This window comes from Mustelus asterias, unplaced genomic scaffold (genome assembly GCF_964213995.1).
Source record: "Mustelus asterias unplaced genomic scaffold, sMusAst1.hap1.1 HAP1_SCAFFOLD_589, whole genome shotgun sequence".
NCBI classification, from domain to species: domain Eukaryota; kingdom Metazoa; phylum Chordata; class Chondrichthyes; order Carcharhiniformes; family Triakidae; genus Mustelus; species Mustelus asterias.
Genome location: NW_027590538.1, coordinates 5,993 through 78,081, shown reverse-complemented (window position 1 = coordinate 78,081; position 72,089 = coordinate 5,993). Strand labels below are relative to the sequence as shown.

At 47.8% G+C, this 72,089-nt stretch overlaps 1 protein-coding gene across 1 annotated transcript; it reads right to left on the bottom strand.

Moving 5' to 3' along the window:
• Positions 1-32,674: 32,674 nt before the first annotated feature.
• LOC144487099 (C-type lectin domain family 4 member E-like) lies at positions 32,675-64,096 on the bottom strand. Its single transcript, XM_078205161.1, has 7 exons — positions 63,965-64,096; positions 49,318-49,404; positions 40,485-40,604; positions 37,919-38,011; positions 35,750-35,892; positions 34,020-34,126; positions 32,675-32,873 (listed from the first exon to the last, which is right to left on the bottom strand). The coding sequence occupies exons 1-7, from the start codon at positions 63,996-63,998 to the stop codon at positions 32,675-32,677; spliced, it is 783 nt and encodes a 260-aa protein (XP_078061287.1). The 5' UTR covers positions 63,999-64,096.
• Between the last annotated feature and the right edge of the window lie 7,993 nt (positions 64,097-72,089).

Here is a 72,089-nt window from a genome sequence, read left to right as displayed (position 1 = left end):
TGGTGTTTTCAATGTTGAGGTTGTTGTTGAATTTGTTGGTGTTTCTCGATGTTGAGGTTGTTGTTGAACTTGTTGGTGTTTTCAATGTTGAGGCGCATTGAATCTTACGGTGCAGCAGGAGGCCATTCTGTTATCGAGTCTGCAATGACCACAATCCCACCCAGGCCCAATCCCTATAACCCCATGCATTTACCCCAGCTAGCCTCCCTGACACTGAGGGGCAATTAAACGTGGCCGATCCACCTTATCTGCACATCTTTGGCCTGTGGGAGGAAACTGGAGCACCCAGAAGAAACCCACACCGACACAGAACATAAAACATAGAACATTACAGCGCAGTACAGGCCCTTCGGCCCTCGATGTTGCGCCGACCAGTGGAACCAATCGAAAGCCCATCTAATCTACACTATTCCAATATCATCCATATGTTTATCCAATAACCATTTGAACGCTCTTAATGTTGACGAGTCCACCACTGCTGCAGGCAGGGCATTCCACGCCCTTACTACTCTCCGAGTAAAGAACCTACCTCTAACATCTGTCCTATATCTCTCACCCCTCAATTTAAAGCTACGTCCCCTCGTGCTAGCCAACACCATCCGAGGAAAAAGGCTCTCACTATCCACCCCTATCTAATCCTCTGATCATCTTGTATGCCTCTATTAAGTCACCTCTTAACCTTCTTCTCTCTAACGAAAACAACCTCAAGCCCCTCAGCCTTTCCTCATACGATTTTCCCACCATACCAGGCAACATCATAACTATAGGGTTCATGGTGGGAGATGTACAAAGAACAAAGAACAATACAGCACAGGAACAGGTCCTTCGGCCCTCCAAGCCCGCGCCGCTCCCCGGTCCAGGATTGAATCCTGAATCCAGGATCCCCGCCCATTTTTCCAGCCTATCTACATACCAATATCCTATCCACCGAGCTGTCCCTCACAGCTACGATGCTTTGTTCATTACAACCTATTAACTCACTCCCACCCCCACATTCCAGACCATGTGATCTCCAGGGAGAGGCGAAAACCCAGAGTGAAAAACCCCAGGGCCAATATGGGGAAAAAAAATCTGGGAAATTCCTCTCCGACCCCCTGAGGCGATCGAAACGAGTCCAGGAGATCACAATGGCCCCGATCGGAAAATGCTTCCCAACCCTAGTCATTTCCACTTCCACGAACACCATATGAATTCCCTGCCCCCGAGACAGGTTCCCAACTATCCGCAGTCTCGCTCTGTACTGGCACCAGCAAGATGATCATAGAATGAAGCCTTGAAACGAGAAACAAGGAACAATTAGCCCGCGCCGCTCCCTGGTCCAAACTAGACCACTCTTTTGTATCCCTCCATTCCCACTCCGTTCATATAGCTGTCTAGATAAGTCTTAAACGTTCCCAGTGTGTCCGCCTCCACCACCTTGCCCGGCAACACATTCCAGGCCCCCACGACCCTCTGTGTGAAATATGTCCTTCTGATATCTGTGTTAAACCTCCCCCCCTTCACCTTGAACCTATGACCCCTCGTGAACGTCACCACCGACCCGGGGAAAAGCTTCCCACCGTTCACCCTATCTATGCCTTTCATAATTTTATACACCTCTATTAAGTCTCCCCTCATCCTCCGTCTTTCCAAGGAGGATGGATATCAGAGGTAAGTTCTTCACGCAAAGAGTGGTTGGGGTGTGGAATGGACTGCCTGCAGTGATAGTGGAGTCAGACACTTTAGGAACATTTAAGCGGTTATTGGATAGGCACATGGAGCACACCAGAGAGATATAGAGACTGAGAGATTTTGAGAGAATTCGAGAGAGGTTGAGAGAGAAGGACAGTGTTTGAAAGGGAAACAGAGTCAGAGAGTGAGACTGAGAGAAAAAGACGTTTTGAGAGAGAGAGAGAGAGAGCAGAGAGAGAGAGATTTTCAGAGAGGTTTAGATAGTTTGAGAGGGACAGTGGGATAGCTTGATCTTGGTTTCAGACAAAGCTCGGCACAACATCGTGGGCCGAAGGGCCTGTTCTGTGCTGTACTGTTCTATGTTCTATCCTGGTAAATCTCCTCTGCACCCTTTCCAGCACTTCCACATCTTTCCTATAACGCGGCGACCAGAACTGTACGCAATACTCCAAATGCGGCCGCACCAGAGTTTTGTACAGTTACAGCATGACCTCCTGGCTCCGAAACTCAATCCCTCTCCCAATAAAAGCTAACACACCGTACGCCTTCTTAACAACCCTATCAACCTGGGTGCCAACTTTCAGGGATCTATGCACATGGACACCCAGATCCCTCTGTTCATCCACACTACCAAGTATCTTACCATTAGCCCAGTACTCTGTATTCCTGTTACTCCTTCCAAAGTGAATCACCTCACACTTTTCCGCATTAAACTCCGTTTGCCACCTCTCAGCCCAGCTCTGCAGCTTATCTGTGTCCCTCTGTAACCTGCCACTTCCCTCCGCGCTGTCCACAACTCCACCGGCTTTAGTGTCATCCGCAAATTTACTAATCCATCCTTCTACGCCCTCATCCAGGTCATTCATAAAAATGGCAAACAGCAGTGGCCCCAAAACAGGGGGAATGTGCAAACTCCGCACAGAGAGTGGCCCGGGCCGGGAACTTGAGCCCGGGTCCCTGGAAATCTGAGGCAGCAGCGCAAACCACTGTGCCACTGCGCTGCCCCAAATTTTCAAAGTTGTTTCAATGTTGAGGGTGTTGTTGTTGAATTTGTTGGTGTTTCTCAATATTGAGGTTGTTGTTGAATTTGTTGGTGTTTCTCAATATTGAGGTTGTTGTAGAATTTGTTGGTGTTTCTCAATATTGAGGTTGTTGAATTTGTTGGTGTTTCTCAATATTGAGGTTGTTGTTGAATTTGTTGGTGTTTCTCAATATTGAGGTTGTTGTTGAATTTGTTGGTGTTTCTCAATATTGAGGTTGTTGTTGAATTTGTTGGTGTTTCTCAATATTGAGGTTGTTGTTGAATTTGTTGGTGTTTCTCAATATTGAGGTTGTTGTTGAATTTGTTGGTGTTTCTCAATATTGAGGTTGTTGTTGAATTTGTTGGTGTTTCTCAATATTGAGGTTGTTGTTGAATTTGTTGGTGTTTCTCAATATTGAGGTTGTTGTTGAATTTGTTGGTGTTTCTCAATATTGAGGTTGTTGAATTTGTTGGTATTTCTCAATATTGAGGTTGTTGTAGAATTTGTTGGTGTTTCTCAATATTGAGGTTGTTGTTGAATTTGTTGGTGTTTCTCAATATTGAGGTTGTTGTTGAATTTGTTGGTGTTTCTCAATATTGAGGTTGTTGATGAATTTGTTGGTGTTTCTCAATATTGAGGTTGTTGTTGAATTTGTTGGTGTTTCTCAATATTGAGGTTGTTGTTGAATTTGTTGGTGTTTCTCAATATTGAGGTTGTTGTTGAATTTGTTGGTGTTTCTCAATATTGAGGTTGTTGTTGAATTTGTTGGTGTTTCTCAATATTGAGGTTGTTGTTGAATTTGTTGGTGTTTCTCAATATTGAGGTTGTTGTTGAATTTGTTGGTGTTTCTCAATATTGAGGTTGTTGTTGAATTTGTTGGTGTTTCTCAATATTGAGGTTGTTGTTGAATTTGTTGGTGTTTCTCAATATTGAGGTTGTTGTTGAATTTGTTGGTGTTTCTCAATATTGAGGTTGTTGTTGAATTTGTTGGTGTTTCTCAATATTGAGGTTGTTGTTGAATTTGTTGGTGTTTCTCAATATTGAGGTTGTTGTTGAATTTGTTGGTGTTTCTCAATATTGAGGTTGTTGTTGAATTTGTTGGTGTTTCTCAATATTGAGGTTGTTGTTGAATTTGTTGGTGTTTCTCAATATTGAGGTTGTTGTTGAATTTGTTGGTGTTTCTCAATGTTGAGGTTGTTGTTGAATTTGTTGGTGTTTCTCAATATTGAGGTTGTTGTTGAATTTGTTGGTGTTTCTCAATGTTGAGGTTGTTGTTGAATTTGTTGGTGTTTCTCAATGTTGAGGTTGTTGTTGAATTTGTTGGTGTTTCTCAATATTGAGGTTGTTGTTGAATGTGTTGGTGTTTCTCAATATTGAGGTTGTTGTTGAATTTGTTGGTGTTTCTCAATATTGAGGTTGTTGTTGAATGTGTTGGTGTTTCTCAATATTGAGGTTGTTGTTGAATTTGTTGGTGTTTCTCAATATTGAGGTTGTTGTTGAATTTGTTGGTGTTTCTCAATATTGAGGTTGTTGTTGAATTTGTTGGTGTTTCTCAATATTGAGGTTGTTGTTGAATTTGTTGGTGTTTCTCAATATTGAGGTTGTTGTTGAATTTGTTGGTGTTTCTCAATATTGAGGTTGTTGTTGAATTTGTTGGTGTTTCTCAATGTTGAGGTTGTTGTTGAATTTGTTGGTGTTTCTCAATGTTGAGGTTGTTGTTGAATTTGTTGGTGTTTCTCAATGTTGAGGTTGTTGTTGAATTTGTTGGTGTTTCTCAATGTTGAGGTTGTTGTTGAACTTGTTGGTGTTTCTCAATATTGAGGTTGTTGTTGAATTTGTTGGTGTTTCTCAATATTGAGGTTGTTGTTGAATTTGTTGGTGTTTCTCAATATTGAGGTTGTTGTTGAATTTGTTGCTGTTTCTCAATATTGAGGTTGTTGTTGAATTTGTTGGTGTTTCTCAATATTGAGGTTGTTGTTGAATTTGTTGGTGTTTCTCAATATTGAGGTTGTTGTTGAATTTGTTGGTGTTTCTCAATATTGAGGTTGTTGTTGAATGTGTTGGTGTTTCTCAATATTGAGGTTGTTGTTGAATTTGTTGGTGTTTCTCAATATTGAGGTTGTTGTTGAATTTGTTGGTGTTTCTCAATATTGAGGTTGTTGTTGAATTTGTTGGTGTTTCTCAATATTGAGGTTGTTGTTGAATTTGTTGGTGCTTCTCAATATTGAGGTTGTTGTTGAATTTGTTGGTGTTTCTCAATATTGAGGTTGTTGTTGAATTTGTTGGTGTTTCTCAATATTGAGGTTGTTGTTGAATTTGTTGGTGCTTCTCAATATTGAGGTTGTTGTTGAATTTGTTGGTGTTTCTCAATATTGAGGTTGTTGTTGAATTTGTTGGTGCTTCTCAATATTGAGGTTGTTGTTGAATTTGTTGGTGTTTCTCAATATTGAGGTTGTTGTTGAATTTGTTGGTGCTTCTCAATATTGAGGTTGTTGTTGAATTTGTTGGTGTTTCTCAATATTGAGGTTGTTGTTGAATTTGTTGGTGTTTCTCAATATTGAGGTTGTTGTTGAATTTGTTGGTGTTTCTCAATATTGAGGTTGTTGTTGAATTTGTTGGTGTTTCTCAATATTGAGGTTGTTGTTGAATTTGTTGGTGTTTCTCAATATTGAGGTTGTTGTTGAATTTGTTGGTGTTTCTCAATATTGAGGTTGTTGTTGAATTTGTTGGTGTTTCTCAATATTGAGGTTGTTGTTGAATTTGTTGGTGTTTCTCAATATTGAGGTTGTTGTTGAATTTGTTGGTGTTTCTCAATATTGAGGTTGTTGTTGAATTTGTTGGTGTTTCTCAATATTGAGGTTGTTGTTGAATTTGTTGGTGTTTCTCAATATTGAGGTTGTTGTTGAATTTGTTGGTGTTTCTCAATGTTGAGGTTGTTGTTGAATTTGTTGGTGTTTCTCAATATTGAGGTTGTTGTTGAATTTGTTGGTGTTTCTCAATGTTGAGGTTGTTGTTGAACTTGTTGGTGTTTCTCAATGTTGAGGTTGTTGTTGAATTTGTTGGTGTTTCTCAATATTGAGGTTGTTGTTGAATTTGTTGGTGTTTCTCAATATTGAGGTTGTTGTTGAATTTGTTGGTGTTTCTCAATATTGAGGTTGTTGTTGAATTTGTTGGTGTTTCTCAATATTGAGGTTGTTGTTGAATTTGTTGGTGTTTCTCAATATTGAGGTTGTTGTTGAATTTGTTGGTGTTTCTCAATATTGAGGTTGTTGTTGAATTTGTTGGTGTTTCTCAATATTGAGGTTGTTGTTGAATTTGTTGGTGTTTCTCAATATTGAGGTTGTTGTTGAATTTGTTGGTGTTTCTCAATATTGAGGTTGTTGTTGAATTTGTTGGTGTTTCTCAATATTGAGGTTGTTGTTGAATTTGTTGGTGTTTCTCAATATTGAGGTTGTTGTTGAATTTGTTGGAGTTTTTCAATGTTGGATTTGTTGTTATATTTTTGGCGTTTCTCAATGTTGAGATTGTTGCTTGATTTGTTCAATGTTGGGGTTGCTCCTGAATTTGTTGATGGTTTTCAATGATGGTTAGTTGTTACATTTGTTGGTGTTTTTAACATTGGGGTTGTTGTTGAATTTGTTGGTGTTGGGGGAGCTGTACGATAAATGGCAGAACCATAAAGGGTGTAGATACGCTGAGGGACCTGGGTGTGCAAGTCCACAGATCCTTGAAGGTGACGTCACAGGTGGAGAAGGTGGTGAATAAGGCATATGGCATGCTTGCCTTTATAGGACGGGGCATAGAGTATAAAAGTTGGGGTCTGATGTTGCAGATGTATAGAACGTTGGTTCGGCCACATTTGGAAGACTGCCTCCAGTTCTGGTCGCCACACTACCAGAAGGACGTGGAGGCTTTAGAGAGGGTGCAGAGGAGGTTTACCAGGATGTTGCCTGGTATGGAAGGGCTTAGTTTTGAGGAGAGATTGGGTAAACTGGGGTTGTTCTCACTGGAAAGACGGAGGATGAGGGGTGACCTAATAGAGGTGTATAAAATTATGAAAGGCATAGATAGGGTGAACGGTGGGAAGCTTTTCCCCAGGTCGGTGGTGACATTCACGAGGGGTCATAGGTTCAAGGTGAAGGGGGGGCGAGGTTTAACACGGATATCAGAAGGACGTATTTTACACAGAGGGTGGTGGGGGCCTGGAATGCGCTGCCGGGCAAGGTGGTGGAGGCGGACACACTGGGAACGTTTAAGACTTATCTAGATAGCCATATGAACGGAGTGGGAATGGAGGGATACAAAAGAATGGTCTAGTTTGGACCAGGGAGCGGCACGGGCTTGGAGGGCCGAAGGGCCTGTTCCTGTGCTGTATTGCTCTGTTTTCAATGTTGAGGTTGTTGTTGAATTTGTTGCTGTTTCTCAATGTTAGCGTTGCTGTTGAATTATTGGTGTTTTCAATGTTGAGGTTGTTGTTGAATTTGTTGGTGTTTCTCAATGTTGAGGTTGTTGTTTAATTCGTCGGTTTCCAGTTTTGGGGTCCTTCTTCAATTTATTTGTGTTTCTCAATGTTGTGGTTGCTGTTGAACTTTCTGGTGTTTTTTAACATAAGAACATAAGAAATAGGAGCAGGAGTAGGCCATCTGGCCCCTCGAGCCTGCCCCGCCATTCAATAAGATCATGGCTGATCTGAAGCGAATCAGTTCCACTTACCCGCCTGCTCCCCATATCCCCTAATTCCCTTATCGATCAGAAAACCATCTACCCGTGATTTAAACATATTCAACGAGGTAGCCTCCACCGCTTCAATGGGCAGAGAATTCCAGAGATTCACTACCCTCTGAGAGAAGAAGTTCCCCCTCAACTCTGTTCTGAACCGGCCCCCCCTTATTTTGAGGCTGTGCCCTCTAGTTCCGGTTTCCCTTCTAAGTGGAAAGAATCTCTCCACCTCTACCCTATCCAGCCCCTTCATTATCTTCTATGTCTCTATAAGATCACCCCTCATCCTTCTAAACTCCAACGAGTACAGACCCAATCTGTTTAACCTCTCCTCATAAGCTACACCCCCTCATCTCCGGTATCAGCCTGGTGAACCTTCTCTGCACTCCCTCCAAGGCCAATATATCTTTTCGCAAATAAGGGGACCAAAACTGCACACAGTATTCCAGTTGCGGCCTCACCAGTGCCTTGTACAGTTGCAGCAAGACCTCCCTGCTTTTATATTCTATCAACAACATTGAGGCTGCTGTTGAATTTGTTGGTGATTTTGAATGTTGAGGTTGTTGCTGTGTTTGTTGGTGTTTCTCAATGTTGATGTTTTTGTTTGATTTGTTGGTGTTGTTCAATGTTGATGTTTTTGTTTGATTTGTTGGTGTTTCTCAATGTTGATGTTTTTGTTTGATTTGTTGGTGTTGTTCAATGTTGATGTTTTTGTTTGATTTGTTGGTGTTGTTCAATGTTGATGTTTTTGTTTGATTTGTTGGTGTTTCTCAATGTTGATGTTTTTGTTTGATTTGTTGGTGTTTCTCAATGTTGATGTTTTTGTTTGATTTGTTGGTGTTGTTCAATGTTGATGTTTTTGTTTGATTTGTTGGTGTTTCTCAATGTTGATGTTTTTGTTTGATTTGTTGGTGTTGTTCAATGTTGATGTTTTTGTTTGATTTGTTGGTGTTTCTCAATGTTGATGTTTTTGTTTGATTTGTTGGTGTTGTTCAATGTTGATGTTTTTGTTTGATTTGTTGGTGTTTCTCAATGTTGATGTTTTTGTTTGATTTGTTGGTGTTTCTCAATGTTGATGTTTTTGTTTGATTTGTTGGTGTTTCTCAATGTTGATGTTTTTGTTTGATTTGTTGGTGTTGTTCAATGTTGATGTTTTTGTTTGATTTGTTGGTGTTGTTCAATGTTGATGTTTTTGTTTGATTTGTTGGTGTTTCTCAATGTTGATGTTTTTGTTTGATTTGTTGGTGTTGTTCAATGTTGATGTTTTTGTTTGATTTGTTGGTGTTTCTCAATGTTGATGTTTTTGTTTGATTTGTTGGTGTTTCTCAATGTTGATGTTTTTGTTTGATTTGTTGGTGTTGTTCAATGTTGATGTTTTTGTTTGATTTGTTGGTGTTGTTCAATGTTGATGTTTTTGTTTGATTTGTTGGTGTTGTTCAATGTTGATGTTTTTGTTTGATTTGTTGGTGTTTCTCAATGTTGATGTTTTTGTTTGATTTGTTGGTGTTTCTCAATGTTGATGTTTTTGTTTGATTTGTTGGTGTTGTTCAATGTTGATGTTTTTGTTTGATTTGTTGGTGTTGTTCAATGTTGATGTTTTTGTTTGATTTGTTGGTGTTGTTCAATGTTGATGTTTTTGTTTGATTTGTTGGTGTTGTTCAATGTTGATGTTTTTGTTTGATTTGTTGGTGTTGTTCAATGTTGATGTTTTTGTTTGATTTGTTGGTGTTGTTCAATGTTGATGTTTTTGTTTGATTTGTTGGTGTTGTTCAATGTTGATGTTTTTGTTTGATTTGTTGGTGTTTCTCAATGTTGATGTTTTTGTTTGATTTGTTGGTGTTGTTCAATGTTGATGTTTTTGTTTGATTTGTTGGTGTTGTTCAATGTTGATGTTTTTGTTTGATTTGTTGGTGTTGTTCAATGTTGATGTTTTTGTTTGATTTGTTGGTGTTGTTCAATGTTGATGTTTTTGTTTGATTTGTTGGTGTTGTTCAATGTTGGGATTGTTGCTCGATGTGTTAGTGTTTCTCCATGTTGGGGTTGTTATTGAATCTGTTGGTGTTTTCAATGTTCTCTCTTCCAACATCTTCCTTTGGGAAAAAAGATACAAAATTCTGAGGTCACGTACCCACCGACTCAAGAACTTCCCGACTGCTGTCAGACTTTTGAATGGACTTACCTTGCATGAAGTTGATCTTTCTCTACACGGTAGAGACAGTGGGTTAGCACTGCTGCTTCACAGCTCCAGGGTCCTGGGTTCGATTCCCGGTTCGGGTCACTGTCTGTGTGGAGTTTGCACATTCTCCTCGTGTCTGCGTGGGTTTCCTCCGGGTGCTCCGGTTTCCTCCCACAGTCCAAAGATGTGCGGGTTAGGTTGATTGGCCAGGTTAAAAAAAAATTGCCACTTAGAGTCCTGAGATGCGTAGGTTAGAGGGATTAGCGGGTAAAATATGTGGGGTAAGGGCCTGGGTGGGATTGTGGTCGGTGCAGACTCGATGGGCCGAATGGCCTCCTTCTGCACTGTAGGGATTCTATGATTCTATGATTCTACACCCTAGCTATGACTGTAACACTACTTTCTGCACTCTCTCGTTTCCTTCTCTATGAACGGTATACTTTGTCTGTACAGCGCGCAATGAAACTGTACTTTTCACTGTATCCCAATACATGTGACAATAATAAATCAAATAAATCAAATCAAAATGTTGAATCTGTTGGTTTTTCTCAATGTTGAGGTTGTTTGTGAATTTGTTGGTGTTTCCAAAGCTGAGGGTGGTTGTTGAATTTGTTGGTGTTACTCGGTATTGGTTTTGTTGTTGTCTGACCAGTTCCCCTGTTCCGGACATCTGCTCTGGGCTGGAGAGGAGGGTTGGGTCGGGTTGAGTGGGGGGTGATCCAGTGGTCCTGGTCCATGTTGGCACCAATGACATGGGTAGAACGAGAAGGGAGTTTCTCTGTCGGAGGATTGAGGAGTTTGGCTCTAAGTTAAAGATCAGAAGCATCCAGGTTTCTAATCTCCGGATTATTCAACCGAGCCATATGCAAATTGACAAAGTGTGCATGAAATGAGAGAGACCAAGAGGTGGCTCAAAGTCTGGTGTGGGTGAAGTGGGTATCAGTGCGTGGGACACTGGCATCAAAAACTGGGGGAAGCGGGCACTGTACCACTGGGATAGTCTAACAACTGAACCATTCTGGGATCGGTGTTGCTGCGGCCATCTAACTGGGGACGCAGAGAGGGCTTTAAACTAAAGAAATGGAGAGGGGGGGGGGGGGTGCGTTGGGGTGTCAGTGGCTTAGAAAATTGGGAAGTCAAAGCTAAAGGTCAGAGTGCAGGTTCGTGATCTGTCGGAGTTTTGAACAGGAAACACCTTGCCGGGCAAGGTGGTGGAGGCGGACACACTGGGAACGTTTAAGACTTATCTAGACAGCTATATGAACGGAGTGGGAATGGAGGGATACAAAAGAGTGGTCTAGTCTGGACCAGGGAGCGGCGCGCGCTAATTGTTCCTTGTTTCTCGTTTCAAGGCTTCATTCTATGGTCATCTTGCTGGTGCCAGTACAGAGCGAGACTGCGGATAGTTGGGAACCTGTCTCGGGGGCAGGGAATTCAGATGGTGTTCGTGGAAGTGGAAATGACTAGGGTTTGGGAAGCATTTTCCGATCGGGGCCAGTGTGATCTCCTGGACTCGTTTCGATCGCCTCAGGGGGTCGGAGAGGAATTTCCCAGATTTTCTTTTCCCCATATTGGCCCTGGGGTTTTTCACTCTGGGTTTTCGCCTCTCCCTGGAGATCACATGGTCTGGAATGGGGGGGTGGGGGTGAGTTAATGGGTTGTGATGAACAAAGCATCGTAGCTGTGAGGGACAGCTCGGTGGATAGGATATTGGTATGTAGATAGGCTGGAAAATTGGGCGGGGATCCTGGATTCAGGATTCAATCCTGGACCGGGGAGCGGCGCGGGCTTGGAGGGCCGAAGAGCCTGTTCCTGTGCTGTATTGTTCTTTGTTCTTTGTTTTGTTGTTGAAACAGGTTGGCATATTCTCTCCATGTCTGCCTGGGTTTCCTTTGGGTACTCCATTTTCCACCCACAGTCCAAGGATGTGTGGGTTAGATGGACTGGCCTTGCTAAATTGCTCCCTCGTGTCCAAAGATGTGGAGGATAGGTGGATTGCCAAGCTAAATTGACCCTTAGAGTTCAAAGATGTGTATGGCTAGGTGGATTGGCCATGATAAATTGGCCCTGAGTGTCAGAGGGAAGTTGGGGGGGATTAGTAGTGTAAATATGTGGAGTTATGTGGACGAGGCCTGGGTGGGATTGTTGTCTGTACATGCTCGATGGGCCAAAAGACCTTCTTCTGCGCTGTAGATATTCTATGATAAGTAGGGACAGATCATCTGAACATTATTTTACACCAAGGACTCAGACAAGTGCTCCAACTCGGAGGGGGGATCCAAAAACAGAAGGTTTCAACAATTGAGGGTGTATGAGGGACCGGTGGCACAGGATAGTGAGGAGCAAACGTGAACTATTGCAACAGATGGACTTCAACCCGGATAAGTGTGTAGTGATCCATTTTGGCAGATCCAATGGGATGAAGCAGCAGTATAATATGAAGGGTACCATTCTTAGCAGTGTAGAGGATCAGAAGGACCTTGGGGTCCGGGTCCATAGGACTCTTAAATCGGCATCGCAGGTGGAGGATGCGGTCAAGAAGGCGTACGGCGTACTGGCCTTCATTAATCGAGGGATTGAGTTTAGGAGTCGGGAGATAATGCTGCAGCTTTATAGGACCCTGGTTAGACCCCACTTGGAGTACTGCACGCAGTTCTGGTCACCTCATTACAGGAAAGATGTTGAAGCCATTGAAAGGGTGCAGAGGAGATTTACAAGGATGTTGCCTGGATTGGGGGGCATGCCTTATGAGGATAGGTTGAGGGAGCTTGGTCTCTTCTCCCTGGAGAGACGAAGGATGAGAGGTGACCTGATAGAGGTTTACAAGATGTTGAGAGGTCTGGATAGGGTAGACTCTCAGAGGCTATTTCCAAGGGCTGAAATGGTTGCTACGAGAGGACACAGGTTTAAGGTGCTGGGGGGTAGGTACAGAGGAGATGTCAGGGGTAAGTTTTTCACTCAGAGGGTGGTGGGTGAGTGGAATCGGCTGACGTCGGTGGTGGTGGAGGCAAACTCGTTGGGGTCTTTTAAGAGACTTCTGGATGAGTACATGGGATTTAATGGGATTGAGGGCTATAGATAGGCCTAGAGGTAGGGATATGATCGGCGCAACTTGTGGGCCGAAGGGCCTGTTTGTGCTGTGGCTTTCTATGTTCTATGTTCTAACGTGACAGAACCGGTTCATAAACCAAAATATCCCACTCGGAGCAAATCCAGTGTTTTGAACAAGTGAAAAAAATAATCGAAATAATCCTTAATCTGAATCCTCAAAGCATTTGCAACAAGACGAATGAGTTGGGAGCAACAGACGAGTGTAATGTTTTCGCGATTACAGAAAGGTGGTTGCAAGGTGACCAAGACTGGTATGCTCAACGCTCCCGGACCGGCTGTCCTGTCCCCGGGGCTGTGGGAGTACAGGAGAATCCGGATACTTGCCCATACCTGGCTTTGAGAGATCTCACTCATTGAAAGTGTAGAATGCGTGGCAGTGTCTAGAGGCAGGAAAGAAGCAACAGGACTCCAAGATCAAACACAATCTTTAATACATAAACTTAAACGGAAACAAAACACACACACGCGCAGTAACAACCAAATAGATACACGGAGCGAATAAGATATGGTAAATGCCCAAACTCCTGGTCCAAGTGTTGGCGACACTGATGCTCACCCTCTGTGACCCGCCAGACACACGTTGACACTCGCGTGGCATCTATTCTGTCTCTGGGATTCTCGTCCCGTTAAACAGATGCTCCTGGGTCTAATCCAATCGGTTTATTTGGTAGCAAATGCCATTAGCTTTCGGAGCGCTGCTCCTTCGTCAGATGGAGTGGGAATCTGCTCTCAAACAGGGCACAGAGACACAGGGCGGCACGGTGGCACAGTGGGTTAGCACTGCTGCTTCACAGCTCCAGGGTCCCGGGTTCGATTCCCGGCTCGGGTCACTGTCTGTGTGGAGTTTGCACATTCTCCTCGTGTCTGCGTGGGTTTCCTCCGGGTGCTCCGGTTTCCTCCCACAGTCCAAAGATGTGCGGGTTAGGTTGATTGGCCAGGTTTAAAAAATTGCCCCTTAGAGTCCTGGGATGCGTAGGTTAGAGGGATTAGCGGGTAAAATATGTGGGGGTAGGGCCTGGGTGGGATTGTGGTCGGTGCAGACTCGATGGGCCGAATGGCCTCCTTCTGCACTGTAGGGTTTCTATGATTCTATGATTCTATGAAAATCAAGTTACTGAATACTGATTAGAATGCGATTCTCTACAGCCAACCAGATCTTAAAGATACAGACAATGTGAGTGGAGGGAGCATTAAGCACAGGTTGAAGAGATGTGTATTGTCTCCAGACAGAACAGCCAGTGAGATTCTGCAAGTCCAGGGGGAAAGCTGTGGGGGTTACTGATAGTGTGACAAAAACCCAACATCCCGGTTGGGTTATATAGACAATACACATCTCTTTAACCTGTGCTTAATGCTCCCTCCACCCACATTGTCTGTACCTTTAAGACCCGGCTGGCTGTAGGGATTCGCATTCTAATCAGTATTCTGTAACTTGATTTTGTGTCTCTGTGCCCTGTTTGAGGGCAGACTTCCACTCCATCTGACGAAGGAGCAGCACTCCGAAAGCGAGTGGCATTTGCTACCAAATAAACCTGCTGGACTTTTAACCTGGTGTTGTTAAAACTCTCACTGTGTTTACCCCAGTCCAACGCCGGCATCTCCACATCATGTCTAATCCAATCCCCAGAACCCGTCTCCAAACTGAGTAACTGGGTTAAACGCAACGGATATTGCCCTGAGAGTTCAAAGATGTGTATGGCTAGGTGGATTGGCCATGATAAATTGGTCCTGTGTGTTAGAGGGAAGTTGGGGGGGATTATTAGTGTAAATATGTGGAGTTATGTGGACGAGGCCTGGGTGGGATTGTTGTCTGTACATGCTCGATGGGCCAAAAGACCTTCTTCTGCACTGTAGATATTCGATGATAAGTAGGGACAGATCATCCGAACATTATTTTACACCAAGGACTCAGACAAGTGCTCCAACTCGGAGGGGGGATCCAAAAACAGAACGTGACAGAATCGGTTCATAAACCAAAATATCCCACTCGCAGAGATATCTACCATCTCCTGTTTAGTTTCTCATAAAAATAAAATGATCGAACAAAACACAACGGAACTCAGCGATTTCCCCTTTCAAAGCATCGCTCCAAACCTCAGCAATTTTTCTCCATAGCAACCTCGGGGCTTTCTTGCTTCGATGGGCCTCTCAGCTGAGTCAAAGGTTGGAGCGCAGTTTATCAATAACAGCCGGGCAGGCTAAACAAAGAACAAAGAACAGTACAGCACAGGAAACAGGCCCTTCGGCCCTCCAAGCCTGTGCCGCTCCTTGGTCCAACTAGACCAATCGTTTGTATCCCTCCGTTCCCAGGCTGCTCATGTGACCATCCAGGTAAGTCTTAAACGATGTCAGCGTGCCTGCCTCCACCACCCTACTTGGCAGCGCATTCCAGGCCCCCACCACCCTCTGTGTAAAAAAACGTCCCTCTGATGTCTGAGTTATACTTCGCCCCTCTCAGCTTGAGCCCGTGACCCCTCGTGATCGTCACCTCCGACCTGGGAAAAAGCTTCCCACCGTTCACCCTATCTGTACCCTTCATAATCTTGTACACCTCTATTAGGTCTCCCCTCATTCTCCGTCTTTCCAAGGAGAACAACCCCAGTCTACCCAAACAGAAAGGAACTGAAGACGCACAAGCCCACAGGATGGTGGCGCAGTGGCATTGCCCCTGGGCGAGTAATCCAGAGGCCCAGGAAAATGCTCGGGGGAGAAAGGGTTCGAATCCCACTGTGGCGGTTGGGTATGTGTCCTCCCTCTGTGTTTGCAAGACCCAGAGTTTCTGTCTCAAAACAATGTAGATTACTCTGACCCACTGAAATTCCAGCAAATCAGCAGCAGAACATTTTTTTTAAAGCTGAGAATTTAAATTCAACTAACTTACTGCTGTGCAAAGCCAGTCTTTGCAAGGGTGACTGTGAAAACTCAAGCGGTCCACAAAACGTAACCCTCAACATAACCCACAAGAGAGAGACAGTTCAAGCAGCTCACTAATAACCCTTAATGCAGCCATCTTGCAAGGTCAGTCCAAACACAAGTGCGGACAAGTTCAAATCAAGTTGATTTAAGGCATTATTCTCAGCTTTAAAAAAAATGTCCTGCTGCTGATTTGCTGGAATTTCAGTGGGTCAGAGTAATCTACATTGTTTTGAGACAGAAACTCTGGGTCTTGCAAACACAGAGGGAGGACACATACCCAACCACATTGCTTTGGTTTATATACATAAGTCTGCTTATGTAAGAAACATAGAAAAACTACAGCACAAACAGGCCCTTCGGCCGACAAGTTGTGCCGAACATATCCCTACCTTCCAGACCTACCTATAACCCTCCATCCTATTAAGCTCCATGTACTAATCAGCCATGATCTTATTGAATGGCGGGGCAGGCTCGAGGGGCTAGATGGCCTACTCCTGCTCCTATTTCTTATGTTCTTATGTACTAATCCAGGAGTCTCTTAAAAGACCCTATTGGGTTCGCCTCCACCTCCACTGACGGCAGCCGATTCCACTCGCCCACCACCCTCTGTGTGAAAAACTTACCCTTAACATCTCCCCTGTACCTACCCCCCAGCACCTTAAACCTGTGTCCTCTCGTAGCAGCCATTTCCACCCTGGGAAAAAGCCTCTGAGAGTCCACCCGATCTATGCCTCTCAACATCTTATACACCTCTATTAGGTCTCCTCTCATCCAACGTCTCTCCAAGGAGAAAAGACCGAGCTCCCTCAGCCTATCCTCATAAGGCATGCCACTCAATCCAGGCAACATCCTTGTAAATCGCCTCTGCACCCTTTCAATCTTTTCCACATCCTTCCTATAGTGAGGCGACCAGAACTGAGCACAGTACTCCAAGTGGGGTCTGTCGAGGGTCCATTATCCCCGGACCCCTACACTCAATCCCTCGATTGATAAAGGCCAGCACACCATACGCCTTCCTAACCACCTCCTCCACCTGCGGGGCCGATTTTAGAGTCCTATGGACCCGGACCCCAAGGTCCTTCTGATCCTCTACAGTACGAAGAGTCTTTCCCTTTATATTGTACTCCTTCATCCCATTTTACCTACCAAAATGGACCACGACGCATTTATCTGGGTTGAGGTCCAGCTGCCACTTGTCCGCCCAGTCTTGCATCTTAGATGCAAAGACAAGTGGGCTCTATTGCAAGGAGGCAGAGGGTGGTAACGGGAGATTTGAGCTGTGTGGAAGGGAGGAGACAGAAATAGTGGGAAAATTGAGTTGGAGGGAAATTGGGAGGTGGCGGTAGAGATGAGAGCTGACACACTGGGGAACACACAGATACAGAGAGAGGACACACTGGGGAACAGAGGGAAACAGAGAGAGGACACACTGGGGAACAGAGGGATATAGAGAGAGGACACAATGGGGAACACACGGATACAGAGAGAGGACACACTGGGGAACAGAGGGATATAGAGAGAGGACACACTGGGGAACACACGGATACAGAGAGAGGACACACTGGGGAACACACGGATACAGAGAGAGGACACACTGGGGAACACACGGATACAGAGTGAGGACACACTGGGGAACAGAGGGATATAGAGAGAGGACACACTGGGGAACACACGGATACAGAGAGAGGACACACTGGGGAACACACGGATACAGAGAGAGGACACACTGGGGAACAGAGGGATATAGAGAGAGGACACACTGGGGAACACACGGATACAGAGAGAGGACACACTGGGAAACAGAGGGATATAGAGAGAGGACACACTGGGGAACACACGGATACAGAGAGAGGACACACTGGGGAACAGAGGGATATAGAGAGAGGACACACTGGGGAACACACGGATACAGAGAGAGGACACACTGGGGAACACACGGATACAGAGAGAGGACACACTGGGGAACAGAGGGATATAGAGAGAGGACACACTGGGGAACAGGAGGATATAGAGAGAGGACACACTGGGGAACAGGAGGATATAGAGAGAGGACACACTGGGCAACAGAGGGTTATAGAGAGAGGACACACTGGGGAACAGAGGGATACAGAGAGAGGACACACTGGGGAACAGAGGGATACAGAGAGAGGACACACTGGGGAACAGAGGGATACAGAGAGAGGACACACTGGGGAACAGAGGAATATAGAGAGAGGACACACTGGGGAACAGAGTGATATAGAGAGAGGACACACTGGGGAACAGAGGGATATAGAGAGAGGACACACTGGGGAACAGAGGGATATAGAGAGAGGACACACTGGGGAACAGAGGGATATAGAGAGAGGACACACTGGGGAACAGAGGGATATAGAGAGAGGACACACTGGGGAACAGAGGGATATAGAGAGAGGACACAATGGGAACAGAGGGATAGAGAGAGAGGACACACTGGGGAACAGAGGGATAGAGAGAGAGGACACACTGGGGAACAGAGGGATACAGAGAGAGGACACACTGGGGAACAGAGGGATACAGAGAGAGGACACACTGGGGAACAGAGGGATACAGAGAGAGGACACACTGGGAACAGAGGGATATAGAGAGAGGGCACACTGGGGAACAGAGGGATACAGAGAGAGGAGACACTGGGGAATAGAGGGATAGAGAGAGAGGACACACTGGGGAACAGAGGCATATAGAGAGAGGACACACTGGGGAACAGAGGGATATAGAGAGAGGACACACTGGGGAACAGAGGGATATAGAGAGAGGACACACTGGGGAACAGAGGGATAGAGAGAGAGGACACACTGGGGAACAGAGGGATATAGAGAGAGGACACACTGGGGAACAGAGGGATACAGAGAGAGGACACACTGGGAACAGAGGGATATAGAGAGAGGACACACTGGGGAACAGAGGGATATAGAGAGAGGACACACTGGGGAATAGAGGGATACAGAGAGAGGACAAACTGGGAACAGAGGGATATAGAGAGAGGACCCACTGGGGAACAGAGGGATATAGAGAGAGGACACACTGGGGAACAGAGGGATACAGAGAGAGGACACACTGGGGAACAGACGGATATAGAGCGAGGACACACTGGGGAACAGAGGGATATAGAGAGAGGACACACTGGGGAACAGAGGGATATAGAGAGAGGACACACTGGGGAACAGAGGGATACAGAGAGAGGAGACACTGGGGAATAGAGGGATAGAGAGAGAGGACACACTGGGGAACAGAGGCATATAGAGAGAGGACACACTGGGGAACAGAGGGATATAGAGAGAGGACACACTGGGGAACAGAGGGATATAGAGAGAGGACACACTGGGGAACAGAGGGATAGAGAGAGAGGACACACTGGGGAACAGAGGGATATAGAGAGAGGACACACTGGGGAACAGAGGGATACAGAGAGAGGACACACTGGGAACAGAGGGATATAGAGAGAGGACACACTGGGGAACAGAGGGATATAGAGAGAGGACACACTGGGGAATAGAGGGATACAGAGAGAGGACACACTGGGAACAGAGGGATATAGAGAGAGGACCCACTGGGGAACAGAGGGATATAGAGAGAGGACACACTGGGGAACAGAGGGATACAGAGAGAGGACACACTGGGGAACAGACGGATATAGAGCGAGGACACACTGGGGAACAGAGGGATATAGAGAGAGGACACACTGGGGAACAGAGGGATATAGAGAGAGGACACACTGGGGAACCGAGGGATATAGAGAGAGGACACACTGGGGAACAGAGGGATACAGAGAGGACACACTGGGGAACAGAGGGATATAGAGAGAGGACACACTGGGGAACAGAGGGATATAGAGAGAGGACACACTGGGGAACAGAGGGATATAGAGAGAGGACACACTGGGGAACAGAGGGATATAGAGAGAGGACACACTGGGGAACAGAGGGATATAGAGAGAGGACACACTGGGGAACAGAGGGATATAGAGATAGGACACACTGGGGAACAGAGGGATATAGAGAGAGGACACACTGGGGAACAGAGGGATATAGAGAGAGGACACACTGGGGAACAGAGGGATATAGAGAGAGGACACACTGGGGAACAGAGGGATATAGAGAGAGGGCACACTGGGGAACAGAGGGATATAGAGAGAGGACACACTGGGGAACAGAGGGATACAGAGAGAGGACACACTGGGGAACAGAGGGAGAGAGAGAGAGGACACACTGGGGAACAGAGGCATATAGAGAGAGGACACACTGGGGAACAGAGGGATATAGAGAGAGGACACACAGGGGAACAGAGGGATAGAGAGAGAGGACACATTGGGGAACAGAGGGATATAGAGAGAGGACACACTGGGGAACAGAGGGATATAGAGGGAGGACACACTGGGGAACAGAGGGATAGAGAGAGAGGACACACTGGGGAACAGAGGGATATAGAGAGAGGACACACTGGAGAACAGAGGGATATAGAGAGAGGACACACTGGGGAACAGAGGGATATAGAGAGAGGACACACTGGGGAACAGAGGGATATAGAGAGAGGACACACTGGGGAACAGAGGGATAGAGAGATAGGGCACACTGGGGAACAGAGGGATATAGAGAGAGGACACACTGGGGAACAGAGGGATATAGAGAGAGGACACATTGGGGAACAGAGGGATATAGAGAGAGGACACACTGGGGAACAGAGGGATATAGAGGGAGGACACACTGGGGAACAGAGGGATAGAGAGAGAGGACACACTGGGGAACAGAGGGATATAGAGAGAGGACACATTGGGGAACAGAGGGATATAGAGAGAGGACACTCTGGGGAATAGAGGGATATAGAGAGAGGAAACACTGGGGAACAGAGGGAAATAGAGAGAGGACACACTGGGGAACAGAGGGATATAGAGAGAGGACACACTGGGGAACAGAGGGATATAGAGAGAGGACACACTGGGGAACAGAGGGATATAGAGAGAGGACACACTGGGGAACAGAGCGATATAGAGAGAGGACACACTGGGGAATAGAGGGATATAGAGAGAGGACACACTGGGGAACAGAGGGATACAGAGAGAGGATACACTGGGGAACAGAGGGATACAGAGAGAGGACACACTGGGGAACAGAGGGATATAGAGAGAGGACACACTGGGGAACAGAGGGATACAGAGAGAGGACACACTGGGGAACAGAGGGACACAGAGAGAGGACACACTGGGGAACAGAGGGATATAGAGAGGGGACACACTGGGGAACAGAGGGATATAGAGAGAGGACACACTGGGGAACAGAGGGATACAGAGAGAGGACACACTGGGGAACAGAGGGATCTAGTAGAGAGGACACACTGGGGAATAGAGGGATATAGAGAGAGGACACACTGGGGAACAGAGGGTTCTAGTAGAGAGGACACACCGGGGAACAGAGGGATAGAGAGAGAGGGCACACTGGGGAACAAAGGGATTTAGAGAGAGGACACACTGGGGAACAGAGGGATATAGAGAGAGGACACACTGGGGAACAGAGGGATATAGAGAGAGGACACACTGGGGAACAGAGGGATATAGAGAGAGGACACACTGGGGAACAGAGGGATATAGAGAGAGGACACACTGGGGAACAGAGGGATATAGAGAGAGGACACACTGGGGAATAGAGGGATATAGAGAGAGGACACACTGGGGAACAGAGGGATATAGAGAGAGGGCACACTGGGGAACAGAGGGATATAGAGAGAGGACACACTGGGGAACAGAGGGATACAGAGAGAGGACACACTGGGGAACAGAGGGAGAGAGAGAGAGGACACACTGGGGAACAGAGGCATATAGAGAGAGGACACACTGGGGAACAGAGGAATATAGAGAGAGGACACACTGGGGAACAGAGGGATAGAGAGAGAGGACACATTGGGGAACAGAGGGATATAGAGAGAGGACACACTGGGGAACAGAGGGATATAGAGGGAGGACACACTGGGGAACAGAGGGATATAGAGAGAGGACACACTGGGGAACAGAGGGATATAGAGAGAGGACACACTGGAGAACAGAGGGATATAGAGAGTGGACACACTGGGGAACAGAGGGATATAGAGAGAGGACACACTGGGGAACAGAGGGATATAGAGAGAGGACACACTGGGGAACAGAGGGATAGAGAGAGAGGGCACACTGGGGAACAGAGGGATATAGAGAGAGGACACACTGGGGAACAGAGGGATATAGAGAGAGGACACATTGGGGAACAGAGGGATATAGAGAGAGGACACACTGGGGAACAGAGGGATATAGAGGGAGGACACACTGGGGAACAGAGGGATAGAGAGAGAGGACACACTGGGGAACAGAGGGATATAGAGAGAGGACACATTGGGGAACAGAGGGATATAGAGAGAGGACACACTGGGGAATAGAGGGATATAGAGAGAGGAAACACTGGGGAACAGAGGGAAATAGAGAGAGGACACACTGGGGAACAGAGGGATATAGAGAGAGGACACACTGGGGAACAGAGGGATATAGAGAGAGGACACACTGGGGATCAGAGGGATATAGAGAGAGGACACACTGGGGAACAGAGGGATATAGAGAGAGGACACACTGGGGAATAGAGGGATATAGAGAGAGGACACACTGGGGAACAGAGGGATACAGAGAGAGGATACACTGGGGAACAGAGGGATACAGAGAGAGGACACACTGGGGAACAGAGGGATATAGAGAGAGGACACACTGGGGAACAGAGGGATATAGAGAGAGGACACACTGGGGAACAGAGGCATATAGAGAGAGGACACACTGGGGAACAGAGGGACACAGAGAGAGGACACACTGGGGAACAGAGGGATAGAGAGAGAGGACACACTGGGGAACAGAGGGATATAGAGAGAGGACACACTGGGGAACAGAGGGATATAGAGAGAGGACACACTGGGGAACAGAGGGACACAGAGAGAGGACACACTGGGGAACAGAGGGATATAGAGAGGGGACACACTGGGGAACAGAGGGATATAGAGAGAGGACACACTGGGGAACAGAGGGATACAGAGAGAGGACACACTGGGGAACAGAGGGATATAGAGAGGGGACACACTGGGGAACAGAGGGATATAGAGAGAGGACACACTGGGGAACAGAGGGATACAGAGAGAGGACACACTGGGGAACAGAGGGACACAGAGAGAGGACACACTGGGGAACAGAGGGATATAGAGAGGGGACACACTGGGGAACAGAGAGATATAGAGAGAGGACACACTGGGGAACAGAGGGATACAGAGAGAGGACACACTGGGGAACAGAGGGATCTAGTAGAGAGGACACACTGGGGAATAGAGGGATATAGAGAGAGGACACACTGGGGAACAGAGGGTTCTAGTAGAGAGGACACACTGGGGAACAGAGGGATAGAGAGAGAGGGCACACTGGGGAACAGAGGGATATAGAGAGAGGACACACTGGGGAACAGAGGGATAGAGAGAGAGGGCACACTGGGGAACAGAGGGATAGAGAGAGAGGGCACACTGGGGAACAAAGGGATTTAGAGAGAGGACACACTGGGGAACAGAGGGATATAGAGAGAGGACACACTGGGGAACAGAGGGATATAGAGAGAGGACACACTGGGGAACAGAGGGATATAGAGAGAGGACACACTGGGGAACAGAGGGATATAGAGAGAGGACACACTGGGGAACAGAGGGATATAGAGAGAGGACACACTGGGGAATAGAGGGATATAGAGAGAGGACACACTGGGGAACAGAGGGATATAGAGAGAGGACACACTGGGGAATAGAGGGATATAGAGAGAGGACACACTGGGGAACAGAGGGACACAGAGAGAGGACACACTGGGAAACAGATGGATATAGAGAGAGGACACACTGGGAAACAGAGGGATATAGAGAGAGGACACACTGGGGAACAGAGGGATATAGAGAGAGGACACACTGGGGAACAGAGGGATAAAGAGAGAGGACACACTGGGGAACAGAGGGATATAGAGAGAGGACACACTGGGGAACAGGGGGATATAGAGAGAGGACACACTGGGAACGGAGGGATATAGAGAGAGGACACACTGGGGAATAGAGGGATACAGAGAGAGGACACACTGGGGAACAGAGGGATATAGAGAGAGGACACACTGGGGAACAGAGGGATAAAGAGAGAGGAGACACTGGGGAACAGAGGGATACAGAGAGAGGACACACTGGGAACAGAGGGATATAGAGAGAGGACACACTGGGGAATAGAGGGATATAGAGAGAGGACACACTGGGGAACAGAGGGATAGAGAGATAGGGCACACTGGGGAACAGAGGGATATAGAGAGAGGACACACTGGGGAACAGAGGGATATAGAGAGAGGACACATTGGGGAACAGAGGGATATAGAGAGAGGACACACTGGGGAACAGAGGGATATAGAGGGAGGACACACTGGGGAACAGAGGGATAGAGAGAGAGGACACACTGGGGAACAGAGGGATATAGAGAGAGGACACATTGGGGAACAGAGGGATATAGAGAGAGGACACTCTGGGGAATAGAGGGATATAGAGAGAGGAAACACTGGGGAACAGAGGGAAATAGAGAGAGGACACACTGGGGAACAGAGGGATATAGAGAGAGGACACACTGGGGAACAGAGGGATATAGAGAGAGGACACACTGGGGAACAGAGGGATATAGAGAGAGGACACACTGGGGAACAGAGCGATATAGAGAGAGGACACACTGGGGAATAGAGGGATATAGAGAGAGGACACACTGGGGAACAGAGGGATACAGAGAGAGGATACACTGGGGAACAGAGGGATACAGAGAGAGGACACACTGGGGAACAGAGGGATATAGAGAGAGGACACACTGGGGAACAGAGGGATACAGAGAGAGGACACACTGGGGAACAGAGGGACACAGAGAGAGGACACACTGGGGAACAGAGGGATATAGAGAGGGGACACACTGGGGAACAGAGGGATATAGAGAGAGGACACACTGGGGAACAGAGGGATACAGAGAGAGGACACACTGGGGAACAGAGGGATCTAGTAGAGAGGACACACTGGGGAATAGAGGGATATAGAGAGAGGACACACTGGGGAACAGAGGGTTCTAGTAGAGAGGACACACCGGGGAACAGAGGGATAGAGAGAGAGGGCACACTGGGGAACAAAGGGATTTAGAGAGAGGACACACTGGGGAACAGAGGGATATAGAGAGAGGACACACTGGGGAACAGAGGGATATAGAGAGAGGACACACTGGGGAACAGAGGGATATAGAGAGAGGACACACTGGGGAACAGAGGGATATAGAGAGAGGACACACTGGGGAACAGAGGGATATAGAGAGAGGACACACTGGGGAATAGAGGGATATAGAGAGAGGACACACTGGGGAACAGAGGGATATAGAGAGAGGACACACTGGGGAATAGAGGGATATAGAGAGAGGACACACTGGGGAACAGAGGGATACAGAGAGAGGACACACTGGGAAACAGAGGGATATAGAGAGAGGACACACTGGGGAACAGAGGGATATAGAGAGAGGACACACTGGGGAACAGAGGGATATAGAGAGAGGACACACTGGGGAACAGAGGGATATAGAGAGAGGACACACTGGGGAACAGAGGGATATAGAGAGAGGGCACACTGGGGAACAGAGGGATATAGAGAGAGGACACACTGGGGAACAGAGGGATACAGAGAGAGGACACACTGGGGAACAGAGGGAGAGAGAGAGAGGACACACTGGGGAACAGAGGCATATAGAGAGAGGACACACTGGGGAACAGAGGAATATAGAGAGAGGACACACTGGGGAACAGAGGGATAGAGAGAGAGGACACATTGGGGAACAGAGGGATATAGAGAGAGGACACACTGGGGAACAGAGGGATATAGAGGGAGGACACACTGGGGAACAGAGGGATATAGAGAGAGGACACACTGGGGAACAGAGGGATATAGAGAGAGGACACACTGGAGAACAGAGGGATATAGAGAGAGGACACACTGGGGAACAGAGGGATATAGAGAGAGGACACACTGGGGAACAGAGGGATATAGAGAGAGGACACACTGGGGAACAGAGGGATAGAGAGAGAGGGCACACTGGGGAACAGAGGGATATAGAGAGAGGACACACTGGGGAACAGAGGGATATAGAGAGAGGACACATTGGGGAACAGAGGGATATAGAGAGAGGACACACTGGGGAACAGAGGGATATAGAGGGAGGACACACTGGGGAACAGAGGGATAGAGAGAGAGGACACACTGGGGAACAGAGGGATATAGAGAGAGGACACATTGGGGAACAGAGGGATATAGAGAGAGGACACACTGGGGAATAGAGGGATATAGAGAGAGGAAACACTGGGGAACAGAGGGAAATAGAGAGAGGACACACTGGGGAACAGAGGGATATAGAGAGAGGACACACTGGGGAACAGAGGGATATAGAGAGAGGACACACTGGGGATCAGAGGGATATAGAGAGAGGACACACTGGGGAACAGAGGGATATAGAGAGAGGACACACTGGGGAATAGAGGGATATAGAGAGAGGACACACTGGGGAACAGAGGGATACAGAGAGAGGATACACTGGGGAACAGAGGGATACAGAGAGAGGACACACTGGGGAACAGAGGGATATAGAGAGAGGACACACTGGGGAACAGAGGGATATAGAGAGAGGACACACTGGGGAACAGAGGCATATAGAGAGAGGACACACTGGGGAACAGAGGGACACAGAGAGAGGACACACTGGGGAACAGAGGGATAGAGAGAGAGGACACACTGGGGAACAGAGGGATATAGAGAGAGAACACACTGGGGAACAGAGGGATATAGAGAGAGGACACACTGGGGAACAGAGGGACACAGAGAGAGGACACACTGGGGAACAGATGGATATAGAGAGGGGACACACTGGGGAACAGAGGGATATAGAGAGAGGACACACTGGGGAACAGAGGGATACAGAGAGAGGACACACTGGGGAACAGAGGGATATAGAGAGGGGACACACTGGGGAACAGAGGGATATAGAGAGAGGACACACTGGGGAACAGAGGGATACAGAGAGAGGACACACTGGGGAACAGAGGGACACAGAGAGAGGACACACTGGGGAACAGAGGGATATAGAGAGGGGACACACTGGGGAACAGAGAGATATAGAGAGAGGACACACTGGGGAACAGAGGGATACAGAGAGAGGACACACTGGGGAACAGAGGGATCTAGTAGAGAGGACACACTGGGGAATAGAGGGATATAGAGAGAGGACACACTGGGGAACAGAGGGTTCTAGTAGAGAGGACACACTGGGGAACAGAGGGATAGAGAGAGAGGGCACACTGGGGAACAGAGGGATATAGAGAGAGGACACACTGGGGAACAGAGGGATAGAGAGAGAGGGCACACTGGGGAACAGAGGGATAGAGAGAGAGGGCACACTGGGGAACAAAGGGATTTAGAGAGAGGACACACTGGGGAACAGAGGGATATAGAGAGAGGACACACTGGGGAACAGAGGGATATAGAGAGAGGACACACTGGGGAACAGAGGGATATAGAGAGAGGACACACTGGGGAACAGAGGGATATAGAGAGAGGACACACTGGGGAACAGAGGGATATAGAGAGAGGACACACTGGGGAATAGAGGGATATAGAGAGAGGACACACTGGGGAACAGAGGGATATAGAGAGAGGACACACTGGGGAATAGAGGGATATAGAGAGAGGACACACTGGGGAACAGACGGACACAGAGAGAGGACACACTGGGAAACAGATGGATATAGAGAGAGGACACACTGGGAAACAGAGGGATATAGAGAGAGGACACACTGGGGAACAGAGGGATATAGAGAGAGGACACACTGGGGAACAGAGGGATAAAGAGAGAGGACACACTGGGGAACAGAGGGATATAGAGAGAGGACACACTGGGGAACAGGGGGATATAGAGAGAGGACACACTGGGAACGGAGGGATATAGAGAGAGGACACACTGGGGAATAGAGGGATACAGAGAGAGGACACACTGGGGAACAGAGGGATATAGAGAGAGGACACACTGGGGAACAGAGGGATAAAGAGAGAGGAGACACTGGGGAACAGAGGGATACAGAGAGAGGACACACTGGGAACAGAGGGATATAGAGAGAGGACACACTGGGGAATAGAGGGATACAGAGAGAGGACACACTGGGGAACAGAGGGATATAGAGAGAGGACACACTGGGGAACAGAGGGATAAAGAGAGAGGAGACACTGGGGAACAGAGGGATACAGAGAGAGGGCACACTGGGGAACAGAGGGATACAGAGAGAGAACACACTGGGGAACAGAGGGATATAGAGAGAGACACACTGGGGAACAGAGGGATATAGAGAGAGGACATACATTGGAACAGAGGGATATAGAGAGAGGACACACTGGGGAACAGAGGGATATAGAGAGAGGACACACTGGGGAACACACGGATACAGAGAGAGGACACACTGGGGAACAGAGGGACACAGAGAGAGGACACACTGGGGAACAGAGGGACACAGAGAGTGGACACACTGGGGAACAGAGGGATATAGAGAGAGGACACACTGGGAACAGAGGGATACAGAGAGAGGACACACTGGGGAACAGAGGGATATAGAGAGAGGACACACTGGGGAACAGAGGGACACAGAGAGAGGACACACTGGGGAACAGAGGGACACAGAGAGAGGACACACTGGGGAACAGAGGGATATAGAGAGAGGACACACTGGGGAACAGAGGGATACAGAGAGAGGACACACTGGGGATCAGAGGGATATAGAGAGAGGACACACTGGGGAACAGAGGGACACAGAGAGAGGACACACTGGGGGACAGAGGGATATAGTGAGAGGACACACTGGGGAACAGAGGGATATAGAGAGAGGACACACTGGGGAACAGAGGGATATAGAGAGAGGACATACTTTGGAACAGAGGGATATAGAGAGTGGACACACTGGGGAACAGAGGGATACAGAGAGAGGGCACACTGGGGAACAGAGGGATATAGAGAGAGGACACACTGGGGAACAGAGGGATATAGAGAGAGGACACACTTTGGAACAGAGGGATATAGAGAGAGGGCACACTGGGGAACAGAGGGATAAAGAGAGAGGACACACTGGGGAACAGAGGGATATAGAGAGAGGACACACTGGGGAACAGAGGGATATAGAGAGAGGACACACTGGGGAACAGAGGGATATAGAGAGAGGACACACTGGGGAACAGAGGGATATAGAGAGAGGACACACTGGGGAACAGAGGGACACAGAGAGAGGACACACTGGGGAACAGAGGGATATAGAAAGGGGACACACTGGGGAACAGAGGGATATAGAGAGAGGACACACTGGGGAACAGAGGGATACAGTGAGAGGACACACTGGGGAACAGAGGGATACAGAGAGAGGACACACTGGGGAACAGAGGGACACAGAGAGAGGACACACTGGGGAACAGAGGGATATAGAGAGGGGACACACTGGGGAACAGAGAGATATAGAGAGAGGACACACTGGGGAACAGAGGGATACAGAGAGAGGACACACTGGGGAACAGAGGGATCTAGTAGAGAGGACACACTGGGGAATAGAGGGATATAGAGAGAGGACACACTGGGGAACAGAGGGTTCTAGTAGAGAGGACACACTGGGGAACAGAGGGATAGAGAGAGAGGGCACACTGGGGAACAAAGGGATTTAGAGAGAGGACACACTGGGGAACAGAGGGATATAGAGAGAGGACACACTGGGGAACAGAGGGATATAGAGAGAGGACACACTGGGGAAAAGAGGGATATAGAGAGAGGACACACTGGGGAACAGAGGGATATAGAGAGAGGACACACTGGGGAACAGAGGGATATAGAGAGAGGACACACTGGGGAATAGAGGGATATAGAGAGAGGACACACTGGGGAACAGAGGGATATAGAGAGAGTACACACTGGGGAATAGAGGGATATAGAGAGAGGACACACTGGGGAACAGAGGGATACAGAGAGAGGACACACTGGGAAACAGAGGGATATAGAGAGAGGACACACTGGGAAACAGAGGGATATAGAGAGAGGACACACTGGGGAACAGAGGGATATAGAGAGAGGACACACTGGGGAACAGAGGGATAAAGAGAGAGGACACACTGGGGAACAGAGGGATATAGAGAGAGGACACACTGGGGAACAGGGGGATATAGAGAGAGGACACACTGGGAACGGAGGGATATAGAGAGAGGACACACTGGGGAATAGAGGGATACAGAGAGAGGACACACTGGGGAACAGAGGGATATAGAGAGAGGACACACTGGGGAACAGAGGGATAAAGAGAGAGGAGACACTGGGGAACAGAGGGATACAGAGAGAGGACACACTGGGAACAGAGGGATATAGAGAGAGGACACACTGGGGAATAGAGGGATACAGAGAGAGGACACACTGGGGAACAGAGGGATATAGAGAGAGGACACACTGGGGAACAGAGGGATAAAGAGAGAGGAGACACTGGGGAACAGAGGGATACAGAGAGAGGGCACACTGGGGAACAGAGGGATACAGAGAGAGAACACACTGGGGAACAGAGGGACATAGAGAGAGACACACTGGGGAACAGAGGGATATAGAGAGAGGACGTACATTGGAACAGAGGGATATAGAGAGAGGACACACTGGGGAACAGAGGGATATAGAGAGAGGACACACTGGGGAACACACGGATACAGAGAGAGGACACACTGGGGAACAGAGGGACACAGAGAGAGGACACACTGGGGAACAGAGGGACACAGAGAGAGGACACACTGGGGAACAGAGGGATATAGAGAGAGGACACACTGGGAACAGAGGGATACAGAGAGAGGACACACTGGGGAACAGAGGGATATAGAGAGAGGACACACTGGGGAACAGAGGGACACAGAGAGAGGACACACTGGGGAACAGAGGGACACAGAGAGAGGACACACTGGGGAACAGAGGGATATAGAGAGAGGACACACTGGGGAACAGAGGGATACAGAGAGAGGACACACTGGGGATCAGAGGGATATAGAGAGAGGACACACTGGGGAACAGAGGGACACAGAGAGAGGACACACTGGGGAACAGAGGGACACAGAGAGAGGACACACTGGGGGACAGAGGGATATAGTGAGAGGACACAGTGGGGAACAGAGGGATATAGAGAGAGGACACACTGGGGAACAGAGGGATATAGAGAGAGGACATACTTTGGAACAGAGGGATATAGAGAGTGGACACACTGGGGAACAGAGGGATACAGAGAGAGGGCACACTGGGGAACAGAGGGATATAGAGAGAGGACACACTGGGGACAGAGGGACACAGAGAGAGGACCCACTGGGGAACAGAGGGATATAGAGTGAGGACACACTTTGGAACAGAGGGATATAGAGAGAGGGCACACTGGGGAACAGAGGGATATAGAGAGAGGACACACTGGGGAACAGAGGGATATAGAGAGAGGACACACTGGGAAACAAAGGGATATTCAGAGAGGACACACTGGGGAACAGAGGGATATAGAGAGAGGACACACTGGGGAACAGAGGGATATAGAGAGAGGAAACCCTGGGGAACAGAGGGATATAGAGAGAGGACACACTGGGAAAGAGAGGGATATAGAGAGAGGACACACTGGGGAACAGAGGGATATAGAGAGCAGACACACTGGGGAACAGAGGGATATAGAGAGTGGACACACTGGGAAACAAAGGGATATAGAGAGAGGACACACTGGGAAAGAGAGGGATATAGAGAGAGGACACACTGGGGAACAGAGGGATATAGAGAGAGGACACACTGGGAAAGAGAGGGATATAGAGAGAGGACACACTGGGGAACAGAGAGATATAGAGAGCGGACACACTGGGGAACAGAGGGATATAGAGAGAGGACACACTGGGGAACAGAGGGATCTCGAGAGAGGACACACTGGGAAACAAAGGGATATAGAGAGAGGACACACTGGGGAACAGAGGGATATAGAGAGAGGACACACTGGGGAACAGAGGGATATAGAGAGAGGACACACTGGGGAACAGAGGGATATAGAGAGAGGACACACTGGGGAACAGAGGGATATAGAGGGAGGACACACTGGGGAACAGAGGGATATAGAGAGGGGACACACTGGGGAATAGAGGGATAGAGAGAGAGGACACACTGGGGAACAGAGGGATATAGAGAGAGGACACACTGGGGAACAGAGGGATATAGAGAGAGGACACACTGGGGAACAGAGGGACACAGAGAGAGGACACACTGGGGAACAGAGGGATATAGGGAGAGGACACACTGGGGAACAGAGGGATACAGAGAGAGGACACACTGGGGAACAGGGGGATACAGAGAGAGGACACACTGGGGAACAGAGGGATATAGAGAGAGGACACACTGGGGAACAGAGGGATATAGAGAGAGGACACACTGGGGAACAGAGGGATATAGAGAGAGGACACACTGGGGAACAGAGGGATACAGAGAGAGGACACATTGGGAACAGAGGGATATAGAGAGAGGACACACTGGGGAACAGGGGGATACAGAGAGAGGACACACTGGGGAACAGAGGGATAGAGAGAGAGGACACACTGGGGAACAGAGGGATATCGAGAGAGGACACACTGGGGAACAGAGGGATATAGAGAGAGGACACACTGGGGAACAGAGGGATACAGGGAGAGGACACACTGGGGAACAGAGGGATACAGAGAGAGGACACACTGGGGAACAGGGGGATACAGAGAGAGGACACACTGGGGAACAGAGGGATAGAGAGAGAGGACACACTGGGGAACAGAGGGATATAGAGAGAGGACACATGGGTGAACAGGGTGGTATAGAGAGAGGACACACTGGGGAATATATGGCCAGTGGAGCGGGTTTGGGGTAAAGATGGAGAGGGTGGAGATCTTTACAATAACAGCCCCAATTCTGTGTTCCAATCTCTCTTCAGGGACAATATCTCTCAAAGTCAGCTGCCTCGATGCAGGATAGAGGTCGTTTCTCACAGATATAAGAAAACCCAAAGTCCGAGGAACAAGGGACATTATTCCACCCAAACGTATTGTCACTGGAATCTTTTCCGATTGCGCCACAGTTTTCAACACCACCCGGATTATCCGGTTGGTTCGTCCACCACCGAGGAGAACTTGGAAATGTGGAAAAAAATAATATCCATTAAAATCCCTTCAGAGATAGGAAAATATTCCGTATCAATCCCCAAACTAATCCCTATGCCCCACTCTCCCCATAGCCCTGTATCAATCCCCAAACTAATCCCACTGCCCCGCTCTCGCCCCATAGCCCTGTATCAATCCCAAACTAATCCCAATGCCTCAATCTCTCCCCAGAGCCCTGTATCAATGCCCAAACTAATCCCTCTGTCCCACTCTCTCCCCATAGCCCTGGATCAATCCCCAAACTAATCCCACTGCCCCGCTCTCGCCCCATAGCCCTGTATCAATCCCAAACTAATCCCAATGCCTCAATCTCTCCCCAGAGCCCTGTATCAATGCCCAAACTAATCCCTCTGTCCCACTCTCTCCCCATAGCCCTGGATCAATCCCCAAACTAATCCCACTGCCCCACTCTCTCCCCATAGCCCTGTATCAATCCCCAAACTAATCCCACTGCCCCGCTCTCTCCCCATAGCCCTGTATCAATCCCAAACTAATCCCAATGCCTCAATCTCTCCCCAGAGCCCTGTATCAATGCCCAAACTAATCCCTCTGTCCCACTCTGTCCCCATAGCCCTGGATCAATCCCCAAACTAATCCCACTGCCCCACTCTCTCCCCATAGCCCTGTATCAATCCCCAAACTAATCCCACTGTCCCGCTCTCTCCCCATAGCCCTGTATCAATCCCAACCTAATCCCACTGCCCTGCTCTGTCCCCATAGCCCTGTATCAATCCCCAAACTAATCCCACTGCCCCACTCTCTCCCCATAGCCCTGTATCAATCCCCAAACTAATCGCACTGTCCCGCTCTCTCCCCATAGCCCTGTATCAATCCCAACCTAATCCCACTGCCCTGCTCTGTCCCCATAGCCCTGTATCAATCCCCAAACTAATCCCACTGCCCCACTCTCTCCCCATAGCCCTGTATCAATCCCAACCTAATCCCACTGCCCTGCTCTGTCCCCATAGCCCTGTATCAATCCCAAACTAACCCCACTGCCCCACTCTCTCCCCATAGCCCTGTATCAATCCCAAACTAATCCCACTGCCCCACTCTCTCCCCATAGCCTTGTATCAATCCCAAACTAATCCCACTGACCCACTGCTGGGACTCACCTCACTGGGGTTCCATCCACCCAGCTCCAGTTTCCTTCATTCCCTCGATCTGTGAGTCCAATCAGATATTGGTGATTCTCGTCCGGCATGGAGTGAATTACAAAACTCTGCAGAACGATTAAATAGTATCACTGCCTCAATTCACACCCACAGTTCACTACCTCGATGCTTACTCTGTATCTAACCCCGTGCTGTACCTGTCCTGGGAGTGTTTGATGGGGACAGTGTAGAGGGAGCTTCACTCTGTATCTAACCCCGTGCTGTACCTGTCCTGGGAGTGTTTGATGGGGGGCAGTGCAGAGGGAGCTTTACTCTGTATCTAACCCCGTGCTGTACCTGTCCTGTGAGTGTTTGATGGGGACAGTGTCGAGGGAGCTTTACTCTGTATCTAACCCCGTGCTGTACCTGTCCTGGGAGTGTTTGATGGGGGACAGTGTAGAGGGAGCTTTACTCTGTATCTAACCCCGTGCTGTACCTGTCCTGGGTGTGTTTGATGGGGACAGTGTAGAGGGAGCTTTACTCTGTATCTAACCCCGTGCTGTACCTGTCCTGGGAGTGTTTGATGGGGGACAGTGTCGAGGGAGCTTTACTCTGTATCTACCACCATGCTATACCTGTCCTGGGAGTGTTTGATGGGGACAGTGTAGAGGGAGCTTTACTCTGTGTCTAACCCCGTGCTGTACCTGTCCTGGGAGTGTTTGATGGGGGGCAGTGTAGAGGGAGCTTTACTCTGTATCTAACCCCGTGCTGTACCTGTGCTGGGAGTGTTTGATGGGGACAGTGTAGAGGGAGCTTTACTCTGTATCTAACCCCGTGCTGTTCCTGTGCTTGGAGTGTTTGATGGGGGACAGTGTAGAGGGAGCTTTACTCTGTATCTCACCCCGTGCTGTACCTGTCCTGGGTGTGTTTGATGGGGAACAGTGTAGAGGGAGCTTTACTCTGTATCTCACCCCGTGCTGTACCTGTCCTGGGAGTGTTTGATGGGGGGCAGTGTAGAGGGAGCTTTACTCTGTATCTAACCCCGTGCTGTACCTGTCCTGGGAGTGTTTGATGGGGACAGTATAGCTTTACTCTGTACCGAATTCCATGCTGTACCTTTCCTGGGGGTGTTGGATGGGGACAGTGTAAAGTGAGCTTTACTCTGTATCTAACCCCGTGCTGTACCTGTCCTGGGAGTGTTTGATGGGGACAGTGTTGAGGGAGCTTTACTCTGTATCTAACCCCGTGCTGTACCTGTCCTGGGAGTGTTTGATGGGGACAGTGTAGAGGGAGCTTTACTCTGTATCTAACCCCGTGCTGTACCTGTGCTGGGAGTGTTTGATGGGGACAGTGTAGAGGGAGCTTTACTCTGTATCTAACCCCGTGCTGTACCTGTCCTGGGAGTGTTTGATGGGGACAGTGTTGAGGGAGCTTTACTCTGTATCTAACCCCGTGCTGTACCTGTCCTGGGAGTGTTTGATGGGGACAGTGTAGAGGGAGCTTTACTCTGTATCTAACCCCGTGCTGTACCTGTCCTGGGAGTGTTTGATGGGGACAGTGTAGAGGGAGCTTTACTCTGTATCTAACCCCGTGCTGTACCTGTCCTGGGAGTGTTTGATGGGGACAGTGTAGAGGGAGCTTTACTCTGTATCTAACCCCGTGCTGTACCTGTCCTGGGAGTGTTTGATGGGGACTGCATAGGGGGATATTTTCTCTCTGACACATTCTGACGATGTTTCCGTCTTTCTCACCTCTTCCTGTTGTGTATTGATGATGATGAGATGTGAGTTGTTGGATTCACAATTTCGTTTTGCCGCGTCCCAGTTTATTTTCTCTGTCGAGAATATGTAGCAGCTTTGATTGTGATTTTTCCAGCCAAACGGACAGAGTGACTCTAAGGAACAATAAAGAATTCAACCAGAGGAATACATTGGAACATCAGGGACTGGAGGAGACCATTCAGCCCCTTTCAAGCCTGTTATACTATGTTATACATTTTTTAAAAAATGGTGTAGATTGATTTGGAGCTGATCTTATATGATTTGATGATGATACCATTTGGGTGGGTGTTTCGCCTGTTGTTTTCCTCTCCGTTTGGTATTTGATGCAGGGCAGAGAGCAGCTCCTCAATAAAACCTGTTGTGTGTTAGTTTGAATACATGCGTGCAAACCAGGTTCTCATTACTCTGTTAAAAGACACAACCCTGAACATAGTCCGGTCATTACACATGACCAAACAAGAAGGCCATTCAACCCCTCTCGAGCCTGCTGCACAACTACATTGGAGACCATTCAACCCCTTTCAGATCTGCTACACAGGGGACGGGAGGTCACTTGTTCAGTTCATATCTCGAGCCTGTTGCACAGGATCAGGGGTGGAGGCTCACTCAGCTTCTCCCGAGCCTCATGCGCAGGAAGCGGAGGCCCACTCAGCTCCTCTCACTCCAGTCTGTTACTGAGGAGATGGCTGAGTGGTTAGGGGGATGGACTGATAATCCATTGTGCTTTTCACGCACTGGTTCGAATCCCATTCCTCACCGTAGGTGCGTTTTCGCCGTCTTCGTGTTGTGGACAGTGAGGAAGGTTTTCAAAGCTTGCAGAGGGATTTGGACCAACTAGAAAAATGGGCTGAAAAATGGCAAATGGAATTTAACGCAGACAAGTGTGAGATATTGCACTTTGGAAGGACAAATCAAAGTAGAACGTACAGGGTAAATGGTAGGACTCCGAAGAGTGCAGTTGAACAGAGGGATCTGGGAATACAGGTACAGAATTCCCTAAAAGTGACGTCACAGGTGGATAGGGTCGTAAAGAGTGCCTTTGGTACATTGGCCTTTATAAATCGGAGTATCGAGTATAAAAGTTGGAGTGTTATGGTAAGGTTATATAACACAGTAAGAAGTCTGACAACACCAGGTTAAAGTCCAACAGGTTTATTTGGTAGCAAATACCATAATAAATACCAAATAAATACCATTGCTACCAAATAAACCTGTTGGACTTTAACCTGGTGTTGTGAGACTTCTTACTGTGCTTACCCCAGTCCAACGCCGGCATCTCCACATCGAGGTTATATAAGGCATTGGTGAGGCCGAATTTGGAGTATTGTGTACAGTTTTGGTCACCTAGTTACAGGAAGGATGTAAATAAGATTGAAAGAGTGCAGAGAAGGTTCACAAGGATGTTGCCGGGACTTGAGAAGCTGAGTTACAGAGAGAGATTGAATAGGTTGGGACTTTATTCCCTGGAGCGTAGAAGATTGAGGGGAGATTTGATGGAGGTGTATAAGATTTTGATGGGTATAGATAGAGTGAATGCAAGCAGGCTTTTTCCGCTGAGGCTCGGGGAGAAAAAAACCCAGAGGGCATGGGTTAAGGGTGAAAGGAGAAAAGTTTAAAGGGAATATTAGGGGGGGGCTTCTTCACGCAGAGAGTGGTGGGAGTGTGGAATGAGCTGCCGGATAAAGTGGTAAATGCGGGGTCACTTTTAACATTTAAGAAAAACTTGGACGGGTTGATGGATGAGAGGGGTGTGGAGGGATATGGTCCAAGTGCAGGTCAGTGGGACTCGGCAAAAAATGGTTCGGCACAGACAAGAAGGGCCAAAAGGCCTGTTTCTGAGCTGTAATTTTCTATGGTTCTATGGTTACACAGGGACACAAAGAGACCCTTTCAACCCTCTCTCTCTCGCGAGCCTGTTACACAGGAACAGGAGGAGGATATTCAGCCTGCCTCCTTTGAGCTTGTCACACAGGAACGGGTGGAGGCCATTCAGCACTTGGACTGTATTACACCAGGAGAGGGGGAGGCCCAATCAGACCCTCCCTCTTCTATCTGCTATACAGGACCGGGAGCAGGTCATTCAGATTCGCTTGATGCTGCCTTTTTCTAAAATTCGAATTCCAATAAGAATGAACAGACCGGAGCAGTTTCGGACGGCGGGGCAGAGCAAGTGGATCGTCCTCTGATGCTGAGCAAGTTCCTCGTTGCAACGGTGGAGATCCTTCTTCACCACTAGGGTTCAGAAAGAGAGTCAGAGGTAAAACAAGAGAGTCACAGAGTGTCACAGTGAGGGGTGTGGGATCTATCAGAGTGTTACAGTGAGGGGTGTGGGGTATATCAGAGTGTTACAGTGAGGGGTGTGGGATATATCAGAGTGTTACAGTGAGGGGTGTGGAGTATATCAGAGTGTTACAGTGAGGGGTGTGGGGTATATCAGAGTGTTACAGTGAGGGGTGTGGGATATATCAGAGTGTTACAGTGAGGGGTGTGGGATATATCAGAGTGTTACAGTGAGGGGTGTGGGATATATCGAAATGTTACAGTGAGGGGTGTGGGATATATCAGAGTGTTACAGTGAGGGGTGTGGGATATATCGAAATGTTACAGTGAGGGGTGTGGGATATATCAGAGTGTTACAGTGAGGGGTGTGGGATATATCAGAGTGTTACAGTGAGGGGTATGGGATATATCAGAGTGTTACAGTGAGGGGTGTGGGATATATCAGAGTGTTACAGTGAGGGGTGTGGGATATATCAGAGTGTTACAGTGAGGGGTGTGGGATATATCAGAGTGTTACAGTGAGGGGTGTGGGATATATCAGAGTGTTACAGTGAGGGGTGTGGGATATATCAGAGTGTTACAGTGAGGGGTGTGGGGTATATCAGAGTGTTACAGTGAGGGGTGTGGGATATATCAGAGTGTTACAGTGAGGGGTGTGGGATATATCAGAGTGTTACAGTGAGGGGTGTGGGGTATATCAGAGTGTTACAGTGAGGGGTGTGGGGTATATCAGAGTGTTACAGTGAGGGGTGTGGGGTATATCAGAGTGTTACAGTGAGGGGTGTGGGATATATCAGAGTGTTACAGTGAGGGGTGTGGGATATATCAGAGTGTTACAGTGAGGGGTGTGGGATATATCAGAGTGTTACAGTGAGGGGTGTGGGATATATCAGAGTGTTACAGTGAGGGGTGTGGGGTATATCAGAGTGTTACAGTGAGGGGTGTGGGATATATCAGAGTGTTGCAGTGAGGGGTGTGGGATATATCAGAGTGTTACAGTGAGGGGTGTGGGATATATCAGCGTGTTACAGTGAGGGGTGTGGGATATATCAGAGTGTTACAGTGAGGGGTGTGGGATATATCAGAGAGTTACAGCGAGGGGTGTGGGGTATATCAGAGTGTTACTGTGAGGGGTGTGGGATATATCAGAGTGTTACAGTGAGGGGTGTGGGATATATCAGAGTGTTACAGTGAGGGGTGTGGGATATATCAGAGTGTTACAGTGAGGGGTGTGGGATATATCGAAATGTTACAGTGAGGGGTGTGGGATATATCAGAGTGTTACAGTGAGGGGTGTGGGATATATCAGAGAGTTAAAGTGAGGGGTGTGGGATATATCAGAGTGTTACCGTGCGGTGTGTGGGATATATCAGAGTGTTACAGTGAGGGGTGTGGGATATATCAGAGTGTTACAGTGAGGGGTGTGGGATATATCAGAGTGTTATAGTGAGGGGTGTGGGATATATCGAAATGTTACAGTGAGGGGTGTGGGGTCTATCAGAGTGTTACAGTGAGGGGTGTGGGATATATCAGAGTGTTACAGTGAGGGGTGTGGGATATATCAGAGAGTTAAAGTGAGGGATGTGGGATATATCAGAGTGTTACCGTGCGGTGTGTGGGATATATCAGAGTGTTACAGTGAGGGGTGTGGGATATATCAGAGTGTTACAGTGAGGGGTGTGGGATATATCAGAGTGTTACAGTGAGGGGTGTGGGATATATCAGAGTGTTACAGTGAGGGGTGTGGGGTATATCAGTGTTACAGTGAGGGGTGTGGGATATATCAGTGTGTTACAGTGAGGGGTGTGGGATATATCAGAGTATTACAGTGAGGGGTGTGGGATATATCAGAGTGTTACAGTGAGGGGTGTGGGATATATCAGAGTGTTACAGTGAGGGGTGTGGGATATATCAGAGTGTTACAGTGAGGGGTGTGGGATTTATCAGAGTGTTACAGTGAGGGGTGTGGGATATATCAGAGTGTTACAGTGAGGGGTGTGGGATATATCAGAGTGTTACAGTGAGGGGTGTGGGATATATCAGAGTGTCACAGTGAGGGGTGTGGGATATATCAGAGTATTACAGTGAGGGGAGTGGGATATATCAGAGTGTTACAGTGAGGGGAGTGGGATATATCAGAGTGTTACAGTGAGGGGTGTGGGGTATATCAGAGTGTTACAGTGAGGTGTGTGGGATATATCAGAGTGTTACAGTGAGGGGTGTGGGGTGTATCAGAGTGTTACAGTGAGGGGTGTGGGATATATCAGAGTGTTACAGTGAGGGGTGTGGGGTATATCAGAGTGTTACAGTGAGGGGTGTGGGATATATCAGAGTGTTACAGTGAGGGGTGTGGGATATATCAGAGTGTTACAGTGAGGTGTGTGGGATATATCAGAGTGTTACAGGATGTTATTTATCGATGTACCATATACAGTGAGTCCTATGATTATTGCGAAAAGCGAGATTATGATAAGTATTGCGACCAATCCGAGACATCTGGATTTTTTTGAGTTCGTTCCTCCAGCTGTTTCCTGTTGGCTTTGATCTGGAACAGAGAAGTTGAGAATGTCGGGAATCTTGTGTAACTTTACGGGACAGGCGATGGTGACATCTCTCCACCCCTCACAGAGATAAACAACACACACCTCACCCGATTAACTCACTCTTTACTCATCCCCAAACCCTGTACTGGAGGATTACAATGAGAATTTACCACTGTGTCACACAGGGAGATATCAGAGACAGGGTACTAAAAACTCAATCACAAGTGTTGGAGTGAGGAGCAGAGAGAGAGAGACACACACACACAGAGACAGATAGAGAGAGAGGTACAGACAGACAGACAGAGAGAAGGACAGAGAGAGAGAGACAGACACACACAGAGACAGATAGAGAGAGAGATACAGACAGACAGACAGAGAGAGAGAGAGACAGACACACACATACACACACAGAGACAGATAGAGAGAGAGGTACAGACAGACAGACAGAGAGAAGGACAGAGAGAGAGAGACAGACACACACAGAGACAGATAGAGAGAGAGAGGTACAGACAGACAGACAGAGAGAAGGACAGAGAGAGAGAGACAGACACACACAGAGACAGATAGAGAGAGAGGTACAGACAGACAGACAGAGAGAAGGACAGAGAGAGAGAGACAGACACACACATACACACACAGAGACAGATAGAGAGAGAGATACAGACAGACAGACAGAGAGAAGGACAGAGAGAGAGAGACAGACACACACAGAGACAGATAGAGAGAGAGATACAGACAGACAGACAGAGAGAAGGACAGAGAGAGAGAGACAGACACACACACACACACAGAGACAGATTGAGAGAGAGATACAGACAGACAGACAGAGAGAAGGACAGAGAGAGAGAGACAGACACACACAGAGACAGATAGAGAGAGAGAGGTACAGACAGACAGACAGAGAGAAGGACAGAGAGAGAGAGAGACAGACACACACAGAGACAGATAGAGAGAGAGAGGTACAGACAGACAGACAGAGAGAAGGACAGAGAGAGAGAGACAGACACACACAGAGACAGATAGAGAGAGAGGTACAGACAGACAGACAGAGAGAAGGACAGAGAGAGAGAGACAGACACACACAGAGACAGATAGAGAGAGAGAGGTACAGACAGACAGACAGAGAGAAGGACAGAGAGAGAGAGACAGACACACACAGAGACAGATAGAGAGAGAGGTACAGACAGACAGACAGAGAGAAGGACAGAGAGAGAGAGACAGACACACACATACACACACAGAGACAGATAGAGAGAGAGATACAGACAGACAGACAGAGAGAAGGACAGAGAGAGACAGACAGACACACACAGAGACAGATAGAGAGAGAGATACAGACAGACAGACAGAGAGAAGGACAGAGAGAGAGAGACAGACACACACACACACACAGAGACAGATTGAGAGAGAGATACAGACAGACAGACAGAGAGAAGGACAGAGAGAGAGAGACAGACACACACAGAGACAGATAGAGAGAGAGAGGTACAGACAGACAGACAGAGAGAAGGACAGAGAGAGAGAGACAGACACACACAGAGACAGATAGAGAGAGAGAGGTACAGACAGACAGAGAGAAGGACAGAGAGAGAGAGACAGACACACACAGAGACAGATAGAGAGAGAGGTACAGACAGACAGACAGAGAGAAGGACAGAGAGAGAGAGACAGACACACACAGAGACAGATAGAGAGAGAGGTACAGACAGACAGACAGAGAGAAGGACAGAGAGAGAGAGACAGACACACACAGAGACAGAGAGAGAGGTACAGACAGACAGACAGAGAGAAGGACAGAGAGAGAGAGACAGACACACACATACACACACAGAGACAGATAGAGAGAGAGGTACAGACAGACAGACAGAGAGAATGACAGAGAGAGAGAGACAGACACACACATACACACACAGAGACAGATAGAGAGAGAGGTACAGACAGATAGGCAGAGAGAAGGACAGAGAGAGAGAGATAGACACACACAGAGACAGATAGAGAGAGAGGTACAGACAGATAGGCAGAGAGAAGGACAGAGAGAGAGAGAGATAGACAGACAGACAGAGACAGAGAGCAAGAGAGAGACAGGGAGAGAGGTCGTGAAGGAGGGATAGAGGCAGAGCGTGGCAGAGAGAAAAATACAGAGAGATAGAACATAGAGAGAGAGAGAGAGATCACAACTCTAGGGAGGGTTGACGAGGCTGGTGGCGGTTACAGAGATAGGGAGGGGTGTAGGGGCTGGAGGAGGTTACAGAGATAGGGAGGGGTGTAGGGGCTGGAGGAGGTTACAGAGATAGGGAGGGGTGTAGGGGATGGAGGAGGTTACAGAGATAGGGAGGGGTGTAGGGGATGGAGGAGGTTACAGAGATAGGGAGGAGTTGAAGGGTTGGAGGAGATTACAGAGATAGGGAGGGGTGTAGGGGCTGGAGGAGGTTACAGAGATAGGGAGGAGTTGAAGGGCTGGAGGAGATTACAGAGATAGGAAGGGGTGTAGGGGCTGGAGGAGGTTACAGAGATAGGGAGGAGTTGAAGGGTTGGAGGAGATTACAGAGATAGGGAGGGTGTAGGGGTTGGAGGAGGTTACAGAGATAGGGAGAGGTGTAGGGGGCTGGAGGAGGTTACAGAGATAGGGAGGGGTGTAGGGGTTGGAGGAGGTTACAGAGATAGGGAGAGGTGTAGGGGGCTGGAGGAGGTTACAGAGATAGGGAGGGGGTGTAGGGGGTTGGAGGAAGATACAGAGGTAGGGAGGGGGTGTAGGGGGCTGGAGGATTTTACAGAAGTAGGGAGAGCTGTATGGGGCTGGAGGATGCTACAGAGATTGGAAAGTGTGTGGGGAGCTGGAGGAGGATACAGAGATAGGAAAGCGTGTGGGGAGCTGGAGGAGGTTACAGAGATAGGGAGGGGGTGTAGGGGGCTGGAGGAGGTTACAGAGATAGGGAGGGGGTGTAGGGGGCTGGAGGAGGTTACAGAGATAGGGAGGGGATGTAGGGAGCTGGAGGAGGTTACAGAGATAGGGAGGGGTGTAGGGGCTGGAGGAGGTTACAGAGATAAGGAGGGGTGTAGGGGACTGGAGGAGGTTACAGAGATAGGGAGGGGTGTAGGGGCTGGAGGAGGTTACAGAGATAGGGAGGGGTGTAGGGGACTGGAGGAGGTTACAGAGATAGGGAGGGGTGTAGGGGGCTGGAGGAGGTTACAGAGATAGGGAGGGGTGTAGGGGGCTGGAGGATGTTACAGAGATAGGGAGTGTTGTGGAGATGGAGGAGGTTACAGCGATAGGGAGGGTGTAGGGGCTGGAGGTAGTTTCAGAGATAGGGAGGTGAGTAAGAGCTGGAGCATTGTACAGAGGTAGGGAGGGGTGTAGAAAACTGAAGGAGATTACAGAGATAGGAAGTGGTGTGGGGGGCAGGAGGAGGATACAGAGATAGGGAGGGCTTGAAGGGGGCTGGAGGAGCTTACAGGGATAGGGAGGGGTGTAGGGGGCTGGAGGAGGTTACAGGGATAGGGAGGGGTGTAGGGGGCTGGAGGAGGTTATAGAGATGGGGAGGGGTGTATGGGCTTGGGGAGGGTACGGAAATCGGAGGGATGTACAGGCTGGAGGAGATGACAGAGATAAGGAATATGGTGGGGTGCTGGCGGGTTTGCAGAAAGAGGGAGGGTTAGTGTTCTGGAGGAAGTTATAGATATAGGAAGGGGCGAAGGGGTGGAGGTCTTTACAGAGGTAGGTACGCGTGAATGGGCTGGAGGAGGCAACATAGATAGGGAGGAGTGCAGCGGCTGGAGGCTGTTACAGAGATCGGGATAATGTGTAGGGGTTGGAGGATGTTAGAGAGCCAGGAAGGGGTTTGGCTGCTGCAGGAGGTTACAGATATAGCGGGGGGTGTTAGAACTGGAGGAGGCTACAGATAGGGAGGTGTTTAGGGGCTCGAGGAGGTTACAGAGACAGGGAGGGGTGTAGGGGACTGGAGGAGGTTACAGAGATAGGGAGGGGTGTAGGGGCTGGAGGAGATTACAGAGATAGGGAGGGGTGTCGGGGGCTGGAGGAGGTTACAGAGATAGGGAGGGGTGTAGGGGCTGGAGGAGGTTACAGAGATAGGGAGGGGTGTAGGGGCTGGAGGAGGTTACAGAGATAGGGAGGGGGTGTAGGGGCTGGAGGAGGTTACAGAGATAGGGAGGGGTGTAGGGGGCTGGAGGAGGTTACAGAGATAGGGAGGGGTGTGGGGCTGGAGGAGGTTACAGAGATAGGGAGGGGTGTAGGGGCTGGAGGAGGTTACAGAGATAGGGAGGGGTGTAGGGGGCTGGAGGAGGTTACAGAGATAGGGAGGGGTGTAGGGGCTGGAGGAGGTTACAGAGATAGGGAGGGGTGTAGGGGCTGGAGGAGGTTACAGAGATAGGGAGGGGTGTAGGGGGTGGAGGAGGTTACAGAGATAGGGAGAGGTGTAGGGGGCTGGAGGAGGTTACAGAGATAGGGAGGGGTGTAGGGGGCTGGAGGAGGTTACAGAGATAGGGAGGGGGTGTAGGGGCTGGAGGGGGTTACAGAGATAGGGAGGGGGTGTAGGGGCTGGAGGAGGTTACAGAGATAGGGAGGGGGTGTAGGGGCTGGAGGGGGTTACAGAGATAGGGAGAGGGTGTAGGGGCTGGAGGAGGTTACAGAGATAGGGAGGGGGTGTAGGGGCTGGAGGGGGTTACAGAGATAGGGAGGGGGTGTAGGGGCTGGAAGCGGTTACAGAGATAGGGAGGGGTGTAGGGGCTGGAGGAGGTTACAGAGATAGGGAGCGGTGTAGGGGGCTGAAGGAGGTTACAGAGATAGGGAGGGGTGTAGGGGGCTGGAGGATGTTACAGAGATAGGGAGGGGGTGTAGGGGGCTGGAGGAGGTTACAGAGATAGGGAGGGGTGTAGGGGCTGGAGGAGGTTACAGAGATAGGGAGGGGTGTAGGGGGCTGGAGGAGGTTACAGAGATAGGGAGGGGGTGTAGGGGGCTGGAGGAGGTTACAGAGATAGGGAGGGGTGTAGGGGCTGGAGGAGGTTACAGAGATAGGGAGGGGTGTAGGGGGCTGGAGGAGGTTACAGAGATAGGAGGGGTGTAGGGGCTGGAGGAGATTACTGAGATAGGGAGGGGTGTAGGGGGCTGGAGGAGGTTACAGAGATAGGGAGAGGGTGTCGGGGCTGGAGGAGGTTACAGAGATAGGGAGGGGTGTAGGGGGCTGGAGGATGTTACAGAGATAGGGAGGGGTGTAGGGGTCTGGAGGAGGTCGCAGAGATAGGGAGGGGTGTAGGGGCTGGAGGAGGTTACAGAGATAGGGAGGGGTGTAGGGGCTGGAGGAGGTTACAGAGATAGGGAGGGGTGTAGGGGCTGGAGGAGGTTACAGAGATAGGGAGGGGTGCAGGGACTGGAGGAGGTTACAGAGATAGGGAGGGGTGTAGGGGCTGGAGGAGGTTACAGAGATAGGGAGGGGGTGTAGGGTCTTGAGGAGTTACAGAGATAGGAGGGGTGTAGGGGCTGGAGGATGTTACAGAGATAGGGAGGGGTGTAGGGGCTGGAGGATGTTACAGCGATAGGGAGGGGTGTAGGGGCTGGAGGAGGTTACAGAGATAGGGAGGGGTGTAGGGGGCTGGAGGAGGTTACAGAGATAGGGAGGGGTGTAGGGGCTGGAGGAGGTTACAGAGATAGGGAGGGGTGTAGGGGACTGGAGGAGGTTACAGAGATGGGGAGGGGTGTAGGGGACTGGAGGAGGTTACAGAGATAGGGAGGGGTGTAGGGGGCTGGAGGATGTTACAGAGATAGGGAGTGTTGTGGAGATGGAGGAGGTTACAGCGATAGGGAGGGTGTAGGGGCTGGAGGTAGTTTCAGAGATAGGGAGGTGAGTAAGAGCTGGAGCATTGTACAGAGGTAGGGAGGGGTGTACAAAACTGAAGGAGATTACAGAGATAGGAAGTGGTGTGGGGGGCAGGAGGAGGATACAGAGATAGGGAGGGGTGTAGGGGGCTGGAGGGGGTTACGGAGATAGGGAGGGGTGTAGGGGGCTGGAGGAGCTTACAGGGATAGGGAGGGGTGTAGGGGGCTGGAGGAGGTTACAGAGATGGGGAGGGGTGTAGGGGGCTGGAGGAGGTTACAGAGATGGGGAGGGGTGTATGGGCTTGGGGAGGGTACGGAAATCGGAGGGATGTACAGGCTGGAGGAGATGACAGAGATAAGGAATATGGTGGGGTGCTGGCGGGTTTGCAGAAAGAGGGAGGGTTAGTGTTCTGGAGGAAGTTATAGATATAGGAAGGGGCGAAGGGGTGGAGGTCTTTACAGAGGTAGGTACGCGTGAATGGGCTGGAGGAGGCAACATAGATAGGGAGGAGTGCAGCGGCTGGAGGCTGTTACAGAGATCGGGATAATGTGTAGGGGTTGGAGGATGTTAGAGAGCCAGGAAGGGGTTTGGCTGCTGCAGGAGGTTACAGATATAGCGGGGGGTGTTAGAACTGGAGGAGGCTACAGATAGGGAGGTGTTTAGGGGCTCGAGGAGGTTACAGAGACAGGGAGGGGTGTAGGGGACTGGAGGAGGTTACAGAGATAGGGAGGGGTGTAGGGGCTGGAGGAGGTTACAGAGATAGGGAGGGGTGTAGGGGCTGGAGGAGGTTACAGAGATAGGGAGGGGTGTAGGGGCTGGAGGAGGTTACAGAGATAGGGAGGGGTGTAGGGGCTGGAGGAGGTTACAGAGATAGGGAGGGGTGTAGGGGCTGGAGGTGGTTCCAGGGATAGGGAGGGATGTCGGGGCTGGAGGAGGTTACAGAGATAGGGAAGGGGTGTAGGGGGCTGGAGGAGGTTACAGAGATAGGGAGGGGGTGTAGGGGCTGAAGGAGGTTACAGAGATAGGGAGGGGTGTAGGGGGCTGGAGGAGGTTACAGAGATAGGGAGGAGGTGTAGGGGGCTGGAGGATGTTACAGAGATAGGGAGGGGTGTAGGGGGCTGGAGGAGGTTACAGAGATAGGGAGGGGTGTAGGGGGCTGGAGGATGTTACAGAGATAGGGAGGGGTGTAGGGGTCTGGAGGAGGTCACAGAGATAGGGAGGGATGTGGGGGCTGGAGGAGGTTACAGAGATCGGGAGGGGTGTAGGGGCTGGAGGAGATTACAGAGATAGGGAGGGGTGTAGGGGCTGGAGGAGGTTACAGAGATAGGGAGGGGTGCAGGGACTGGAGGAGGTTACAGAGATAGGGAGGGGTGTAGGGGCTGGAGGAGGTTACAGAGATAGGGAGGGGGTGTAGGGGCTTGAGGAGTTACAGAGATAGGAGGGGTGTCGGGGCTGGAGGATGTTACAGAGATAGGGAGGGGTGTAGGGGCTGGAGGATGTTACAGAGATAGGGAGGGGTGTAGGTGCTGGAGGAGGTTACAGAGATAGGGAGGGGTGTAGGGGGCTGGAGGAGGTTACAGAGGTAGGGAGGGGGTGTAGGGGGCTGGAGGAGGTCGCAGAGATAGGGAGGGATGTAGGGGCTGGAGGAGGTTACAGAGATAGGGAGGGGTGTAGGGGCTGGAGGAGGTTACAGAGATAGGGAGGGGGTGTAGGGGGCTGGAGGGGGTTACAGAGATAGGGAGGGGGTGTAGGGGGCTGGAGGAGGTTACAGAGATAGGGAGCGGTGTAGGGGCTGGAGGAGGTTACAGAGATAGGGAGGGGGTGTAGGGGGCTGGAGGAGGTTACAGAGATAGGGAGGGGTGTAGGGGGCTGGAGGAGGTTACAGAGATAGGGAGGGGGTGTAGGGGGCTGGAGGAGGTTACAGAGATAGGGAGGGGGTGTAGGGGGCTGGAGGAGGTTACAGAGATAGGGAGGGGGTGTAGGGGGCTGGAGGAGGTGACAGAGATAGGGAGGGGGTGTAGGGGCTGAAGGAGGTTACAGAGATAGGGAGGTGTGTAGGGGCTGGAGGAGGTTACAGAGATAGGGAGCGGTGTAGGGGGCTGGAGGAGGTTACAGAGATAGGGAGGGGGTGTAGGGGGCTGGAGGAGGTTACAGAGATCGGGAGGGGGTGTAGGGGGCTGGAGGAGGTTACAGAGATAGGGAGGGGGTGTAGGGGCTGAAGGAGGTTACAGAGACAGGGAGGGGGTGTAGGGGGCTGGAGGATGTTACAGAGATAGGGAGGGGTGTAGGGGTCTGGAGGAGGTCGCAGAGATAGGGAGGGGTGTAGGGGAGGGAGGAGGTTACAGAGATAGGGAGGGGGTGTAGGGGCTGGAGGAGGTTACAGAGATAGGGAGGGGTGTAGGGGCTGGAGGAGGTTACAGAGATAGGGAGGGGTGCAGGGACTGGAGGAGGTTACAGAGATAGGGAGGGGTGTAGGGGCTGGAGGAGGTTACAGAGATCGGGAGGGGGTGTAGGGGCTGGAGGAGGTTACAGAGATAGGGAGGTGTGTAGGGGCTTGAGGAGTTACAGAGATAGGAGGGGTGTAGGGGCTGGAGGATGTTACAGAGATAGGGAGGGGTGTAGGGGCTGGAGGATGTTACAGAGATAGGGAGGGGTGTAGGGGGCTGGAGGAGGTTACAGAGATAGGGAGGGGTGTAGGGGGCTGGAGGAGGTTACAGAGATAGGGAGGGGTGTAGGGGGCTGGAGGAGGTTACAGAGATCGGGAGGGTATCAGAGAGAATTTAGCCCATCTTGTGAATTGAGAAAATCCTCCCCCCTCCACCCCCAATGCTCCTTGTTGGATTGCCCTGAACCACCGTGACCTCTGACCCCAAGTGTGACTGACCTTTGCCCGGGGTGACCTCTGACCCTGGGTTCCGTTGGGCGCTCTGCGATCTGACTGCGATTTGAGCGTAAGTTGTCTCCGGTTTCGCTGTGAGAGACGGAGGGAGAGAGAGCGTGAGACGGTGCGAGGGACGCGAAGGGTCTCTGGGAAGTACGTGTGACGGAGGGTGACCCAGAGGACAACAACACAGCCTCGACGCACACACACCCCCCTGAGAATCAGCCCCACACACACACACACACTGAGACGTAACCGCAACGTAACCCGATGCATCGCGAACCCTTCCTTCCCCAGCAACGCACACTTAGCACGGAACTGCCTCTTAGTAAAGCTTTAACTTTCCCCCACATCCAGTCTAACATATAACAAGCATACTTGGAAACTGAGCTGTAACCAGCACGTAGCTTTGATGCAAAGGTCACCCAGCTGAGTTCCCGTGGACACGAAGCTAATATACATCGGATGTGCGCTGGGGGTGTAAGGTAGCTATCATCGAGGTGTAACACAGACAAAACTCAGGCAAAAGTAGACTCACCGCTGAAATCTAACAGGTACTGGAATCACACTTAACTGGGACGTAACTACAATGTGACGGACACGTTGCTGAGATGTAACTGACGGGGAAGGGGTGTGTCATTGAATTGTGTGGGAAAGAGGAAATTCGATTTGTAATGGAAGTGTAACAGGCATGCAACTAAAGTGTAACAGAAGTGTAACTAAGGTGTAACAGATGCGGAGCTAAGATGTAACAGACAGGTAACTGAGGTGCAACAGACATGTAACTAAGTTGCAATAGCCGTGTCACTAAAGTGTAACAGATGTGTAACTAAAATGTAACAGATGTGTAACTGAGATGTAACAGATACATAACTAAAGTGTAACAGATGTGTAACTAAAATGTAACAGATGTGTAACTGAGATGTAACAGATGTGTAACTGAGATGTAACAGATGTGTAACTGAGATGTAACAGATGTGTAACTGAGATGTAACAGATGTGTAACTGAGATGTAACAGATACATAACTAAAGTGCAACAGATGTGTAACTAAAATGTAACAGATGTGTAACTAAAATGTAACAGATGTGTAACTGAGATGTAACAGATACACAACTAAAGTGCAACAGATGTGTAACTAAAATGTAACAGATGTGTAACTAAAATGTAACAGATGTGTAACTAAAATGTAACAGATGTGTAACTGAGATGTAACAGATACACAACTAAAGTGCAACAGATGTGTAACTAAAATGTAACAGATGTGTAACTAAAATGTAACAGATGTGTAACTAAAATGTAACAGATGTGTAACTGAGATGTAACAGATACACAACTAAAGTGCAACAGATGTGTAACTAAAATGTAACAGATGTGTAACTGAGATGTAACAAATACACAACTAAAGTGTAACAGATGTGTAACTGAGATGTAACAAATACACAACTAAAGTGTAACAGATGTGTAACTGAGATGTAACAAATACACAACTAAAATGTAACAGATGTGTAACTGAGATGTAACAGATACACAACTAAAGTGCAACAGATGTGTAACTAAAATGTAACAGATGTGTAACTAAAATGTAACAGATGTGTAACTAAAATGTAACAGATGTGTAACTGAGATGTAACAGATACACAACTAAAGTGCAACAGATGTGTAACTAAAATGTAACAGATGTGTAACTGAGATGTAACAAATACACAACTAAAGTGTAACAGATGTGTAACTGAGATGTAACAAATACACAACTAAAGTGTAACAGATGTGTAACTGAGATGTAACAAATACACAACTAAAATGTAACAGATGTGTAACTGAGATGTAACAGATACACAACTAAAGTGCAACAGATGTGTAACTAAAATGTAACAGATGTGTAACTGAGATGTAACAGATACATAACTAAAGTGCAACAGATGTGTAACTAAAATGTAACAGATGTGTAACTGAGATGTAACAGATACACAACTAAAGTGCAACAGATGTGTAACTAAAATGTAACAGATGTGTAACTGAGATGTAACAGATACATAACTAAAGTGTAACAGATGTGTAACTAAAATGTAACAGATGTGTAACTAAAATGTAACAGATGTGTAACTGAGATGTAACAGATACACAACTAAAGTGTAACAGATGTGTAACTAAAATGTAACAGATGTGTAACTGAGATGTAACAGATACACAACTAAAGTGCAACAGATGTGTAACTAAAATGTAACAGATGTGTAACTAAAATGTAACAGATGTGTAACTAAAATGTAACAGATGTGTAACTGAGCCCCTTCTTCACTCACCTGAAGAAGGGGCTCAGAGCCTCGAAAGCTTGTGTGGCTTTTGCTACCAAATAAACCTGTTGGACTTTAACCTGGTGTTGTTAAACTTCTTACTGTGTTTACCCCAGTCCAACGCCGGCATCTCCACATCATAACTAAAATGTAACAGATGTGTAACTGAGATGTAACAGATACACAACTAAAGTGTAACAGATGTGTAACTAAAATGTAACAGATGTGTAACTGAGATGTAACAGATACATAACTAAAGTGTAACAGATGTGTAACTAAAATGTAACAGATGTGTAACTAAAATGTAACAGATGTGTAACTAAAATGTAACAGATGTGTAACTGAGATGTAACAGATACATAACTAAAGTGTAACAGATGTGTAACTAAAATGTAACAGATGTGTAACTAAAATGTAACAGATGTGTAACTGAGATGTAACAGATACACAACTAAAGTGCAACAGATGTGTAACTAAAATGTAACAGATGTGTAACTAAAATGTAACAGATGTGTAACTGAGATGTAACAGATACACAACTAAAGTGCAACAGATGTGTAACTAAAATGTAACAGATGTGTAACTAAAATGTAACAGATGTGTAACTGAGATGTAACAGATACATAACTAAAGTGTAACAGATGTGTAACTAAAATGTAACAGATGTGTAACTAAAATGTAACAGATGTGTAACTAAAATGTAACAGATGTGTAATTGAGATGTAACAGATACACAACTAAAGTGCAACAGATGTGTAACTAAAATGTAACAGATGTGTAACTGAGATGTAACAGATACACAACTAAAGTGCAACAGATGTGTAACTAAAATGTAACAGATGTGTAACTAAAATGTAACAGATGTGTAACTGAGATGTAACAGATACATAACTAAAGTGTAACAGATGTGTAACTAAAATGTAACAGATGTGTAACTAAAATGTAACAGATGTGTAACTAAAATGTAACAGATGTGTAACTGAGATGTAACAGATACACAACTAAAGTGCAACAGATGTGTAACTAAAATGTAACAGATGTGTAACTGAGATGTAACAGATACACAACTAAAGTGTAACAGATGTGTAACTAAAATGTAACAGATGTGTAACTGAGATGTAACAGATACACAACTAAAGTGCAACAGATGTGTAACTAAAATGTAACAGATGTGTAACTAAAATGTAACAGATGTGTAACTAAAATGTAACAGATGTGTAACTGAGATGTAACAGATACACAACTAAAGTGCAACAGATGTGTAACTAAAATGTAACAGATGTGTAACTGAGATGTAACAAATACACAACTAAAGTGTAACAGATGTGTAACTGAGATGTAACAAATACACAACTAAAATGTAACAGATGTGTAACTGAGATGTAACAGATACACAACTAAAGTGTAACAGATGTGTAACTAAAATGTAACAGATGTGTAACTGAGATGTAACAGATACACAACTAAAGTGTAACAGATGTGTAACTAAAATGTAACAGATGTGTAACTGAGATGTAACAAATACACAACTAAAGTGTAACAGATGTGTAACTGAGATGTAACAAATACACAACTAAAATGTAACAGATGTGTAACTGAGATGTAACAGATACACAACTAAAGTGCAACAGATGTGTAACTAAAATGTAACAGATGTGTAACTAAAATGTAACAGATGTGTAACTAAAATGTAACAGATGTGTAACTGAGATGTAACAGATACACAACTAAAGTGCAACAGATGTGTAACTAAAATGTAACAGATGTGTAACTGAGATGTAACAAATACACAACTAAAGTGTAACAGATGTGTAACTGAGATGTAACAGATACACAACTAAAGTGCAACAGATGTGTAACTAAAATGTAACAGATGTGTAACTGAGATGTAACAGATACATAACTAAAGTGCATCAGATGTGTAACTAAAATGTAACAGATGTGTAACTGAGATGTAACAGATACACAACTAAAGTGCAACAGATGTGTAACTAAAATGTAACAGATGTGTAACTAAAATGTAACAGATGTGTAACTAAAATGTAACAGATGTGTAACTGAGATGTAACAGATACACAACTAAAGTGCAACAGATGTGTAACTAAAATGTAACAGATGTGTAACTGAGATGTAACAAATACACAACTAAAGTGTAACAGATGTGTAACTGAGATGTAACAAATACACAACTAAAATGTAACAGATGTGTAACTGAGATGTAACAGATACACAACTAAAGTGTAACAGATGTGTAACTAAAATGTAACAGATGTGTAACTGAGATGTAACAGATACACAACTAAAGTGTAACAGATGTGTAACTAAAATGTAACAGATGTGTAACTGAGATGTAACAAATACACAACTAAAGTGTAACAGATGTGTAACTGAGATGTAACAAATACACAACTAAAATGTAACAGATGTGTAACTGAGATGTAACAGATACACAACTAAAGTGCAACAGATGTGTAACTAAAATGTAACAGATGTGTAACTAAAATGTAACAGATGTGTAACTAAAATGTAACAGATGTGTAACTGAGATGTAACAGATACACAACTAAAGTGCAACAGATGTGTAACTAAAATGTAACAGATGTGTAACTGAGATGTAACAAATACACAACTAAAATGTAACAGATGTGTAACTGAGATGTAACAGATACACAACTAAAGTGCAACAGATGTGTAACTAAAATGTAACAGATGTGTAACTGAGATGTAACAGATACATAACTAAAGTGCATCAGATGTGTAACTAAAATGTAACAGATGTGTAACTGAGATGTAACAGATACACAACTAAAGTGCAACAGATGTGTAACTAAAAGGTAACAGATGTGTAACTGAGATGTAACAGATACATAACTAAAGTGTAACAGATGTGTAACTAAAATGTAACAGATGTGTAACTGAGATGTAACAGATACACAACTAAAGTGTAACAGATGTGTAACTAAAATGTAACAGATGTGTAACTAAAATGTAACAGATGTGTAACTGAGATGTAACAGATACACAACTAAAGTGTAACAGATGTGTAACTAAAATGTAACAGATGTGTAACTAAAATGTAACAGATGTGTAACTGAGATGTAACAGATACACAACTAAAGTGCAACAGATGTGTAACTAAAATGTAACAGATGTGTAACTGAGATGTAACAGATACATAACTAAAGTGTAACAGATGTGTAACTAAAGTGTAACAGATGTGTAGCTGAGGTGTAACAGACACGGATGTAAGGTGTAAGAGACATGTAACTAATGAGTAACAGACGCATAACTAAGGTGTAATAGACACGTAACTAAGTTGTAACAGATATGTAATTAATGTGCAACAGATGTGTCACGAAGGCGTCATAGTCGTGTAACTAAGGTGTAACAGGCACACATCTAAGGTGTAAAAGACATGTAGCTAAGATGTAATAGACACGTAACTAGGTGGAATGCACATGTGAAGTAGGTGCAACACACACAGAAATAAGGTGGAACAAACATGTAACCAAGGTGTAACAGGCATGTAATTAAGATGTAACAGGCGTGTTGGTAAGGTGTAACAGACACATAACGTAGGTGTAACGAGCAGAGACGAGGTGTAACTGAGGGGAAACCGAGCAGTAATTGAGATGTAACAGACACAAAACTGAGGTGAAACAGATGTGATATTGACTAAAGTGAAACTGAACAGGAAAATGAAAGAATCAAAACAGACCGACAGCATCAAGGACAACGCAACTGAGATGTGACTAAAGTGGAGCAGATGTGAGACACATCTGGACCTTAAGACAGACACAGGATGTCCGTAACTGACCTGATGTGCGGATCGTAGAGTTCTGAGAGGCTGCAGCGAAATTCAGCTCCGAGTAGTTTAACTCAGAGTCATCTAGAACAATTCAACACGAACCAAACAATATGTGAGTGTTAGATACAGAGTAATCTCCCTCTCCACTCTCCCCCGTCAAACACTCCCAGGACAGGTACAGCACGGGGTTAGATACAGAGTAAAGCTCCCTCTACACTGTCCCCATCAAACACTCCCAGGACAGGTACAGCACGGGGTTAGATACAGAGTAAAGCTCCCTCTACACTGTCCCCATCAAACACTCCCAGGACAGGTACAGCACGGGGTTAGATACAGAGTAAAGCTCCCTCTACACTGTCCCCATCAAACACTCCCAGGACAGGTACAGCACGGGGTTAGATACAGAGTAAAGCTCCCTCTACACTGTCCCCATCAAACACTCCCAGGACAGGTACAGCACGGGGTTAGATACAGAGTAAAGCTCCCTTTACACTGTCCCCCATCAAACACTCCCAGGACAGGTACAGCACGGGGTTAGATACAGAGTAAAGCTCCCTCTACACTCTCCCCCGTCAAACACTCCCAGGACAGGTACAGCACGGGGTTAGATACAGAGTAAAGCTCCCTCGACACTGTCCCCCATCAAACACTCCCAGGACAGGTACAGCACGGGGTTAGATACAGAGTAAAGCTCCCTTTACACTGTCCCCCATCAAACACTCCCAGGACAGGTACAGCACGGGGTTAGATACAGAGTAAAGCTCCCTCTACACTCTCCCCCGTCAAACACTCCCAGGACAGGTACAGCACGGGGTTAGATACAGAGTAAAGCTCCCTCGACACTGTCCCCCATCAAACACTCCCAGGACAGGTACAGCACGGGGTTAGATACAGAGTAAAGCTCCCTCTACACTGTCCCCCGTCAAACACTCCCAGGACAGGTACAGCACGGGGTTAGATACAGAGTAAAGCTCCCTCTACACTGTTCCCCATCAAACACTCCCAGGACAGGTACAGCACGGGGTTAGATACAGAGTAAAACTCCCTCTACACTGTCCCCCATCAAACACTCTCAGGACAGGTACAGCACGGGGTTAGACACAGAGTAAAGCTCCCTCTAAACTGACCCCATCAAACACTCCCAGGACAGGTACAGCACGGGGTTAGATACAGAGTAAAGCTCCCTCTACCCTGTCCCCATCAAACATTCCCAGGACTGGTACAGCACGGGGTTAGATGCAGAGTAAAGGTCTCTCTAAACTGACCCCATCAAACACTCCCAGGACAGGTACAGCACGGGGTTAGATACAGAGTAAAGCTCCCTCTACACTGTCCCCCATCAAACACTCCCAGGACAGGTACAGCACGGGGTTAGATACAGAGTAAAGCTCCCTCTCCACTCTCCCCCATCAAACACTCCCTGGACAGGTAGAGCCTTTTTCTCTCTATCTCTCTGTCTGTCTCTCTGTTTATCTATCTCTCCCCCTCTCTCTCACTCACTCAGTGTGTCTCCCTCTCCCTCTCTTTCCCGCGATTATAGACTGGTACCTACCTCCACTGGGTGCTGTCCTGTTCTTTCTCACGTTTTTCATTTTGATATCGTCACCATCTGGCTCCCTGGTTTTGTCCAGTGATTCCTCTCTCTGTTTCTCTCTCTCTCTCTCTCTCTCTGTTCTGCTCCTGTCTAATTCTCTCGCTCTCTGATGAGTTTCAGTCTTTCCTCAATCTTGCACATTTGACCAAAACTTCCTCCAAACTCTTTGTGACGGTTTGTTCCTTTCGCAATGCCCCTTCCCCTGAGATCAGTGTGAGAGACTGGTTGTACTGACTCCCTGGGCACCAATCTCTCAGTCTCAATCTCTCTCTCTCTCTGTCTCTCTCTCTCTCTGTCTGCCTCTCTCTCTGCCTCTCTTTCTGTCTCTCTCTCTCCCTGTTTCTCTCTCTCTCTGCCTCTCTTTCTGTCTCTCTCTCCCTGTTTCTCTCTCTGCCTCTCTTTCTGTCTCTCTCTCCCTGTTTCTCTCTCTCTCACTCTGTCTCTCTCTCTCTGAGATGCAGCTCAATTTTTTAACTTGATGTTAGTGTCGAGACCTTCTTCCCACATTTCTGCCTCTGCATTCCTGTTTTCACAATGACACTTCCCCTGAGATAAAAATCTCTCTCGCTGTCCCTCTTTATACCTCTCTGCCCCTGAAACTCTCTCTGCCCTCTCTCAAACTACCTCCCTCCCTCTGAAACTCTCTCTCTCTCCCTCGCTATCTCTCTCTCAAACCATCTTTCTGTCTTTGCCTCACCCTCTAAATCTGTTTCCCTTTCAAACTCTGTCCCTCTCTCTTCACCTCTCTCTTTCTCCAGCTCTCTCGAATTCTCTCACAATCTCTCAGTCTCTGTTTCTCTCTGTCAAACTCGCTCACTGTTTTTCCCTCCCTGATTCTTTACCTGTTTGCCTTCGTCCGCCTGCCTGTTGAGTTTTCAGTTTAATTCCTTGGTGTTTCTCAATGTCGAGATTGTTTTTGAGTTTGTTCGTGTTTTCAATGCTGAGGTTGTCATCGAATTTGTTGGTGTTTTTCAATGTTGAGGTTGTTGTTGAATTTGTTGGTGTTTTTCAATGTTGAGGTTGTTGTTGAATTTGTTGGTGATTCTCAATGTCATGGTTGTTGTTGAATTTGTTGGTGTTTCTCAATGTTGAGGTTGTTGTTGAATTTGTTGGTGTTTTTCAATGTTGAGGTTGTTGTTGTATTTGTTGGTGTTTTTCAATGTTGAGGTTGTTGTTGAATCTGTTGGTGTTTTTCAATGTTGAGGTTGTTGTTGAATTTGTTGGTGTTTTTCAATGTTGAGGTTGTTGTTGAATTTGTTGGTGTTTTTCAATGTTGAGGTTGTTTTTGAACTTGTTTACCAATCTTGAGGTTGTTGTTGAATTTGTTGGTGTTTTTCAATGTTGAGGTTGTTGTTGTATTTGTTGGTGTTTTTCAATGTTGAGGTTGTTGTTGAATCTGTTGGTGTTTTTCAATGTTGAGGTTGTTGTTGAATCTGTTGGTGTTTTTCAATGTTGAGGTTGTTGTTGAATTTGTTGGTGTTTTTCAATGTTGGGGTTGTTGTTGAATTTGTTGGTGTTTTCAATGTTGAGGTTCTTGTTGAATTTTTAGTGTGTTCATTCTTGAGGTTGTTGTTGCATTTGTTGGTGTTTTCAATGTTGAGGTTCTTGTTGAATTTGTTGCTGTTTCTTAATATTGAGGTTGTTGAATTTTTTGGTGTTTTTCAAAGTTCAGGTTGTTGTTGACTTTGTTAGTGTTTGTTTCAATGGTGAGGTTGTTGTTGAATTTGTTGGTGTTTTCAGTGCTGAGGTCGTTGTTGAATTTGTTGGTGTTTCACAATGTTGAGATTGTTGTTGAATTTGTTGGTGTTTTTCAATGTTGAGGTTGTTGTTGAATTTGTTGGCGTTTTTGAATGTTGAGGTTGTTGTTGAATTTGTTGGTGTTTTTCAATGTTGCTGTTGTTGAATTTGTTGGTGTTTTTGAATGTTGGGATTGTTGTTGAATTTGTTGGTGTTTTTCAATGTTGAGGTTGTTGTTGAATTTGTTGGTGTTTTTCAATGTTGAGGTTGTTGTTGAATTTGTTGGTGTTTTTCAATGTTGAGGTTGGTGTTGAATTTGTTGGTGATTTTCAATGCTGAGGTTGTTGTTGAATTTGTTGGTGTTTTTCAATGTTGAGGTTGTTGTTGAATTTGTTGGTGTTTTTCAATGTTGAGGTTGTTGTTGAATTTGTTGGTGTTTTTCAATGTTGAGGTTGTTGTTGAATTTGTTGGTGTTTTTCAATGTTGAGGTTGTTGTTGAATTTGTTGGTGATTCTCAATGTCATGGTTGTTGTTGAATTTGTTGGTGTTTCTCAATGTTGAGGTTGTTGTTGAATTTGTTGGTGTTTTTCAATGTTGAGGTTGTTGTTGTATTTGTTGGTGTATTTCAATGTTGAGGTTGTTGTTGTATTTGTTGGTGTTTTTCAATGTTGAGGTTGTTGTTGAATCTGTTGGTGTTTTTCAATGTTGAGGTTGTTGTTGAATTTGTTGGTGTTTTTCAATGTTGAGGTTGTTGTTGAATTTGTTGGTGTTTTTCAATGTTGAGGTTGTTGTTGAATTTGTTGCTGTTTCTCAATGTTAGGTGTGTTCCTGAACTTGTTGCTGTTTCGCTGGGGTTGTTGTTGAACGGGTTGGTGATTCTGAACGTTGGGGTTGTTGTTGGATTTGTTGGTCTTTCTGAATGTTGTGGGTTTTGATCAATTTATTGGTGTTTCTTAATGTTGGGGTTGTTGTTGAGTTTGTTGGTGTTTCCCAGTGTTGGGGTTGTTGTTGTATGCCCGATTGGCGCGCTCTGGCATCTGCTCTGTGCTGAGCAGGAAGTTTGGTTGGGTTTTGGAAAGGATCCAGTGGTTCTGGTCCGTGCTGGCACCAACGATGTGGGTAGAATGAGAAAAGAGTGTCTCTGCCGGTGGATTGAGGAGGTTGGCTCTCAGGTTAAGATCAGAAACATCCAACTTTATTATCTCTAGATTATTCCCTGTGCTCGGCGCAAATTGACAAAGTGTGTGCATGGAATGAGAGAGACCTAGACGTGGCTGAAAGTCCGGTGTGGGTGAAGTGGGTAACGGTGCGTGGGACACTGGCATCAGAACCGGGGAAAGTGGGCACTGTACCGTTGGGACAGCCTAACATCTGGTACATGCTGAGAGCAGTGTTGCTGCAGACTGTCTAACCAGGGAAGCAGAGAGGGCTTTAAACTAAAGCGTGGGGGGAGAGTGCTCAGTAGCTTTTAAAATTGGGAAGTCAAAGCTAAATGTCGGAGTGCAGGTGAGTGATCTGTCTGAGTATTGAACAGGAAACTACAGGGAGGGGATGGCACGGTGGCACAGTGGGTTAGCGCTGCTGCCTCACAGTTCCAGGGACCCGGGTTCGATTCCCGGCTTGGGTCACCGTCTGTGCGGAGTCTGCACATTCTCCCCGTGTCTGCGTGGGTTTCCTCCGGGTGCTCCGGTTTCCTGCCACAGTCCAAAGATATGCAGGTTAGGTGGATTGACCATTCGAAATTGTCCTTTAATGTCCAAAGATGAGTAGGCTAGGGGGATTGGCCATGTTAAATTGTCCCTTAATGTCCAAAGATGAGTAGGCTAGGGGGATTGGCCATGTTAAATTGTCCCTTAATGTCCAAAGATGAGTAGGCTAGGGGGATTGGCCATGATAAGTTGTCCCTTAATGTCCAAAGATGAGTAGGCTAGGGGGATTGGCCATGATAAGTTGTCCCTTAATGTCCAAAGATGAGTAGGCTAGGGGGATTGGCCATGTTAAATTGTCCCTTAATGTCCAAAGATGAGTAGGCTAGGGGGATTGGCCATGTTAAATTGTCCCTTAATGTCCAAAGATGTGTAAGGTGGATTGGCCATTCTAAATTGCCCCTTTGTGTTAAGGGGTGTTGGTTAGATCAGTAGTGTAAATACGTGGAGTTACCTGGATAAGGCCTGGGTGGGATTGTTGTCGGTGCAGGCTCGATGGGCCAAATGGCCACCTTCTGCACTTGTAGGTATTCTATGATCGGTAGGGACAGATCATATGAAGATTATATATTATATATTCTTTACCCAGAGAGTGGTTGGGGTGTGGAATGGACTGCCTGCGGTGATAGTGGAGTCAGACGCTTTAGGAACATTTCAGCGGTTATTGGATAGGCACATGGAGCACCCCAGGATGATAGGGAGTGGGATAGCTTGATCTTGGTTTCAGATAAAGCTCGGCACAACATCGTGGGCCGAAGGGCCTGTTCTGTGCTGTACTGTTCTACGTTCTATTATATTACAGTAAAAAGTCTCACAACACCAGGTTAAAGTCCAACGGGTTTATTTGGTAGCAAATACCACAAGCTTTCGGAGCACTGCTCCTTCGTCAGATGGCATGGAAATGTGCTCTCAAACAGTGCACAGAGACACAAAATCAAGTTACAGAATACTAATTAGAATGTGAATCCCTACAGCCAGCCAGGTCTTAAAGGTACAGACAATGTGGGTGGAGGGAGCATTAAACACAGGTTAAGGAGATGTGTATTGTCTCCAGACAGAACAGCTATCAATTCCCTCGATCCACATTGTCTGTATCTTTAAGATCTGGCTGGCTGTAGGATTTGCATTCTAATCAGTATTCTGTAACTTGATTTTGTGTCTCTGTGCCCTGTTTGAGAGCAGATTTCCACTCCATCTGACGAAGGGGCAGCGCTCCGAAAGCTAATGGTATTAGCTCCCAAATAAACCTGTTGGACTTTAACCTGGTGTTGTGAGACTTCTTACTGTGTTCACCCCAGTCCAACGCCGGCATCTCCACATCATGACTATTATGTTACACCAAGGACTCAGACAAGAGCTCTAAATGGGAGGGGGGTCGGGTTCCAATAATAGGAGGTTTAAATAATGGGGGGAATCTGAGGGAACGGTGCCACAGGGTAGTGAGGGGGGAACGTGGCTCTCACAGTGTGACAGAACGGGACAGGAAACCAAAATATCCCACTCAGAGCAAGTCCAGAGTATTGAGCAAGTGCAAAACAAAATCGAAGCTAAATGTGCTTTGTCTGAATTCTCGAAACATTTGGAACAAAATGGATGAGTTGGGAGCAACATAGGAGTTTGATGTTTTCGCGATTACAGAAAGGTGGTTGCAAGGTGACCAGGACTGGGGAGCTCAACTCTCCCGGACCGGCTGTCCTGTCCCCGGGGCTGGGGGAGTACAGGAGAATCCGGATACTTGTCCACAACTGGCTTTGGGAGATCTCACTCAAAGAACAAAGAACAAAGAACAGTACAGCACAGGAAACAGGCCCTTCAGCCCTCCAAGCCTGTGCCGTTCCTTGGTCCAACTAGACCAATCGTTTGTATCCCTCCATTCCCAGGCTGCTCATGTGACTATCCAGGTAAGTCTTAAACGATGTCAGCGTGCCTGCCTCCACCACCCTACTTGGCAGCGCATTCCAGGCCCCCACCACCCTCTGTGTAAAAAACGTCCCTCTAATGTCTGAGTTATACTTCGCCCCTCTCAGCTTGAGCCCGTGACCCCTTGTGATCGTCACCTCCGACCTGGGAAAAAGCTTCCCACTGTTCACCCTATCTCTACCCTTCATAATCTTGTACACCTCTATTAGATCTCCCCTCATTCTCCGTCTTTCCAAGGAGAACAACCCCAGTCCACCCAATCTCTCCTCATAGCTAAGACCCTCCATACCAGGCAACATCCTGGTAAACCTTCTCTGCACTCTCTCCAACGCCTCCACGTCCTTCTGGTAGTGCGGCGACCAGAACTGGACGCAGTACTCCAAATGTGGCCTAACCAGCGTTCTATACAGCTGCATCATCAGACTCCAGCTTTTATACTCTATACCCCATCCTATAAAGGCAAGCATACCATATGCCTTCTTCACCACCTTCTCCACCTGTGTTGCCACCTTCAAGGATTTGTGGACTTGCACACCCAGGTCCCTCTGTGTTTCTATACTCCTGATGACTCTGCCATTTATTGTATAACTCCTCCCTACATTATTTCTTCCAAAATGCATCACTTCGCATTTATCCGGATTAAATTCCATCTGCCACCTCTCCGCCCAATTTTCCAGCCTATCTATATCCTGCTGTATTGCCCGACAATGCTCTTCGCTCTCCGCAATTCAAAATTAAATCAAATTCTGCAGTGGCGGGATTCGAACCTGGATCCCCAGAATATTAATTGAATTTCTGGACTAATAGTCGAGGGATAGATAATACCACTGGGCCAATGCCTCCCCACTCATTGGAAGCGTAGAATGTGTGGCAGTGACGAGAGGCTGGAAATAAGCAGCAGGACTCCAAGATCAAAGAGAATCTTTAAGATATAAACTTAAACAGAAAAACAAAGCACACACGCACACACAGTAACGACAAAATAGATACAGGGAGTGAATAAGATCTGGTAAATGCACAAACTCCTGCTCCAAGTGTTTCCGACACTGATGCTCACACTGTGTAACCCGCCAGACACACGTTGACACTCGCTTGGCATCTAGTCTGTCACTGGGATTCTCATCCCGTTGATCAGAATCTCCTGGGCCATAAGAACAGGATATGGCGCTCGACTCATCGATCGACAGTTCCGACGCGCCACAGCGAAAACCCGCACCGACCTCCTCAGAAGACAAACACGGGGCACGGTGGACAGAGTACCCTTCGTCGTCCAGTACTTCCCCGGAGCGGAGAAGCTACGGCATCTCCGCCGGAGCCTTCAACGTGTCATTGATGAAGACGAACATCTCGCCAAGGCCATCCCCACACCCCCACTTCTTGCCTTCAAACAACCGCGCAACCTCAAACAGACCATTGTCCGCAGCAAACTACCCAGCCTTCAGGAGAACAGTGACCACGACACCACACAACCCTGCCACAGCAACCTCTGCAAGACGTGCCGGATCATCGACACGGATGCCATCATCTCACGTGAGAACACCATCCGCCAGGTACACGGTCCCTACCCTTGCAACTCGGCCAACGTTGTCTACCTGATAGGCTGCAGGAAAGGATGTCCCGAGGCATGGTACATTGGGGAAACCATGCAGACGCTACGACAACGGATGAATGAACACCGCTCGACAATCACCAGGCAAGACTGTTCTCTTCCTGTGGGGGAGCACTTCAGCAGTCACGGGCATTCAGCCTTGGATCTTCAGGTAAGCGTTCTCCAAGGCGGCCTTCACGACACACGACAGCGCAGAGTCGCTGAGCAGAAACTGATAGCCAAGTTCCGCACACACGAGGACGGTCTAAACCGGGATGTTGGATTTATGTCACATTATCAGTAACCCCACAGCTTGCCTCCTGGGCTTGCAGAATCTCACTAGCTGTTCTGTCTGGAGACAATACACATCTCTTTAACCTGTGTTTAATGCTCCCTCCACCCACATTGTCTGTATCTTTAAGATCTGGCTGGCTGTAGGGATTCACGTTCTAATCAGTATTCTGTAACTTGATTTTGTGTCTCTGTGCCCTGTTTGAGAGCAGATATCCACTCCATCTGACGAAGGAGCAACGCTCCCGAAAGCTTATGGTATTTGCTACCAGATAAACCTGTTGGACTTTAACCTGGTGTTGTGAGACTTCTTACTGATCCAATCCCCCAGAACTCCTCTCCAAACTGAGTTGACTGGGTTACACGCAACAGATCCGGATGTGCACCGGATCGAGGTTAGTTTAACTCCAAAATAAAACGATTGAACAAAAAGACAACAGGACACAGCGATTTCCCTTCTCACACAGGTGGAGAAGGTGGTGAAGAAGGCATATGGTATGCTTGCCTTTATAGGACGGGGTATAGAGTATAAAAGCTGGAGTCTGATGATGCAGCTGTATAGAACGCTGGTTAGGCCACATTTGGAGTACTGCGTCCAGTTCTGGTTTGCGCACTACCAGAAGGACGTGGAGGCATTGGAGAGAGTGCAGAGAAGGTTTACCAGGATGTTGCCTGGTATGGAGGGTCTTAGCTATGAGGAGAGATTGGGTAGACTGGGGTTGTTCTCCCTGGAAAGACGGAGAATGAGGGGAGATCTAATAGAGGTGTACAAGATTATGAAGGGTATAGATAGGGTGAACAGTGGGAAGCTTTTTCCCAGGTCGGAGGTGACGATCACGAGGGGTCACGGGCTCAAGCTGAGAGGGGCGAGGTATAACTCAGACATCAGAGGGACGTTTTTTTACACAGAGGGTGGTGGGGGCCTGGAATGCGCTGCCAAGTAGGGTGGTGGAGGCAGGCACGATGACGTCGTTTAAGACTTACCTGGATAGTCACATGAGCAGCCTGGGAATGGAGGGATACAAACGATTGGTCTAGTTGGACCAAGGAGCGGCACAGGCTTGGAGGGCCGAAGGGCCTGTTTCCTGTGCTGTACTGTTCTTTGTTCTTTGTTCTTTTCAAAGCAGCGCTCCAAACCTCGGCAGTTCTTCCCACAGCACTCTCAGGGCTCCTTGCTTCGATGAGTTTCTCGGCTGAGCCAAATGTTGGAGCACAGTATAGAAATAACAGCCGGGCAAGTTTAAGGGAAATGAACTGGAAATGCACAAAGCCACAGGATGGTGGCGCCGTGGCATCGCCGCTGGGCGAGCAATGCAGAGGTAAAGGATAACGCTCGGAGAGCACTGGTTCGAATCCCCACGGTGGCAGATAGTGGAGTTGAAATTCAATAAAATATCTGCGGTACAGGACCAGTTATTGACAGGGAGACTGTGGAAACTCGTCCGGTTCACGAAACTTACCACACAATATAATCCACGAGAGAGTTCAAACAGCTCGGAAATGCCCCTCAACGCTTGGAAGGTCAGTCCAAACACAAGTGCAGTCGAATTCTGATTAAATGTATTTTAAAGGCTTAATCTCAGTAATTAAAAAAAAACAAACAGTTCCTGAATAAGGGGACCAGTACTGCACACAGTATTCCAGCTGCGGCCTCACCAACGCCCTGTACAGACGCAGCAATGATGTGGAGATGCCGGCGTTGGACTGGGGTAAACACAGTAAGAAGTTTAACAACACCAGGTTAAAGTCCAACAGGTTTATTTGGTAGCAAAAGCCACACAAGCTTTCGAGGCTCTAAGCCCCTTCTTCAGGTGAGTGGGAATTCTGTTCACAAACAGAGCTTATAAAGACACAGACTCAATTTACATGAATAATGGTTGGAATGCGAATACTTACAACTAATCCAGTCTTTAAGAAACAAAACAATGGGAGTGGAGAGAGCATCAAGACAGGCTAAGAAGATGTGTATTGTCTCCAGACAAGACAGCCAGTGAAACTCTGCAGGTCCAGGCAACTGTGGGAGTTACAAATATTGTGACATGAACCCAATATCCCGGTTGAGGCCGTCCTTGTGTGTGCGGAACTTGGCTATCAGTTTCTGCTCAGCGACTCTGCGCTGTCGTGTGTCGCGAAGGCCGCCTTGGAGAACGCTTACCCGAATATCAGAGGCCGAATGCCCGTGACCGCTGAAGTGCTCCCCAACAGGAAGAGAACAGTCTTGCCTGGTGATTGTCGAGCGGTGTTCATTCATCCGTTGTCGCAGCGTCTGCATGGTTTCCCCTATGCAGACGCAGCAAGACATCTCTGCTTTTATATTCTATCCCCCTGACAAAACATAGAAACCCTACAGTGCAGAAGGAGGCCATTCGGCCCATCGAGTCTGCACCGACCACAATCCCACCCAGGCCCTACCCCCACATATTTTACCCGCTAATCCCTCTAACCAACGCATCCCAGGACTCTAAGGGGCAATTTTTAACCTGGCCAATCAACCTAACCCGCACATCTTTGGACTGTGGGGGGAAACCGGAGCACCCGGAGGAAACCCACGCAGACACGAGGAGAATGTGCAGACTCCACACAGACAGTGACCCGAGCCGGGAATCGAACTCAGGACCCTGGAGCTGTGAAGCAGCAGTGCTAACCACTGTGCTACCGTGCCGCCCAGTCTGCAGGTGCGACAGGTGATCAAGAAGGCAGATGGGATGTTGGCCTATATCGCGAGGGGGATAGAATATAAAAGCAGAGATGTCTTGCTGCATCTGTACAGGGCATCGGTGAGGCCGCAGCTGGAATACTGTGTGCAGTATTGGTCCCCTTATTTGCGGAAGGATATATTGGCCTTGGAGGGAGTGCAGAGAAGGTTCACCAGGTTAATAGCAGAGATGAGGGGTGTTGATTATGAGGAGAGACTGAGCAGATTGGGTTTGTACTCGTTGGAATTTAGAAGGCTGAGGGGGGATCTTACAGAGACCTATAAGATAATGAAGGGGCTGGATAGGGTAGAGGTAGAGAGATTCTTTCCACTTAGAAAGGAAGCTAGAACTAGAGGGCACAGCCTCAAAATAAAGGGGGGGTCAGTTTAGGACAGAGTTGAGGAGGAACTTCTTCTCTCAGAGGGTGGTGAATCTCTGGAATTCTCTGCCCACTGAAGTGGTGGAGGCTACCTCGTTGAATATGTTTAAATCACGGATAGGTGGATTCCTGATCGGTAAGGGAATTAGGGGTTATAGGGATCAGGCGGGTAAGTGGAACTGATCCACTTCAGATCAGCCATGATCTTGTTGAATGGCGGGGCAGGCTCGAGGGGCTAGATGGCCTACTCCTGCTCCTATTTCTTATGTTCTTATGATTTGCCAGAAGTTCCCACGGATCAGAGAAATCGACAACCTGCGATATTGTCGTGGGACAGAAACTCTGAGCAGTCCATACAAAGAGAGAGGACACATACCCAACTGCACTGGTTTATTCAGATTTGCTTATGTACATAGATTCAAACGCAAATCGGATCTATTGAAGGGAAGTAGTGCGGAGTAACGGAAGATTTTGGCTGGGGAAGGGGAGTAGGCAGGAGCAGTGGGAAAATGTAGTGGGAGGAGGATTGGGAGGTGTGAGCAGAGATTAGAGGAGGCACACTGGGCAACTGAGAGTTACAGAGAGAGGGCACACTGGGAAACAAATGGATATGGAGAGAAGGTAAACTGGGGAATAGAGGGATATTGAAAGGTGACACACGGGATCAGAGGGAGATAGAGAGAGGACTCATTGCGGAATAGACGGATATAGAGAAAAGACACACTCGGGAACAGAGGGATAGAGAGAGAAGTCACACTTAGGAATATTGAGTTACAGAAGGAACTTACACTGGGGAACAAAGGGATATAGGGAGAGGACACACTGGGGAACAGAGGGATATAGAGAGAGGACACACTGGGGAACAGAGGGATATAGAGAGAGGACACACTGGGGAACAGAGGGATATAGAGAGAGGACACACTGGGGAACAGAGGGATATAGAGAGAGGACACACTGGGGAACAGGGGGATATAGAGAGAGGACACACTGGGGAACAGAGGGATACAGAGAGAGGACACATTGGGGAACAGAGGGATATAGAGAGAGGACACAATGGGGAACAGAGGAATATAGAGTGAGAACATACTGGGGAACAGAGGGGTGTATAGTGAGGGCACACTGGGGAACAGAGGGATATAGAGAGAGGACACACTGGGGAACAGAGGGATATAGAGAGAGGACACACTGGGGAACAGAGGGATAAAGAGAGAACACACACTGGGGAACAGAGGGATATAGAGAGAGGACACACTGGGGAACAGAGGCATATAGAGAGAGGACACACTGGGGAACAGAGGGATAGAGAGAGAGGACACACTGGGGAACAGAGGGATATAGAGAGAGGACACACTGGGAACAGAGGGATATCGAGAGAGGACACACTGGGGAACAGAGGGATATAGAGAGAGGACACACTGGGGAACAGAGGATATAGAGAGAGGACACACTGGGGAACAGAGGGATATAGAGAGAGGACACACTGGGGAACAGAGGGATAGAGAGAGAGGACACACTGGGGAACAGAGGGATATAGAGAGAGGACACACTGGGGAACAGAGGGATATAGAGAGAGGACACACTGGGGAACAGAGGGATAGAGAGAGAGGACACACTGGGGAACAGAGGGATATAGAGAGAGGACACACTGGGGAACAGAGGGATATAGAGAGAGGACACACTGGGGGAACAGAGGGATATAGAGAGAGGACACACTGGGGAACAGAGGGATATAGAGAGAGGACACACTGGGGAACAGAGGGATATAGAGAGAGGACACACTGGGGAACAGAGGGATATAGAGAGAGGACACACTGGGGAACAGAGGGATAAAGAGAGAACACACACTGGGGAACAGAGGGATATAGAGAGAGGACACACTGGGGAACAGAGGCATATAGAGAGAGGACACACTGGGGAACAGAGGGATATAGAGAGAGGACACACTGGGGAACAGAGGGATATAGAGAGAGGACACACTGGGAACAGAGGGATATCGAGAGAGGACACACTGGGGAACAGAGGGATATAGAGAGAGGACACACTGGGGAACAGAGGATATAGAGAGAGGACACACTGGGGAACAGAGGGATATAGAGAGAGGACACACTGGGGAACAGAGGGATAGAGAGAGAGGACACACTGGGGAACAGAGGGATATAGAGAGAGGACACACTGGGGAACAGAGGGATATAGAGAGAGGACACACTGGGGAACAGAGGGATAGAGAGAGAGGACACACTGGGGAACAGAGGGATATAGAGAGAGGACACACTGGGGAACAGAGGGATATAGAGAGAGGACACACTGGGGGAACAGAGGGATATAGAGAGAGGACACACTGGGGAACAGAGGGATATAGAGAGAGGACACACTGGGGAACAGAGGGATATAGAGAGAGGACACACTGGGGAACAGCGGGATATAGGGAGAGGACACACTGGGGAACAGTGGGATAGAGAGAGAGGACACACTGGGGAACAGAGGGATATAGAGAGAGGACACACTGGGGAACAGAGGGATATAGAGAGAGGACACACTGGGAACAGAGGGATATAGAGAGAGGACACACTGGGGAACAGAGGGATATAGAGAGAGGACACACTGGGGAACAGAGGATATAGAGAGAGGACACACTGGGGAATATATGGACAGTGGTGGGTTGAGGGTAAGGGTGGCGGGGGTGGGGATCTTGACTCAATCCTGATTCTTTCGTTCTGAGGAGGTAACTAAGCGTGTTGATGAAGGTAGGGCAGTTGATGTCATCTACATGGATTTTAGTAAGGCGTTTGATAAGGTCCCCCATGGTCGGCTTATGATGAAAGTGAGGAGGTGTTGGATCGAGGGAAATTTGGCCGATTGGATAGGTAACTGGCTATCTGATCGAAGACAGAGGGTGGTGGTGGATGGAACATTTTCGGATTGGAGGCAGGTTGCTAGCGGAGTTCCACAGGGATCAGTGCTTGGTCCTCTGCTCTTTGTGATTTTTATTAATGACTTAGAGGAGGGGGCTGAAGGGTGGATCAGTAAATTTGCTGATGACACCAAGATTGGTGGAGTAGTGGATGAGGTGGAGGGCTGTTGTAGGCTGCAAAGAGACATTGATAGGATGCAAAGCTGGGCTGAAAAATGGCAAATGGATTTAACCCTGATAAATGTGAGGTGATTCATTTTGGTAGGACTAATTTAAATGTGGATTACAGGGTCAAAGGTAGGGTTCTGAAGACTGTGGAGGAACAGAGAGATCTTGGGGTTCATATCCACAGATCTCTAAAGGTTGCCACTCAAGTGGATAGAGCTGTGAAGAAGGCCTATAGTGTGTTAGCTTTTATTAACAGGGGGTTGGAGTTTAAGAGCCGTGGGGTTATGCTGCAACTGTACAGGACCTTGGTGAGACCACATTTGGAATATTGTGTGCAGTTCTGGTCACCTCACTATAAGAAGGATGTGGAAGCGCTGGAAAGAGTGCAAAGGAGATTTACCAGGATGCTGCCTGGTTTGGAGGGTAGGTCTTATGAGGAAAGGTTGAGGGAGCTCGGGCTGTTCTCTCTGGAGCGGAGGAGGCTGAGGGGAGACTTAATAGAGGTTTATAAAATGATGAAGGGGATAGATAGAGTGAATGTTCAAAGACTATTTCCTCGGGTGGATGGAGCTATTACAAGGGGGCATAACTATAGGGTTCGTGGTGGGAGATATAGGAAGGATATCAGAGGTAGGTTCTTTGCGCAGAGAGTGGTTGGGGTGTGGAATGGACTGCCTGCAGTGATAGTGGAGTCAGACACTTTAGGTACATTTAAGCGGTTATTGGATAGGCACATGGAGCACACCAGGATGATAATAAGAACATAAGAAATAGGAGCAGGAGTAGGCCATCTAGCCCCTCCAGCCTGCCCCGCCATTCAATAAGATCATGGCTGATCTGAAGTGGATCAGTTCCACTTACCCGCCTGATCCCCATAACCCTTAATTCCCTTACCGATCAGGAATCCATCCATCCGCGCTTTAAACATATTCAGCGAGGTAGCCTCCACCACCTCAGTGGGCAGAGAATTCCAGAGATTCACCACCCTCTGGGAGAAGAAGTTCCTCCTCAACTCTGTCTTAAACCGACCCCCCTTTATTTTGAGGCTGTGTCCTCTAGTTTTAACTTCCTTACTAAGTGGAAAGAATCTCTCCGCCTCCACCCTATCCAGCCCCCGCATTATCTTATAAGTCTCCATAAGATCCCCCCTCATCCTTCTAAACTCCAACGAGTACAAACCCAATCTCCTCAGCCTCTCCTCATAATCCAAACCCCTCATCTCCGGTATCAACCTGGTGAACCTTCTCTGCACTCCCTCCAATGCCAATATATCCTTCCTCATATAAGGGGACCAATACTGCACACAGTATTCCAGCTGCGGCCTCACCAATGCCCTGTACAGGTGCATCAAGACATCCCTGCTTTTATATTCTATGCCCTTCGCAATATAGGCCAACATCCCATTTGCCTTCTTGATCACCTGTTGTACCTGCAGACTGGGCTTTTGCGTCTCATGCACAAGGACCCCCAGGTCCCTTTGCACGGTAGCATGTTTTAATTTGTTTCCATTGAGATAGTAATCCCATTTGTTATTATTTCCTCCAAAGTGTATAACCTCGCATTTCTCAACGTTATACTCCATTTGCCATATCCTCGCCCACTCACTCAGCCTGTCCAAATCTCTCTGCAGATCTTCTCCGTCCTCCACACGATTCACTTTTCCACTTATCTTTGTGTCGTCTGC

Excerpts from the sequence above, each read along its gene's own strand:
- LOC144487099 (XM_078205161.1), bottom strand. The coding sequence starts at position 63,998 with ATGCCTCGGGACATCCTTTCCTGCAGCCTATCAG. Across the intron at positions 40,605-49,317 it reads AGAGGTCACCCCGGGCAAAG|ATCAAAGCCAACAGGAAACA; the intron begins GTCAGTCACACT and ends TCTCTGTTCCAG. Across the intron at positions 38,012-40,484 it reads CATAGGACTCACTGTATATG|TGGTGAAGAAGGATCTCCAC; the intron begins GTACATCGATAA and ends TCTGAACCCTAG.